Source organism: Lonchura striata, chromosome Z (assembly GCF_050655825.1).
Source record: "Lonchura striata isolate lonStrDom1 chromosome Z, ASM5065582v1, whole genome shotgun sequence".
NCBI classification, from domain to species: Eukaryota; Metazoa; Chordata; class Aves; order Passeriformes; family Estrildidae; genus Lonchura; species Lonchura striata.
Window position 1 is genome coordinate 35230142 of NC_140740.1, and position 70033 is coordinate 35300174.

The following is a 70033-nucleotide window of genomic DNA, read 5'->3' on the forward strand; positions in this document are numbered from 1 at the left end:
TTGCCCAGAAACATGGACTTGCCTCACACTCCAAAGACACTGCTCTTTCCTAAGCAGGCTAGGAAATTCTCTCAGATGGCCGTGCTGTCTGCCTGCTCCTGCCCAGCTCATAATTTTAGGTGCGCACATCCCAGCCTGGCATTCAGTGCACAGTCAAGGCAATTGCAAAATCCAGCAGCTGCTCATTCCCAAACACAAGGCACTGTTTATGCTCTTGCTTCCCGACAAATTCGGCGCAGCCCTTCTTTTCTGCAGCTGCCACCGAGGTCTCTGCATCCTGGAGCCTCAGAGGAGGAGCACGATTTTGCCAGGAGAGGCTGTATCAGGGCGAAGTCTAAACGCAGGAAAGTTGTCCAGGAACACCTGCCATAAGCATGCCAGCCGTGAATTCAAGGGGCACGGAGCTGCAGCCACTGTCCTTTAGCAGTCCGAAGAATGCGCACACAAGCCGGCTTCGTTCTTCGCCTCGTACAAGCCACCTGTCTCTGCAGCCCCACGGAGGCGAAGAAGCGGCTGCTTCGTGTACAGATGAGGGCAGCGGCAGCCGCAGGCTCCGAAGCGCGGCTTCGGCAGAAAGACGCCGGGGAGCGCCACTTCCCTCCGGACAGCTCCGGATCGCCGTAGTCTGCGTTCTGACAGGACTGCATCATAGCGAAAAGCTTTGCCAGTGTGTCTCGCAGGGAAAAAGCTTACCAGCACAGCGGACTTATCCAGCTCTTGCCCAGAAACATGGACTTGCCTCACACACCAAAGACACCGCTCTTTCCTGGGCAGGCTAGGAAATGCTCTCAGATGGCCGTGCTGTCTGCCTGCTCCTGCCCAGCTCGTAGTTTTAGGTGCGCACAAATCCCAGCCTGGCATTCAGTGCACAGTCAAGGCAATTGCAAAATCCAGCAGCTGCTCATTCCCAAACACAAGTGCGCTGTTTATGCTCTTGCTTCCCGACAAATTCGGCGCAGCCCTTCTTTTCTGCAGCTGCCACCGAGGTCTCTGCATCCTGGAGCCTCAGAGGACGAGCACGATTTTGCAGGGAGGGGCTGTATCAGGGCGAAGTATAAACGCAGGAAAGTAGTCCAGGAACACCTGCCATAAGCATGCCAGCCGTGAATTCAAGGGGCACGGAGCTGCAGCCACTGTCCTGTAGCAATCCGAAGAATGCGCACACAAGCCGGCTTCGTTCTTCGCCTCCTACAAGCCACCTGTCTCTGCGGCTCCCGGAGGCGAAGAAGCGGCTGCTTCGTGCACAGATGAGGACAGCGGCAGCCGCAGGCTCCGAAGCGCGGCTTCGGCAGAAAGACGCCGGGGAGCGCCACTTCCCTCCGGACAGCTCCGGATCGCCGTAGTCTGCGTTCTGACAGGACTGCATCATAGCGAAAAGCTTTGCCAGTGTGTCTCGCAGGGAAAAAGCTTACCAGCACAGCGGACTTCTCCCGCTCTTGCCCAGAAACATGGACTTGCCTCACACTCCAAAGACACTGCTCTTTCCTAAGCAGGCTAGGAAATTCTCTCAGATGGCCGTGCTGTCTGCCTGCTCCTGCCCAGCTCATAATTTTAGGTGTGCACATCCCAGCCTGGCATTCAGTGCACAGTCAAGGCAATTGCAAAATCCAGCAGCTGCTCATTCCCAAACACAAGGCACTGTTTATGCTCTTGCTTCCCGACAAATTCGGCGCAGCCCTTCTTTTCTGCAGCTGCCACCGAGGTCTCTGCATCCTGGAGCCTCAGAGGAGGAGCACGATTTTGCCAGGAGAGGCTGTATCAGGGCGAAGTCTAAACGCAGGAAAGTAGTCCAGGAACACCTGCCATAAGCATTGAAGCAGGGAATTGAAGGGGCACGGAGCTGCAGCCACTGTAGTTTAGCACTCCGAAGAATGCGCACACAAGCCGGCTTCGTTCTTCGCCTCCTACAAGCCACCTCTCTCTGCGGCTCCCGGAGGCGAAGGAGCGGCTGCTTGGTGCACAGATGAGGGCAGCGGCAGCCGCAGGCTCCGAAGCGCGGCTTCGGCAGAAAGACGCCGGGGAGCGCCACTTCCCTCCGGACAGCTCCGGACCCCCGTAGTCTGCGTCCTGACCGAAATGCATCGTGGCGAAAAGCTTTGCCAGTGTGTCTCGCAGGGAAAAAGCTTACCAGCACAGCAGACTTATCCCGCTCTTGCCAAGAAACATGGACTTGCCTCACACTCCAAAGACACTGCTCTTTCCTAAGCAGGCTAGGAAATGCTCTCAGATGGCCGTGCTGTCTGCCTGCTCCTGCCCAGCTCGTAGTTTTAGGTGCGCACAAATCCCAGACTGGCATTCAGTGCACAGTCAAGGCAATTGCAAAATCCAGCAGCTGCTCATTCCCAAACACAAGGCGCTGTTTATGCTCTTGCTTCCCGACAAATTCGGTGCAGCCCTTCTTTTCTGCAGCTGCCACCGAGGTCTCTGCATCCTGGAGCCTCAGAGGACGAGCACGATTTTGCCAGGAGAGGCTGTATCAGGGCGAAGTCAAAAGGCAGGAAAGTAGTCCAGGAACACCTGCCATAAGCATGCCAGCCGTGAATTCAAGGGGCACGGAGCTGCAGCCACTGTCCTTTAGCAATCCGAAGAATGCGCACACAAGCCGGCTTCGTTCTTCGCCTCCTACAAGCCACCTCTCTCTGCTGCTCCCGGAGGCGAAGAAGTGGCTGCTTCGTACACAGATGAGGGCAGCGGCAGCCGCAGGCTCCGAAGCGCGGCTTCGGCAGAAAGACGCCGGGGAGCGCCACTTCCCTCCGGACAGCTCCGGACCCCCGTAGTCTGTGTCCTGACAGGACTTCATCATAGTGAAAAGCTTTGCCAGTGTGTCTCGCAGGGAAAAAGTTAACCAGCACAGCGGACTTCTCCCGCTCTTGCCAAGAAACATGGACTTGCCTCACACTCCAAAGACACCGCTCTTTTCCGAGTAGACAAGAAAATGCTCTCAGATGGCCGTGCTGTCTGCCTGCTCCTGCCCAGCTCGTAGTTTTAGGTGCGCAAAAATCCCAGACTGGCATTCAGTGCACAGTCAAGGCAATTGCAAAATCCAGCAGCTGCTCATTCCCAAACACAAGGCGCTGTTTATGCTCTTGCTTCCCGACAAATTCGGCGCAGCCCTTCTTTTCTGCAGCTGCCACCGAGGTCTCTGCATCCTGGAGCCTCAGAGGAGGAGCACGATTTTGCCAGGAGAGGCTGTATCAGGGCGAAGTCTAAACGCAGGAAAGTTGTCCAGGAACACCTGCCATAAGCATTGAAGCAGGGAATTGAAGGGGCACGGAGCTGCAGCCACTGTCCTTTAGCAATCCGAAGAATGCGCACACAAGCCGGCTTCGTTCTTCGCCTCGTACAAGCCTCCTCTCTCTGCAGCCCCACGGAGGCGAAGAAGCGGCTGCTTCGTGCACAGATGAGGGCAGCGGCAGCCGCAGGCTCCGAAGCGCGGCTTCGGCAGAAAGACGCCGGGGAGCGGCACTTCCCTCCGGACAGCTCCGGATCGCCGTAGTCTGCGTTCTGAAAGGACTGCATCATAGCGAAAAGCTTTGCCAGTGTGTCTCGCAGGGAAAAAGCTTACCAGCACAGCGGACTTATCCCGCTCTTGCCCAGAAACATGGACTTGCCTCACACTCCAAAGACACCGCTCTTTCCTGGGCAGGCTAGGAAATGCTCTCAGATGGCCGTGCTGTCTTCCTGCTCCGGCCCAGCTCGTAGTTTTAGGTGCGCACATCCCAGCCTGGCATTCAGTGCACAGTCAAGGCAATTGCAAAATCCAGCAGCTGCTCATTCCCAAACACAAGGCGCTGTTTATGCTCTTGCTTCCCGACAAATTTGGCGCTGCCCTACTTTTCTGCAGCTGCCACCGAGGTCTCTGCATCCTGGAGCCTCAGAGGACGAGCACGATTTTGCAGGGAGGGGCTGTATCAGGGCGAAGTATAAACGCAGGAAAGTAGTCCAGGAACACCTGCCATAAGCATGCCAGCCGTGAATTCAAGGGGCACGGATCTGCAGCCACTGTCCTTTAGCAATCCGAAGAATGCGCACACAAGCCGGCTTCGTTCTTCGCCTCCTACAAGCCACCTCTCTCTGCGGCTCCCGGAGGCGAAGAAGCGGCTGCTTCGTGCACAGATGAGGACAGCGGCAGCCGCAGGCTCCGAAGCGCGGCTTCGGCAGAAAGACGCCGGGGAGCGCCACTTCCCTCCGGACAGCTCCGGACCGCCGTAGTCTACGTCCTGAGTGGACTTCATCATAGCGAAAAGCTTTGCCAGTGTGTCTCGCAGGGAAAAAGCTTACCAGCACAGCGGACTTCTCCCGATCCTGCCCAGAAACATGGACTTGCCTCACACTCCAAAGACATTGCTCTTTCCTAAGCAGGCTAGGAAATGCTCTCAGATGGCCGTGCTGTCTGCCTGCTCCTGCCCAGCTCGTAGTTTTAGGTGCGCACATCCCAGCCTGGCATTCAGTGCACAGTCAAGGCAATTGCAAAATCCAGCAGCTGCTCATTCCCAAACACAAGTGCGCTGTTTATGCTCTTGCTTCCCGACAAATTCGGCGCAGCCCTTCTTTTCTGCACCTGCCACCGAGGTCTCTGCATCCTGGAGCCTCAGAGGAGGAGCACGATTTTGCCAGGAGAGGCTGTATCAGGACGAAGTCTAAACGCAGGAAAGTAGTCCAGGAACACCTGCCATAAGCATGCCAGCCGTGAATTCAAGGGGCACGGAGCTGCAGCCACTGTCCTTTAGCAATCCGAAGAATGCGCACACAAGCCGGCTTCGTTCTTCGCCTCCTACAAGCCACCTCTCTCTGCGGCTCCCGGAGGCGAAGGAGCGGCTGCTTGGTGCACAGATGAGGGCAGCGGCAGCCGCAGGCTCCGAAGCGCGGCTTCGGCAGAAAGACGCCGGGGAGCGGCACTTCCCTCCGGACAGCTCCGGACCCCCGTAGTCTGCGTCCTGACCGAAATGCATCGTGGCGAAAAGCTTTGCCAGTGTGTCTCGCAGGGAAAAAGCTTACCAGCACAGCAGACTTATCCCGCTCTTGCCAAGAAACATGGACTTGCCTCACACTCCAAAGACACTGCTCTTTCCTAAGCAGGCTAGGAAATGCTCTCAGATGGCCGTGCTGTCTGCCTGCTCCTGCCCAGCTCGTAGTTTTAGGTGCGCACATCCCAGCCTGGCATTCAGTGCACAGTCAAGGCAATTGCAAAATCCAGCAGCTGCTCATTCCCAAACACAAGGCGCTGTTTATGCTCTTGCTTCCCGACAAATTCGGCGCAGCCCTTCTTTTCTGCAGCTGCCACCGAGGTCTCTGCATCCTGGAGCCTCAGAGGACGAGCACGATTTTGCCAGGAGAGGCTGTATCAGGGCGAAGTCAAAAGGCAGGAAAGTAGTCCAGGAACACCTGCCATAAGCATGCCCGCCGTGAATTCAAGGGGCACGGATCTGCAGCCACTGTCCTTTAGCAATCCGAAGAATGCGCACACAAGCCGGCTTCGTTCTTCGCCTCCTACAAGCCACCTCTCTCTGCTGCTCCCGGAGGCGAAGAAGTGGCTGCTTCGTACACAGATGAGGGCAGCGGCAGCCGCAGGCTCCGAAGCCCGGCTTCGGCAGAAAGACGCCGGGGAGCGCCACTTCCCTCCGGACAGCTCCGGACAGCCGTAGTCTGCGTCCTGAGTGGACTTCATCATAGTGAAAAGCTTTGCCAGTGTGTCTCGCAGGGAAAAAGTTAACCAGCACAGCGGACTTCTCCCGCTCTTGCCAAGAAACATGGACTTGCCTCACACTCCAAAGACACTGCTCTTTTCCGAGTAGACAAGAAAATGCTCTCAGATGGCCGTGCTCGCTGCCTGCTCCTGCCCAGCTCGTAGTTTTAGGTGCGCACATCCCAGCCTGGCATTCAGTGCACAGTCAAGGCAATTGCAAAATCCAGCAGCTGCTCATTCCCAAACACAAGGCGCTGTTTATGCTCTTGCTTCCCGACAAATTCGGCGCAGCCCTTCTTTTCTGCACCTGCCACCGAGGTCTCTGCATCCTGGAGCCTCAGAGGAGGAGCACGATTTTGCCAGGAGAGGCTGTATCAGGGCGAAGTCTAAACGCAGGAAAGTTGTCCAGGAACACCTGCCATAAGCATTGAAGCAGGGAATTGAAGGGGCACGGAGCTGCAGCCACTGTCCTTTAGCAATCCGAAGAATGCGCACACAAGCCGGCTTCGTTCTTCGCCTCGTACAAGCCTCCTCTCTCTGCAGCCCCACGGAGGCGAAGAAGCGGCTGCTTCGTGCACAGATGAGGACAGCGGCAGCCGCAGGCTCCGAAGCGCGGCTTCGGCAGAAAGACGCCGGGGAGCGGCACTTCCCTCCGGACAGCTCCGGATCGCCGTAGTCTGCGTTCTGAAAGGACTGCATCATAGCGAAAAGCTTTGCCAGTGTGTCTCGCAGGGAAAAAGCTTACCAGCACAGCGGACTTCTCCCGCTCTTGCCCAGAAACATGGACTTGCCTCACACTCCAAAGACACCGCTCTTTCCTGGGCAGGCTAGGAAATGCTCTCAGATGGCCGTGCTGTCTTCCTGCTCCGGCCCAGCTCGTAGTTTTAGGTGCGCACATCCCAGCCTGGCATTCAGTGCACAGTCAAGGCAATTGCAAAATCCAGCAGCTGCTCATTCCCAAACACAAGGCGCTGTTTATGCTCTTGCTTCCCGACAAATTTGGCGCTGCCCTACTTTTCTGCAGCTGCCACCGAGGTCTCTGCATCCTGGAGCCTCAGAGGACGAGCACGATTTTGCAGGGAGGGGCTGTATCAGGACAAAGTATAAACGCAGGAAAGTAGTCCAGGAACACCTGCCATAAGCATGCCAGCCGTGAATTCAAGGGGCACGGAGCTGCAGCCACTGTCCTTTAGCAATCCGAAGAATGCGCACACAAGCCGGCTTCGTTCTTCGCCTCCTACAAGCCACCGTCTCTGCGGCTCCCGGAGGCGAAGGAGTGGCTGCTTCGTGTACAGATGAGGGCAGCGGCAGCCGCAGGCTCCGAAGCGCGGCTTCGGCAGAAAGACGCCGGGGAGCGGCACTTCCCTCCGGACAGCTCCGGATCGCCGTAGTCTGCGTCCTGACAGGACTGCATCATAGCGAAAAGCTTTGCCAGTGTGTCTCGCAGGGAAAAAGCTTACCAGCACAGCAGACTTATCCCGCTCTTGCCCAGAAACATGGACTTGCCTCACACTCCAAAGACACTGCTCTTTCCTAAGCAGGCTAGGAAATTCTCTCAGATGGCCGTGCTGTCTGCCTGCTCCTGCCCAGCTCGTAGTTTTAGGTGCGCACAAATCCCAGACTGGCATTCAGTGCACAGTCAAGGCAATTGCAAAATCCAGCAGCTGCTCATTCCCAAACACAAGGCGCTGTTTATGCTCTTGCTTCCCGACAAATTCGGCGCAGCCCTTCTTTTCTGCACCTGCCACCGAGGTCTCTGCATCCTGGAGCCTCAGAGGACGAGCACGATTTTGCAGGGAGGGGCTGTATCAGGGCGAAGTATAAACGCAGGAAAGTAGTCCAGGAACACCTGCCATAAGCATGCCAGCCGTGAATTCAAGGGGCACGGATCTGCAGCCACTGTCCTTTAGCAATCCGAAGAATGCGCACACAAGCCGGCTTCGTTCTTCGCCTCCTACAAGCCACCTCTCTCTGCGGCTCCCGGAGGCGAAGAAGCGGCTGCTTCGTGCACAGATGAGGACAGCGGCAGCCGCAGGCTCCGAAGCGCGGCTTCGGCAGAAAGACGCCGGGGAGCGCCACTTCCCTCAGGACAGCTCCGGACCGCCGTAGTCTACGTCCTGAGTGGACTTCATCATAGCGAAAAGCTTTGCCAGTGTGTCTCGCAGGGAAAAAGCTTACCAGCACAGCGGACTTCTCCCGCTCTTGCCCAGAAACATGGACTTGCCTCACACTCCAAAGACATTGCTCTTTCCTAAGCAGGCTAGGAAATGCTCTCAGATGGCCGTGCTGTCTGCCTGCTCCTGCCCAGCTCGTAGTTTTAGGAGCGCACATCCCAGCCTGGCATTCAGTGCACAGTCAAGGCAATTGCAAAATCCAGCAGCTGCTCATTCCCAAACACAAGGCGCTGTTTATGCTCTTGCTTCCCGACAAATTCGGCGCAGCCCTTCTTTTCTGCAGCTGCCACCGAGGTCTCTGCATCCTGGAGCCTCAGAGGAGGAGCACGATTTTGCCAGGAGAGGCTGTATCAGGACGAAGTCTAAACGCAGGAAAGTTGTCCAGGAACACCTGCCATAAGCATTGAAGCAGGGAATTGAAGGGGCACGGAGCTGCAGCCACTGTCCTTTAGCAATCCGAAGAATGCGCACACAAGCCGGCTTCGTTCTTCGCCTCGTACAAGCCACCTCTCTCTGCGGCTCCCGGAGATGAAGAAGCGGCTGCTTCGTGCACAGATGAGGACAGCGGCAGCCGCAGGCTCCGAAGCGCGGCTTCGGCAGAAAGACGCCGGGGAGCGGCACTTCCCTCCGGACAGCTCCGGACCGCCGTAGTCTGCGTCCTGACCGGAATGCATCGTAGCGAAAAGCTTTGCCAGTGTGTCTCCAGGGAAAAAGCTTGCCAGCACAGCAGACTTATCCCGCTCTTGCCCAGAAACATGGACTTGCCTCACACTCCAAAGACACTGCTCTTTCCTAAGCAGGCTAGGAAATGCTCTCAGATGGCCGTGCTGTCTGCCTGCTCCTGCCCAGCTCGTAGTTTTAGGTGCGCACATCCCAGCCTGGCATTCAGTGCACAGTCAAGGCAATTGCAAAATCCAGCAGCTGCTCATTCCCAAACACAAGGCGCTGTTTATTCTCTTGCTTCCCGACAAATTCGGCACAGCCCTTCTTTTCTGCACCTGCCACCGAGGTCTCTGCATCCTGGAGCCTCAGAGGACGAGCACGATTTTGCAAGGAGGGGCTGTATCAGGGCGAAGTATAAACGCAGGAAAGTAGTCCAGGAACACCTGCCATAAGCATGCCAGCCGTGAATTCAAGGGGCACGGAGCTGCAGCCACTGTCCTTTAGCAATCCGAAGAATGCGCACACAAGCCGGCTTCGTTCTTCGCCTCCTACAAGCCACCGTCTCTGCAGCTCCCGGAGGCGAAGGAGTGGCTTCTTCGTGCACAGATGAGGGCAGCGGCAGCCGCAGGCTCCGAAGCGCGGCTTCGGCAGAAAGACGCCGGGGAGCGGCACTTCCCTCCAGACAGCTCCGGACCGCCGTAGTCTGCGTCCTGACAGGACTGCATCGTAGCAAAAAGCTTTGCCGGTGTGTCTCGCAGGGAAAAAGCTTACCAGCACAGCGGAATTATCCCGATCTTGCCAAGAAACATGGACTTGCCTCACACTCCAAAGACACTGCTCTTTCCTAAGCAGGCTAGGAAATGCTCTCAGATGGCCGTGCTGTCTGCCTGCTCCTGCCCAGCTCGTAGTTTTAGGTGCGCACATCCCAGCCTGGCATTCAGTGCACAGTCAAGGCAATTGCAAAATCCAGCAGCTGCTCATTCCCAAACACAAGGCGCTGTTTATGCTCTTGCTTCCCGACAAATTCGGTGCAGCCCTTCTTTTCTGCAGCTGCCACCGAGGTCTCTGCATCCTGGAGCCTCAGAGGACGAGCACGATTTTGCCAGGAGAGGCTGTATCAGGGCGAAGTCAAAAGGCAGGAAAGTAGTCCAGGAACACCTGCCATAAGCATGCCAGCCGTGAATTCAAGGGGCACGGAGCTGCAGCCACTGTCCTTTAGCAATCCGAAGAATGCGCACACAAGCCGGCTTCGTTCTTCGCCTCCTACAAGCCACCTCTCTCTGCTGCTCCCGGAGGCGAAGAAGTGGCTGCTTCGTACACAGATGAGGGCAGCGGCAGCCGCAGGCTCCGAAGCGCGGCTTCGGCAGAAAGACGCCGGGGAGCGCCACTTCCCTCCGGACAGCTCCGGATCGCCGTAGTCTGTGTCCTGACAGGACTTCATCATAGTGAAAAGCTTTGCCAGTGTGTCTCGCAGGGAAAAAGTTAACCAGCACAGCGGACTTCTCCCGCTCTTGCCAAGAAACATGGACTTGCCTCACACTCCAAAGACACCGCTCTTTTCCGAGTAGACAAGAAAATGCTCTCAGATGGCCGTGCTGTCTGCCTGCTCCTGCCCAGCTCGTAGTTTTAGGTGCGCACAAATCCCAGACTGGCATTCAGTGCACAGTCAAGGCAATTGCAAAATCCAGCAGCTGCTCATTCCCAAACACAAGGCGCTGTTTATGCTCTTGCTTCCCGACAAATTCGGCGCAGCCCTTCTTTTCTGCAGCTGCCACCGAGGTCTCTGCATCCTGGAGCCTCAGAGGAGGAGCACGATTTTGCCAGGAGAGGCTGTATCAGGGCGAAGTCTAAACGCAGGAAAGTTGTCCAGGAACACCTGCCATAAGCATTGAAGCAGGGAATTGAAGGGGCACGGAGCTGCAGCCACTGTCCTTTAGCAATCCGAAGAATGCGCACACAAGCCGGCTTCGTTCTTCGCCTCGTACAAGCCTCCTCTCTCTGCAGCCCCACGGAGGCGAAGAAGCGGCTGCTTCGTGCACAGATGAGGGCAGCGGCAGCCGCAGGCTCCGAAGCGCGGCTTCGGCAGAAAGACGCCGGGGAGCGGCACTTCCCTCCGGACAGCTCCGGATCGCCGTAGTCTGCGTTCTGACAGGACTGCATCATAGCGAAAAGCTTTGCCAGTGTGTCTCGCAGGGAAAAAGCTTACCAGCACAGCGGACTTATCCCGCTCTTGCCCAGAAACATGGACTTGCCTCACACTCCAAAGACACCGCTCTTTCCTGGGCAGGCTAGGAAATGCTCTCAGATGGCCGTGCTGTCTGCCTGCTCCTGCCCAGCTCGTAGTTTTAGGTGCGCACATCCCAGCCTGGCATTCAGTGCACAGTCAAGGCAATTGCAAAATCCAGCAGCTGCTCATTCCCAAACACAAGGCGCTGTTTAGGCCCTTGCTTCCCGACAAATTCGGCGCTGCCCTACTTTTCTGCACCTGCCACCGAGGTCTCTGCATCCTGGAGCCTCAGAGGACGAGCACGATTTTGCAGGGAGGGGCTGTATCAGGGCGAAGTATAAACGCAGGAAAGTAGTCCAGGAACACCTGCCATAAGCATGCCAGCCGTGAATTCAAGGGGCACGGAGCTGCAGCCACTGTCCTTTAGCAATCCGAAGAATGCGCACACAAGCCGGCTTCGTTCTTCGCCTCCTACAAGCCACCGTCTCTGCGGCTCCCGGAGGCGAAGGAGTGGCTGCTTCGTGTACAGATGAGGGCAGCGGCAGCCGCAGGCTCCGAAGCGCGGCTTCGGCAGAAAGACGCCGGGGAGCGGCACTTCCCTCCGGACAGCTCCGGATCGCCGTAGTCTGCGTCCTGACAGGACTGCATCATAGCGAAAAGCTTTGCCAGTGTGTCTCGCAGGGAAAAAGCTTACCAGCACAGCAGACTTATCCCGCTCTTGCCCAGAAACATGGACTTGCCTCACATTCCAAAGACACTGCTCTTTCCTAAGCAGGCTAGGAAATTCTCTCAGATGGCCGTGCTGTCTGCCTGCTCCTGCCCAGCTCGTAGTTTTAGGTGCGCACAAATCCCAGACTGGCATTCAGTGCACAGTCAAGGCAATTGCAAAATCCAGCAGCTGCTCATTCCCAAACACAAGGCGCTGTTTATGCTCTTGCTTCCCGACAAATTCGGCGCAGCCCTTCTTTTCTGCACCTGCCACCGAGGTCTCTGCATCCTGGAGCCTCAGAGGACGAGCACGATTTTGCAGGGAGGGGCTGTATCAGGGCGAAGTATAAACGCAGGAAAGTAGTCCAGGAACACCTGCCATAAGCATGCCAGCCGTGAATTCAAGGGGCACGGAGCTGCAGCCACTGTCCTTTAGCAATCCGAAGAATGCGCACACAAGCCGGCTTCGTTCTTCGCCTCCTACAAGCCACCTCTCTCTGCGGCTCCCGGAGGCGAAGAAGCGGCTGCTTCGTGCACAGATGAGGACAGCGGCAGCCGCAGGCTCCGAAGCGCGGCTTCGGCAGAAAGACGCCGGGGAGCGCCACTTCCCTCCGGACAGCTCCGGACCGCCGTAGTCTACGTCCTGAGTGGACTTCATCATAGCGAAAAGCTTTGCCAGTGTGTCTCGCAGGGAAAAAGCTTACCAGCACAGCGGACTTCTCCCGATCCTGCCCAGAAACATGGACTTGCCTCACACTCCAAAGACATTGCTCTTTCCTAAGCAGGCTAGGAAATGCTCTCAGATGGCCGTGCTGTCTGCCTGCTCCTGCCCAGCTCGTAGTTTTAGGTGCGCACATCCCAGCCTGGCATTCAGTGCACAGTCAAGGCAATTGCAAAATCCAGCAGCTGCTCATTCCCAAACACAAGTGCGCTGTTTATGCTCTTGCTTCCCGACAAATTCGGCGCAGCCCTTCTTTTCTGCACCTGCCACCGAGGTCTCTGCATCCTGGAGCCTCAGAGGAGGAGCACGATTTTGCCAGGAGAGGCTGTATCAGGACGAAGTCTAAACGCAGGAAAGTAGTCCAGGAACACCTGCCATAAGCATTGAAGCAGGGAATTGAAGGGGCACGGAGCTGCAGCCACTGTCCTTTAGCAATCCGAAGAATGCGCACACAAGCCGGCTTCGTTCTTCGCCTCCTACAAGCCACCTCTCTCTGCGGCTCCCGGAGGCGAAGGAGCGGCTGCTTGGTGCACAGATGAGGGCAGCGGCAGCCGCAGGCTCCGAAGCGCGGCTTCGGCAGAAAGACGCCGGGGAGCGGCACTTCCCTCCGGACAGCTCCGGACCCCCGTAGTCTGCGTCCTGACCGAAATGCATCGTGGCGAAAAGCTTTGCCAGTGTGTCTCGCAGGGAAAAAGCTTACCAGCACAGCAGACTTATCCCGCTCTTGCCAAGAAACATGGACTTGCCTCACACTCCAAAGACACTGCTCTTTCCTAAGCAGGCTAGGAAATGCTCTCAGATGGCCGTGCTGTCTGCCTGCTCCTGCCCAGCTCGTAGTTTTAGGTGCGCACATCCCAGCCTGGCATTCAGTGCACAGTCAAGGCAATTGCAAAATCCAGCAGCTGCTCATTCCCAAACACAAGGCGCTGTTTATGCTCTTGCTTCCCGACAAATTCGGTGCAGCCCTTCTTTTCTGCAGCTGCCACCGAGGTCTCTGCATCCTGGAGCCTCAGAGGACGAGCACGATTTTGCCAGGAGAGGCTGTATCAGGGCGAAGTCAAAAGGCAGGAAAGTAGTCCAGGAACACCTGCCATAAGCATGCCCGCCGTGAATTCAAGGGGCACGGATCTGCAGCCACTGTCCTTTAGCAATCCGAAGAATGCGCACACAAGCCGGCTTCGTTCTTCGCCTCCTACAAGCCACCTCTCTCTGCTGCTCCCGGAGGCGAAGAAGTGGCTGCTTCGTACACAGATGAGGGCAGCGGCAGCCGCAGGCTCCGAAGCCCGGCTTCGGCAGAAAGACGCCGGGGAGCGCCACTTCCCTCCGGACAGCTCCGGACAGCCGTAGTCTGCGTCCTGAGTGGACTTCATCATAGTGAAAAGCTTTGCCAGTGTGTCTCGCAGGGAAAAAGTTAACCAGCACAGCGGACTTCTCCCGCTCTTGCCAAGAAACATGGACTTGCCTCACACTCCAAAGACACTGCTCTTTTCCGAGTAGACAAGAAAATGCTCTCAGATGGCCGTGCTCGCTGCCTGCTCCTGCCCAGCTCGTAGTTTTAGGTGCGCACATCCCAGCCTGGCATTCAGTGCACAGTCAAGGCAATTGCAAAATCCAGCAGCTGCTCATTCCCAAACACAAGGCGCTGTTTATGCTCTTGCTTCCCGACAAATTCGGCGCAGCCCTTCTTTTCTGCAGCTGCCACCGAGGTCTCTGCATCCTGGAGCCTCAGAGGAGGAGCACGATTTTGCCAGGAGAGGCTGTATCAGGACGAAGTCTAAACGCAGGAAAGTTGTCCAGGAACACCTGCCATAAGCATTGAAGCAGGGAATTGAAGGGGCACCGAGCTGCAGCCACTGTCCTTTAGCAATCCGAAGAATGCGCACACAAGCCGGCTTCGTTCTTCGCCTCCTACAAGCCTCCTCTCTCTGCAGCCCCACGGAGGCGAAGAAGCGGCTGCTTCGTGCACAGATGAGGGCAGCGGCAGGTGCAGGCTCCGAAGCGCGGCTTCGGCAGAAAGACGCCGGGGAGCGGCACTTCCCTCCGGACAGCTCCGGATCGCCGTAGTCTGCGTTCTGAAAGGACTGCATCATAGCGAAAAGCTTTGCCAGTGTGTCTCGCAGGGAAAAAGCTTACCAGCACAGCGGACTTATCCCGCTCTTGCCCAGAAACATGGACTTGCCTCACACTCCAAAGACACCGCTCTTTCCTGGGCAGGCTAGGAAATGCTCTCAGATGGCCGTGCTGCCTTCCTGCTCCGGCCCAGCTCGTAGTTTTAGGTGCGCACATCCCAGCCTGGCATTCAGTGCACAGTCAAGGCAATTGCAAAATCCAGCAGCTGCTCATTCCCAAACACAAGGCGCTGTTTATGCTCTTGCTTCCCGACAAATTTGGCGCTGCCCTACTTTTCTGCAGCTGCCACCGAGGTCTCTGCATCCTGGAGCCTCAGAGGACGAGCACGATTTTGCAGGGAGGGGCTGTATCAGGACAAAGTATAAACGCAGGAAAGTAGTCCAGGAACACCTGCCATAAGCATGCCAGCCGTGAATTCAAGGGGCACGGAGCTGCAGCCACTGTCCTTTAGCAATCCGAAGAATGCGCACACAAGCCGGCTTCGTTCTTCGCCTCCTACAAGCCACCGTCTCTGCGGCTCCCGGAGGCGAAGGAGTGGCTGCTTCGTGTACAGATGAGGGCAGCGGCAGCCGCAGGCTCCGAAGCGCGGCTTCGGCAGAAAGACGCCGGGGAGCGGCACTTCCCTCCGGACAGCTCCGGATCGCCGTAGTCTGCGTCCTGACAGGACTGCATCATAGCGAAAAGCTTTGCCAGTGTGTCTCGCAGGGAAAAAGCTTACCAGCACAGCAGACTTATCCCGCTCTTGCCCAGAAACATGGACTTGCCTCACACTCCAAAGACACTGCTCTTTCCTAAGCAGGCTAGGAAATTCTCTCAGATGGCCGTGCTGTCTGCCTGCTCCTGCCCAGCTCGTAGTTTTAGGTGCGCACAAATCCCAGACTGGCATTCAGTGCACAGTCAAGGCAATTGCAAAATCCAGCAGCTGCTCATTCCCAAACACAAGGCGCTGTTTATGCTCTTGCTTCCCGACAAATTCGGCGCAGCCCTTCTTTTCTGCAGCTGCCACCGAGGTCTCTGCATCCTGGAGCCTCAGAGGACGAGCACGATTTTGCAGGGAGGGGCTGTATCAGGGCGAAGTATAAACGCAGGAAAGTAGTCCAGGAACACCTGCCATAAGCATGCCAGCCGTGAATTCAAGGGGCACGGAGCTGCAGCCACTGTCCTTTAGCAATCCGAAGAATGCGCACACAAGCCGGCTTCGTTCTTCGCCTCGTACAAGCCACCTCTCTCTGCGGCTCCCGGAGGCGAAGAAGCGGCTGCTTCGTGCACAGATGAGGACAGCGGCAGCCGCAGGCTCCGAAGCGCGGCTTCGGCAGAAAGACGCCGGGGAGCGGCACTTCCCTCCATACAGCTCCGGACCGCCGTAGTCTGCGTCCTGACAGGACTGCATCGTAGCAAAAAGCTTTGCCGGTGTGTCTCGCAGGGAAAAAGCTTACCAGCACAGCAGACTTATCCCGCTCTTGCCCAGAAACATGGACTTGCCTCACACTCCAAAGACACTGCTCTTTCCTAAGCAGGCTAGGAAATGCTCTCAGATGGATGTGCTCTCTTCCTGCTCCTGCCCAGCTCGTAGTTTTAGGTGCGCACATCCCAGCCTGGCATTCAGTGCACAGTCAAGGCAATTGCAAAATCCAGCAGCTGCTCATTCCCAAACACAAGTGCGCTGTTTATGCTCTTGCTTCCCGACAAATTCGGCGCAGCCCTTCTTTTCTGCACCTGCCACCGAGGTCTCTGCATCCTGGAGCCTCAGAGGACGAGCACGATTTAGCCAGGAGAGGCTGTATCAGGGCGAATTCTAAACGCAGGAAAGTAGTCCAGGAACACCTGCCATAAGCATGCCAGCTGTGAATTGAGGCGGCACGGAGCTGCAGCCACTGTCCTTTAGCAGTCCGAAGAATGCGCACACAAGCCGGCCTCGTTCTTCGCCTCGTACAAGCCACCGCTTTCAGCGGCTCTCGGAGGTGAAGAAGCGGCTGCTTCGTGCACAGATGAGGACAGCGGCAGCCGCAGGCTCCGAAGCGTGGCTTCGGCAGAAAGACGCCGGGGAGCGCCACTTCCCTCCGGACAGATCCGGACAGCCGGAGTCTGCGTCCTGAGTGGACTTCATCATAGCGAAAAGCTTTGCCAGTGTGACTCGCAGGGAAAAAGCTTACCAGCACAGCGGACTTATCCCGATCTTGCCCAGAAACATGGACTTGCCTCACACTCCAAAGACATTGCTCTTTCCTAAGCAGGCTAGGAAATGCTCTCAGATGGCCATGCTCTCTGCCTGCTCCTGCCCAGCTCGTAGTTTTAGGTGCGCACATCCCAGCCTGGCATTCAGTGCACAGTGTAGGCAATTGCAAAATCCAGCAGCTGCTCATTCCCAAACACAAGGCGCTGTTTATGCTCTTGCTTCCCGACAAATTCGGCGCAGCCCTTCTTTTCTGCAGCTGCCACCGAGGTCTCTGCATCCTGGAGCCTCAGAGGACGAGCACGATTTTGCAGGGAGGGGCTGTATCAGGGCGAAGTCAAAACGCAGGAAAGTAGTCCTGGAACACCTGCCATAAGCATGCCAGCCGTGAATAGATGCGGCACGGAGCTGCAGCCACTGTCCTTTAGCAGTCCGAAGAATGCGCACACAAGCCGGCTTCGTTCTTCGCCTCGTACAAGCCACCGCTTTCAGCGGCTCTCGGAGGTGAAGAAGCGGCTGCTTCGTGCACAGATGAGGGCTGCGGCAGCCGCAGGCTCCGAAGCGTGGCTTCGGCAGAAAGACGCCGGGGAGCGCCACTTCCCTCCGGACAGCTCCGGACCGCCGTAGTCTGTGTCCTGACAGGACTGCATCTTAGCGAAAAGCTTTGCCAGTGTGACTCGCTGGCAAAATTTTACCAGCACAGCGAAATTATGCCGCTCTTGCCCAGAAACATGGACTTGCCTCACACTCCAAAGACACTGCTCTTTTCCGAGCAGACTAGAAAATGCTCTCAGATGGCCGTGCTCTCTGCCTGCTCCTGCCCAGCTCGTAGTTTTAGGTGCGCACATCCCAGCCTGGCATTCAGTGCACAGTCAAGGCAATTGCAAAATCCAGCAGCTGCTCATTCCCAAACACAAGTGCGCTGTTTATGCTCTTGCTTCCCGACAAATTCGGCGCAGCCCTTCTTTTCTGCAGCTGCCACCGAGGTCTCTGCATCCTGGAGCCTCAGAGGACGAGCACGATTTAGCCAGGAGAGGCTGTATCAGGGCGAATTCTAAACGCAGGAAAGTAGTCCAGGAACACCTGCCATAAGCATGCCAGCTGTGAATTGAGGCGGCACGGAGCTGCAGCCACTGTCCTTTAGCAGTCCGAAGAATGCGCACACAAGCCGGCCTCGTTCTTCGCCTCGTACAAGCCACCGCTTTCAGCGGCTCTCGGAGGTGAAGAAGCGGCTGCTTCGTGCACAGATGAGGACAGCGGCAGCCGCAGGCTCCGAAGCCTGGCTTCGGCAGAAAGACGCCGGGGAGCGCCACTTCCCTCCGGACAGATCCGGACAGCCGGAGTCTGCGTCCTGAGTGGACTTCATCATAGCGAAAAGCTTTGCCAGTGTGACTCGCAGGGAAAAAGCTTACCAGCACAGCGGACTTATCCCGCTCTTACCCAGAAACATGGACTTGCCTCACACTCCAAAGACACCGCTCTTTCCTGGGCAGGCTAGGAAATGCTCTCAGATGGCCGTGCTGTCTGCCTGCTCCTGCCCAGCTCGTAGTTTTAGGTGCGCACATCCTAGCCTGGCATTCAGTGCACAGTGAAGGCAATTGCAAAATCAAGAAACTGCTCATTCCCAAACACAAGGCGCTGTTTAGGCCCTTGCTTCCCGACAAATTCGGCGCTGCCCTACTTTTCTGCACCTGCCACCGAGGTCTCTGCATCCTGGAGCCTCAGAGGACGAGCACGATTTTGCAGGGAGGGGCTGTATCAGGACAAAGTATAAACGCAGGAAAGTAGTCCAGGAACACCTGCCATAAGCATGCCAGCCGTGAATTCAAGGGGCACGGAGCTGCAGCCACTGTCCTTTAGCAATCCGAAGAATGCGCACACAAGCCGGCTTCGTTCTTCGCCTCGTACAAGCCACCGCTTTCAGCGGCTCTCGGAGGTGAAGAAGCGGCTGCTTCGTGCACAGATGAGGGCAGCGGCAGCCGCAGGCTCCATAGCGCGGCTTCAGCAGAAAGACGCCGGGGAGCGCCACTTCCCTCCGGACAGCTCCGGACCGCCGTAGTCTGCGTCCTGAGTGGACTGCATCGTAGCGAAAAGCTTTGCCAGTGTGTCTCGCACGAAAATAGCTTACCAGCACAGCGGCATTATCCCGATCGTCCCCGGAAACATGGACTTGCCTCACACTCCAAAGACACTGCTCTTTCCTGGGCAGGCTAGGAAATGCTCTCAGATGGCCATGCTCTCTGCCTGCTCCTGCCCAGCTCGTAGTTTTAGGTGCGCACATCCCAGCCTGGCATTCAGTGCACAGTCAAGGCAATTGCAAAATCCAGCAGCTGCTCATTCCCAACAATAAGGCGCTGTTTATGCTCTTGCTTCCAGACAAATTCGGCGCAGCCCTTCTTTTCTGCAGCTGCCACCGTGGTCTCTGCATCCTGGAGCCTCAGAGGACGAGCACGATTTTGACAGGAGGGGCTGTATCAGGGCGAAGTCAAAAGGCAGGAAAGTAGTCCTGGAACACCTTCCATAAGCATTGAAGCAGGGAATTGAAGGGGCACGGAGCTGCAGCCACTGTCCTTTAGCACTCCGAAGAATGTGCACACAAGCCGGCTTCGTTCTTCGCCTCGTACAAGCCACCTCTCTCTGCTGCTCCCGGAGGCGAAGAAGTGGCTGCTTCGTACACAGATGAGGGCAGCGGCAGCCGCAGGCTCCGAAGCGCGGCTTCGGCAGAAAGACGCCGGGGAGCGCCACTTCCCTCCGGACAGCTCCGGACAGCCGTAGTCTGCGTCCTGAGTGGACTTCATCATAGTGAAAAGCTTTGCCAGTGTGTCTCGCAGGGAAAAAGTTAACCAGCACAGCGGACTTCTCCCGCTCTTGCCAAGAAACATGGACTTGCCTCACACTCCAAAGACACTGCTCTTTTCCGAGTAGACAAGAAAATGCTCTCAGATGGCCGTGCTCGCTGCCTGCTCCTGCCCAGCTCGTAGTTTTAGGTGCGCACATCCCAGCCTGGCATTCAGTGCACAGTCAAGGCAATTGCAAAATCCAGCAGCTGCTCATTCCCAAACACAAGGCGCTGTTTATGCTCTTGCTTCCCGACAAATTCGGCGCAGCCCTTCTTTTCTGCACCTGCCACCGAGGTCTCTGCATCCTGGAGCCTCAGAGGAGGAGCACGATTTTGCCAGGAGAGGCTGTATCAGGGCGAAGTCTAAACGCAGGAAAGTTGTCCAGGAACACCTGCCATAAGCATTGAAGCAGGGAATTGAAGGGGCACGGAGCTGCAGCCACTGTCCTTTAGCAATCCGAAGAATGCGCACACAAGCCGGCTTCGTTCTTCGCCTCGTACAAGCCTCCTCTCTCTGCAGCCCCACGGAGGCGAAGAAGCGGCTGCTTCGTGCACAGATGAGGACAGCGGCAGCCGCAGGCTCCGAAGCGCGGCTTCGGCAGAAAGACGCCGGGGAGCGGCACTTCCCTCCGGACAGCTCCGGATCGCCGTAGTCTGCGTTCTGAAAGGACTGCATCATAGCGAAAAGCTTTGCCAGTGTGTCTCGCAGGGAAAAAGCTTACCAGCACAGCGGACTTCTCCCGCTCTTGCCCAGAAACATGGACTTGCCTCACACTCCAAAGACACCGCTCTTTCCTGGGCAGGCTAGGAAATGCTCTCAGATGGCCGTGCTGTCTTCCTGCTCCGGCCCAGCTCGTAGTTTTAGGTGCGCACATCCCAGCCTGGCATTCAGTGCACAGTCAAGGCAATTGCAAAATCCAGCAGCTGCTCATTCCCAAACACAAGGCGCTGTTTATGCTCTTGCTTCCCGACAAATTTGGCGCTGCCCTACTTTTCTGCAGCTGCCACCGAGGTCTCTGCATCCTGGAGCCTCAGAGGACGAGCACGATTTTGCAGGGAGGGGCTGTATCAGGACAAAGTATAAACGCAGGAAAGTAGTCCAGGAACACCTGCCATAAGCATGCCAGCCGTGAATTCAAGGGGCACGGAGCTGCAGCCACTGTCCTTTAGCAATCCGAAGAATGCGCACACAAGCCGGCTTCGTTCTTCGCCTCCTACAAGCCACCGTCTCTGCGGCTCCCGGAGGCGAAGGAGTGGCTGCTTCGTGTACAGATGAGGGCAGCGGCAGCCGCAGGCTCCGAAGCGCGGCTTCGGCAGAAAGACGCCGGGGAGCGGCACTTCCCTCCGGACAGCTCCGGATCGCCGTAGTCTGCGTCCTGACAGGACTGCATCATAGCGAAAAGCTTTGCCAGTGTGTCTCGCAGGGAAAAAGCTTACCAGCACAGCAGACTTATCCCGCTCTTGCCCAGAAACATGGACTTGCCTCACACTCCAAAGACACTGCTCTTTCCTAAGCAGGCTAGGAAATTCTCTCAGATGGCCGTGCTGTCTGCCTGCTCCTGCCCAGCTCGTAGTTTTAGGTGCGCACAAATCCCAGACTGGCATTCAGTGCACAGTCAAGGCAATTGCAAAATCCAGCAGCTGCTCATTCCCAAACACAAGGCGCTGTTTATGCTCTTGCTTCCCGACAAATTCGGCGCAGCCCTTCTTTTCTGCACCTGCCACCGAGGTCTCTGCATCCTGGAGCCTCAGAGGACGAGCACGATTTTGCAGGGAGGGGCTGTATCAGGGCGAAGTATAAACGCAGGAAAGTAGTCCAGGAACACCTGCCATAAGCATGCCAGCCGTGAATTCAAGGGGCACGGAGCTGCAGCCACTGTCCTTTAGCAATCCGAAGAATGCGCACACAAGCCGGCTTCGTTCTTCGCCTCCTACAAGCCACCTCTCTCTGCGGCTCCCGGAGGCGAAGAAGCGGCTGCTTCGTGCACAGATGAGGACAGCGGCAGCCGCAGGCTCCGAAGCGCGGCTTCGGCAGAAAGACGCCGGGGAGCGCCACTTCCCTCAGGACAGCTCCGGACCGCCGTAGTCTACGTCCTGAGTGGACTTCATCATAGCGAAAAGCTTTGCCAGTGTGTCTCGCAGGGAAAAAGCTTACCAGCACAGCGGACTTCTCCCGCTCTTGCCCAGAAACATGGACTTGCCTCACACTCCAAAGACATTGCTCTTTCCTAAGCAGGCTAGGAAATGCTCTCAGATGGCCGTGCTGTCTGCCTGCTCCTGCCCAGCTCGTAGTTTTAGGAGCGCACATCCCAGCCTGGCATTCAGTGCACAGTCAAGGCAATTGCAAAATCCAGCAGCTGCTCATTCCCAAACACAAGGCGCTGTTTATGCTCTTGCTTCCCGACAAATTCGGCGCAGCCCTTCTTTTCTGCAGCTGCCACCGAGGTCTCTGCATCCTGGAGCCTCAGAGGAGGAGCACGATTTTGCCAGGAGAGGCTGTATCAGGACGAAGTCTAAACGCAGGAAAGTTGTCCAGGAACACCTGCCATAAGCATTGAAGCAGGGAATTGAAGGGGCACGGAGCTGCAGCCACTGTCCTTTAGCAATCCGAAGAATGCGCACACAAGCCGGCTTCGTTCTTCGCCTCGTACAAGCCACCTCTCTCTGCGGCTCCCGGAGATGAAGAAGCGGCTGCTTCGTGCACAGATGAGGACAGCGGCAGCCGCAGGCTCCGAAGCGCGGCTTCGGCAGAAAGACGCCGGGGAGCGGCACTTCCCTCCGGACAGCTCCGGACCGCCGTAGTCTGCGTCCTGACCGGAATGCATCGTAGCGAAAAGCTTTGCCAGTGTGTCTCCAGGGAAAAAGCTTGCCAGCACAGCAGACTTATCCCGCTCTTGCCCAGAAACATGGACTTGCCTCACACTCCAAAGACACTGCTCTTTCCTAAGCAGGCTAGGAAATGCTCTCAGATGGCCGTGCTGTCTGCCTGCTCCTGCCCAGCTCGTAGTTTTAGGTGCGCACATCCCAGCCTGGCATTCAGTGCACAGTCAAGGCAATTGCAAAATCCAGCAGCTGCTCATTCCCAAACACAAGGCGCTGTTTATTCTCTTGCTTCCCGACAAATTCGGCACAGCCCTTCTTTTCTGCACCTGCCACCGAGGTCTCTGCATCCTGGAGCCTCAGAGGACGAGCACGATTTTGCAAGGAGGGGCTGTATCAGGGCGAAGTATAAACGCAGGAAAGTAGTCCAGGAACACCTGCCATAAGCATGCCAGCCGTGAATTCAAGGGGCACGGAGCTGCAGCCACTGTCCTTTAGCAATCCGAAGAATGCGCACACAAGCCGGCTTCGTTCTTCGCCTCCTACAAGCCACCGTCTCTGCAGCTCCCGGAGGCGAAGGAGTGGCTTCTTCGTGCACAGATGAGGGCAGCGGCAGCCGCAGGCTCCGAAGCGCGGCTTCGGCAGAAAGACGCCGGGGAGCGGCACTTCCCTCCAGACAGCTCCGGACCGCCGTAGTCTGCGTCCTGACAGGACTGCATCGTAGCAAAAAGCTTTGCCGGTGTGTCTCGCAGGGAAAAAGCTTACCAGCACAGCGGAATTATCCCGATCTTGCCAAGAAACATGGACTTGCCTCACACTCCAAAGACACTGCTCTTTCCTAAGCAGGCTAGGAAATGCTCTCAGATGGCCGTGCTGTCTGCCTGCTCCTGCCCAGCTCGTAGTTTTAGGTGCGCACATCCCAGCCTGGCATTCAGTGCACAGTCAAGGCAATTGCAAAATCCAGCAGCTGCTCATTCCCAAACACAAGGCGCTGTTTATGCTCTTGCTTCCCGACAAATTCGGTGCAGCCCTTCTTTTCTGCAGCTGCCACCGAGGTCTCTGCATCCTGGAGCCTCAGAGGACGAGCACGATTTTGCCAGGAGAGGCTGTATCAGGGCGAAGTCAAAAGGCAGGAAAGTAGTCCAGGAACACCTGCCATAAGCATGCCAGCCGTGAATTCAAGGGGCACGGAGCTGCAGCCACTGTCCTTTAGCAATCCGAAGAATGCGCACACAAGCCGGCTTCGTTCTTCGCCTCCTACAAGCCACCTCTCTCTGCTGCTCCCGGAGGCGAAGAAGTGGCTGCTTCGTACACAGATGAGGGCAGCGGCAGCCGCAGGCTCCGAAGCGCGGCTTCGGCAGAAAGACGCCGGGGAGCGCCACTTCCCTCCGGACAGCTCCGGATCGCCGTAGTCTGTGTCCTGACAGGACTTCATCATAGTGAAAAGCTTTGCCAGTGTGTCTCGCAGGGAAAAAGTTAACCAGCACAGCGGACTTCTCCCGCTCTTGCCAAGAAACATGGACTTGCCTCACACTCCAAAGACACCGCTCTTTTCCGAGTAGACAAGAAAATGCTCTCAGATGGCCGTGCTGTCTGCCTGCTCCTGCCCAGCTCGTAGTTTTAGGTGCGCACAAATCCCAGACTGGCATTCAGTGCACAGTCAAGGCAATTGCAAAATCCAGCAGCTGCTCATTCCCAAACACAAGGCGCTGTTTATGCTCTTGCTTCCCGACAAATTCGGCGCAGCCCTTCTTTTCTGCAGCTGCCACCGAGGTCTCTGCATCCTGGAGCCTCAGAGGAGGAGCACGATTTTGCCAGGAGAGGCTGTATCAGGGCGAAGTCTAAACGCAGGAAAGTTGTCCAGGAACACCTGCCATAAGCATTGAAGCAGGGAATTGAAGGGGCACGGAGCTGCAGCCACTGTCCTTTAGCAATCCGAAGAATGCGCACACAAGCCGGCTTCGTTCTTCGCCTCGTACAAGCCTCCTCTCTCTGCAGCCCCACGGAGGCGAAGAAGCGGCTGCTTCGTGCACAGATGAGGGCAGCGGCAGCCGCAGGCTCCGAAGCGCGGCTTCGGCAGAAAGACGCCGGGGAGCGGCACTTCCCTCCGGACAGCTCCGGATCGCCGTAGTCTGCGTTCTGACAGGACTGCATCATAGCGAAAAGCTTTGCCAGTGTGTCTCGCAGGGAAAAAGCTTACCAGCACAGCGGACTTATCCCGCTCTTGCCCAGAAACATGGACTTGCCTCACACTCCAAAGACACCGCTCTTTCCTGGGCAGGCTAGGAAATGCTCTCAGATGGCCGTGCTGTCTGCCTGCTCCTGCCCAGCTCGTAGTTTTAGGTGCGCACATCCCAGCCTGGCATTCAGTGCACAGTCAAGGCAATTGCAAAATCCAGCAGCTGCTCATTCCCAAACACAAGGCGCTGTTTAGGCCCTTGCTTCCCGACAAATTCGGCGCTGCCCTACTTTTCTGCACCTGCCACCGAGGTCTCTGCATCCTGGAGCCTCAGAGGACGAGCACGATTTTGCAGGGAGGGGCTGTATCAGGGCGAAGTATAAACGCAGGAAAGTAGTCCAGGAACACCTGCCATAAGCATGCCAGCCGTGAATTCAAGGGGCACGGAGCTGCAGCCACTGTCCTTTAGCAATCCGAAGAATGCGCACACAAGCCGGCTTCGTTCTTCGCCTCCTACAAGCCACCGTCTCTGCGGCTCCCGGAGGCGAAGGAGTGGCTGCTTCGTGTACAGATGAGGGCAGCGGCAGCCGCAGGCTCCGAAGCGCGGCTTCGGCAGAAAGACGCCGGGGAGCGGCACTTCCCTCCGGACAGCTCCGGATCGCCGTAGTCTGCGTCCTGACAGGACTGCATCATAGCGAAAAGCTTTGCCAGTGTGTCTCGCAGGGAAAAAGCTTACCAGCACAGCAGACTTATCCCGCTCTTGCCCAGAAACATGGACTTGCCTCACATTCCAAAGACACTGCTCTTTCCTAAGCAGGCTAGGAAATTCTCTCAGATGGCCGTGCTGTCTGCCTGCTCCTGCCCAGCTCGTAGTTTTAGGTGCGCACAAATCCCAGACTGGCATTCAGTGCACAGTCAAGGCAATTGCAAAATCCAGCAGCTGCTCATTCCCAAACACAAGGCGCTGTTTATGCTCTTGCTTCCCGACAAATTCGGCGCAGCCCTTCTTTTCTGCACCTGCCACCGAGGTCTCTGCATCCTGGAGCCTCAGAGGACGAGCACGATTTTGCAGGGAGGGGCTGTATCAGGGCGAAGTATAAACGCAGGAAAGTAGTCCAGGAACACCTGCCATAAGCATGCCAGCCGTGAATTCAAGGGGCACGGAGCTGCAGCCACTGTCCTTTAGCAATCCGAAGAATGCGCACACAAGCCGGCTTCGTTCTTCGCCTCCTACAAGCCACCTCTCTCTGCGGCTCCCGGAGGCGAAGAAGCGGCTGCTTCGTGCACAGATGAGGACAGCGGCAGCCGCAGGCTCCGAAGCGCGGCTTCGGCAGAAAGACGCCGGGGAGCGCCACTTCCCTCCGGACAGCTCCGGACCGCCGTAGTCTACGTCCTGAGTGGACTTCATCATAGCGAAAAGCTTTGCCAGTGTGTCTCGCAGGGAAAAAGCTTACCAGCACAGCGGACTTCTCCCGATCCTGCCCAGAAACATGGACTTGCCTCACACTCCAAAGACATTGCTCTTTCCTAAGCAGGCTAGGAAATGCTCTCAGATGGCCGTGCTGTCTGCCTGCTCCTGCCCAGCTCGTAGTTTTAGGTGCGCACATCCCAGCCTGGCATTCAGTGCACAGTCAAGGCAATTGCAAAATCCAGCAGCTGCTCATTCCCAAACACAAGTGCGCTGTTTATGCTCTTGCTTCCCGACAAATTCGGCGCAGCCCTTCTTTTCTGCACCTGCCACCGAGGTCTCTGCATCCTGGAGCCTCAGAGGAGGAGCACGATTTTGCCAGGAGAGGCTGTATCAGGACGAAGTCTAAACGCAGGAAAGTAGTCCAGGAACACCTGCCATAAGCATTGAAGCAGGGAATTGAAGGGGCACGGAGCTGCAGCCACTGTCCTTTAGCAATCCGAAGAATGCGCACACAAGCCGGCTTCGTTCTTCGCCTCCTACAAGCCACCTCTCTCTGCGGCTCCCGGAGGCGAAGGAGCGGCTGCTTGGTGCACAGATGAGGGCAGCGGCAGCCGCAGGCTCCGAAGCGCGGCTTCGGCAGAAAGACGCCGGGGAGCGGCACTTCCCTCCGGACAGCTCCGGACCCCCGTAGTCTGCGTCCTGACCGAAATGCATCGTGGCGAAAAGCTTTGCCAGTGTGTCTCGCAGGGAAAAAGCTTACCAGCACAGCAGACTTATCCCGCTCTTGCCAAGAAACATGGACTTGCCTCACACTCCAAAGACACTGCTCTTTCCTAAGCAGGCTAGGAAATGCTCTCAGATGGCCGTGCTGTCTGCCTGCTCCTGCCCAGCTCGTAGTTTTAGGTGCGCACATCCCAGCCTGGCATTCAGTGCACAGTCAAGGCAATTGCAAAATCCAGCAGCTGCTCATTCCCAAACACAAGGCGCTGTTTATGCTCTTGCTTCCCGACAAATTCGGTGCAGCCCTTCTTTTCTGCAGCTGCCACCGAGGTCTCTGCATCCTGGAGCCTCAGAGGACGAGCACGATTTTGCCAGGAGAGGCTGTATCAGGGCGAAGTCAAAAGGCAGGAAAGTAGTCCAGGAACACCTGCCATAAGCATGCCCGCCGTGAATTCAAGGGGCACGGATCTGCAGCCACTGTCCTTTAGCAATCCGAAGAATGCGCACACAAGCCGGCTTCGTTCTTCGCCTCCTACAAGCCACCTCTCTCTGCTGCTCCCGGAGGCGAAGAAGTGGCTGCTTCGTACACAGATGAGGGCAGCGGCAGCCGCAGGCTCCGAAGCCCGGCTTCGGCAGAAAGACGCCGGGGAGCGCCACTTCCCTCCGGACAGCTCCGGACAGCCGTAGTCTGCGTCCTGAGTGGACTTCATCATAGTGAAAAGCTTTGCCAGTGTGTCTCGCAGGGAAAAAGTTAACCAGCACAGCGGACTTCTCCCGCTCTTGCCAAGAAACATGGACTTGCCTCACACTCCAAAGACACTGCTCTTTTCCGAGTAGACAAGAAAATGCTCTCAGATGGCCGTGCTGTCTGCCTGCTCCTGCCCAGCTCGTAGTTTTAGGTGCGCACATCCCAGCCTGGCATTCAGTGCACAGTCAAGGCAATTGCAAAATCCAGCAGCTGCTCATTCCCAAACACAAGGCGCTGTTTATGCTCTTGCTTCCCGACAAATTCGGCGCAGCCCTTCTTTTCTGCAGCTGCCACCGAGGTCTCTGCATCCTGGAGCCTCAGAGGAGGAGCACGATTTTGCCAGGAGAGGCTGTATCAGGACGAAGTCTAAACGCAGGAAAGTTGTCCAGGAACACCTGCCATAAGCATTGAAGCAGGGAATTGAAGGGGCACCGAGCTGCAGCCACTGTCCTTTAGCAATCCGAAGAATGCGCACACAAGCCGGCTTCGTTCTTCGCCTCCTACAAGCCTCCTCTCTCTGCAGCCCCACGGAGGCGAAGAAGCGGCTGCTTCGTGCACAGATGAGGGCAGCGGCAGGTGCAGGCTCCGAAGCGCGGCTTCGGCAGAAAGACGCCGGGGAGCGGCACTTCCCTCCGGACAGCTCCGGATCGCCGTAGTCTGCGTTCTGAAAGGACTGCATCATAGCGAAAAGCTTTGCCAGTGTGTCTCGCAGGGAAAAAGCTTACCAGCACAGCGGACTTATCCCGCTCTTGCCCAGAAACATGGACTTGCCTCACACTCCAAAGACACCGCTCTTTCCTGGGCAGGCTAGGAAATGCTCTCAGATGGCCGTGCTGCCTTCCTGCTCCGGCCCAGCTCGTAGTTTTAGGTGCGCACATCCCAGCCTGGCATTCAGTGCACAGTCAAGGCAATTGCAAAATCCAGCAGCTGCTCATTCCCAAACACAAGGCGCTGTTTATGCTCTTGCTTCCCGACAAATTTGGCGCTGCCCTACTTTTCTGCAGCTGCCACCGAGGTCTCTGCATCCTGGAGCCTCAGAGGACGAGCACGATTTTGCAGGGAGGGGCTGTATCAGGACAAAGTATAAACGCAGGAAAGTAGTCCAGGAACACCTGCCATAAGCATGCCAGCCGTGAATTCAAGGGGCACGGAGCTGCAGCCACTGTCCTTTAGCAATCCGAAGAATGCGCACACAAGCCGGCTTCGTTCTTCGCCTCCTACAAGCCACCGTCTCTGCGGCTCCCGGAGGCGAAGGAGTGGCTGCTTCGTGTACAGATGAGGGCAGCGGCAGCCGCAGGCTCCGAAGCGCGGCTTCGGCAGAAAGACGCCGGGGAGCGGCACTTCCCTCCGGACAGCTCCGGATCGCCGTAGTCTGCGTCCTGACAGGACTGCATCATAGCGAAAAGCTTTGCCAGTGTGTCTCGCAGGGAAAAAGCTTACCAGCACAGCAGACTTATCCCGCTCTTGCCCAGAAACATGGACTTGCCTCACACTCCAAAGACACTGCTCTTTCCTAAGCAGGCTAGGAAATTCTCTCAGATGGCCGTGCTGTCTGCCTGCTCCTGCCCAGCTCGTAGTTTTAGGTGCGCACAAATCCCAGACTGGCATTCAGTGCACAGTCAAGGCAATTGCAAAATCCAGCAGCTGCTCATTCCCAAACACAAGGCGCTGTTTATGCTCTTGCTTCCCGACAAATTCGGCGCAGCCCTTCTTTTCTGCAGCTGCCACCGAGGTCTCTGCATCCTGGAGCCTCAGAGGACGAGCACGATTTTGCAGGGAGGGGCTGTATCAGGGCGAAGTATAAACGCAGGAAAGTAGTCCAGGAACACCTGCCATAAGCATGCCAGCCGTGAATTCAAGGGGCACGGAGCTGCAGCCACTGTCCTTTAGCAATCCGAAGAATGCGCACACAAGCCGGCTTCGTTCTTCGCCTCGTACAAGCCACCTCTCTCTGCGGCTCCCGGAGGCGAAGAAGCGGCTGCTTCGTGCACAGATGAGGACAGCGGCAGCCGCAGGCTCCGAAGCGCGGCTTCGGCAGAAAGACGCCGGGGAGCGGCACTTCCCTCCATACAGCTCCGGACCGCCGTAGTCTGCGTCCTGACAGGACTGCATCGTAGCAAAAAGCTTTGCCGGTGTGTCTCGCAGGGAAAAAGCTTACCAGCACAGCAGACTTATCCCGCTCTTGCCCAGAAACATGGACTTGCCTCACACTCCAAAGACACTGCTCTTTCCTAAGCAGGCTAGGAAATGCTCTCAGATGGATGTGCTCTCTTCCTGCTCCTGCCCAGCTCGTAGTTTTAGGTGCGCACATCCCAGCCTGGCATTCAGTGCACAGTCAAGGCAATTGCAAAATCCAGCAGCTGCTCATTCCCAAACACAAGTGCGCTGTTTATGCTCTTGCTTCCCGACAAATTCGGCGCAGCCCTTCTTTTCTGCACCTGCCACCGAGGTCTCTGCATCCTGGAGCCTCAGAGGACGAGCACGATTTAGCCAGGAGAGGCTGTATCAGGGCGAATTCTAAACGCAGGAAAGTAGTCCAGGAACACCTGCCATAAGCATGCCAGCTGTGAATTGAGGCGGCACGGAGCTGCAGCCACTGTCCTTTAGCAGTCCGAAGAATGCGCACACAAGCCGGCCTCGTTCTTCGCCTCGTACAAGCCACCGCTTTCAGCGGCTCTCGGAGGTGAAGAAGCGGCTGCTTCGTGCACAGATGAGGACAGCGGCAGCCGCAGGCTCCGAAGCGTGGCTTCGGCAGAAAGACGCCGGGGAGCGCCACTTCCCTCCGGACAGATCCGGACAGCCGGAGTCTGCGTCCTGAGTGGACTTCATCATAGCGAAAAGCTTTGCCAGTGTGACTCGCAGGGAAAAAGCTTACCAGCACAGCGGACTTATCCCGATCTTGCCCAGAAACATGGACTTGCCTCACACTCCAAAGACATTGCTCTTTCCTAAGCAGGCTAGGAAATGCTCTCAGATGGCCATGCTCTCTGCCTGCTCCTGCCCAGCTCGTAGTTTTAGGTGCGCACATCCCAGCCTGGCATTCAGTGCACAGTGTAGGCAATTGCAAAATCCAGCAGCTGCTCATTCCCAAACACAAGGCGCTGTTTATGCTCTTGCTTCCCGACAAATTCGGCGCAGCCCTTCTTTTCTGCAGCTGCCACCGAGGTCTCTGCATCCTGGAGCCTCAGAGGACGAGCACGATTTTGCAGGGAGGGGCTGTATCAGGGCGAAGTCAAAACGCAGGAAAGTAGTCCTGGAACACCTGCCATAAGCATGCCAGCCGTGAATAGATGCGGCACGGAGCTGCAGCCACTGTCCTTTAGCAGTCCGAAGAATGCGCACACAAGCCGGCTTCGTTCTTCGCCTCGTACAAGCCACCGCTTTCAGCGGCTCTCGGAGGTGAAGAAGCGGCTGCTTCGTGCACAGATGAGGGCTGCGGCAGCCGCAGGCTCCGAAGCGTGGCTTCGGCAGAAAGACGCCGGGGAGCGCCACTTCCCTCCGGACAGCTCCGGACCGCCGTAGTCTGTGTCCTGACAGGACTGCATCTTAGCGAAAAGCTTTGCCAGTGTGACTCGCTGGCAAAATTTTACCAGCACAGCGAAATTATGCCGCTCTTGCCCAGAAACATGGACTTGCCTCACACTCCAAAGACACTGCTCTTTTCCGAGCAGACTAGAAAATGCTCTCAGATGGCCGTGCTCTCTGCCTGCTCCTGCCCAGCTCGTAGTTTTAGGTGCGCACATCCCAGCCTGGCATTCAGTGCACAGTCAAGGCAATTGCAAAATCCAGCAGCTGCTCATTCCCAAACACAAGTGCGCTGTTTATGCTCTTGCTTCCCGACAAATTCGGCGCAGCCCTTCTTTTCTGCAGCTGCCACCGAGGTCTCTGCATCCTGGAGCCTCAGAGGACGAGCACGATTTAGCCAGGAGAGGCTGTATCAGGGCGAATTCTAAACGCAGGAAAGTAGTCCAGGAACACCTGCCATAAGCATGCCAGCTGTGAATTGAGGCGGCACGGAGCTGCAGCCACTGTCCTTTAGCAGTCCGAAGAATGCGCACACAAGCCGGCCTCGTTCTTCGCCTCGTACAAGCCACCGCTTTCAGCGGCTCTCGGAGGTGAAGAAGCGGCTGCTTCGTGCACAGATGAGGACAGCGGCAGCCGCAGGCTCCGAAGCCTGGCTTCGGCAGAAAGACGCCGGGGAGCGCCACTTCCCTCCGGACAGATCCGGACAGCCGGAGTCTGCGTCCTGAGTGGACTTCATCATAGCGAAAAGCTTTGCCAGTGTGACTCGCAGGGAAAAAGCTTACCAGCACAGCGGACTTATCCCGCTCTTACCCAGAAACATGGACTTGCCTCACACTCCAAAGACACCGCTCTTTCCTGGGCAGGCTAGGAAATGCTCTCAGATGGCCGTGCTGTCTGCCTGCTCCTGCCCAGCTCGTAGTTTTAGGTGCGCACATCCTAGCCTGGCATTCAGTGCACAGTGAAGGCAATTGCAAAATCAAGAAACTGCTCATTCCCAAACACAAGGCGCTGTTTAGGCCCTTGCTTCCCGACAAATTCGGCGCTGCCCTACTTTTCTGCACCTGCCACCGAGGTCTCTGCATCCTGGAGCCTCAGAGGACGAGCACGATTTTGCAGGGAGGGGCTGTATCAGGACAAAGTATAAACGCAGGAAAGTAGTCCAGGAACACCTGCCATAAGCATGCCAGCCGTGAATTCAAGGGGCACGGAGCTGCAGCCACTGTCCTTTAGCAATCCGAAGAATGCGCACACAAGCCGGCTTCGTTCTTCGCCTCGTACAAGCCACCGCTTTCAGCGGCTCTCGGAGGTGAAGAAGCGGCTGCTTCGTGCACAGATGAGGGCAGCGGCAGCCGCAGGCTCCATAGCGCGGCTTCAGCAGAAAGACGCCGGGGAGCGCCACTTCCCTCCGGACAGCTCCGGACCGCCGTAGTCTGCGTCCTGAGTGGACTGCATCGTAGCGAAAAGCTTTGCCAGTGTGTCTCGCACGAAAATAGCTTACCAGCACAGCGGCATTATCCCGATCGTCCCCGGAAACATGGACTTGCCTCACACTCCAAAGACACTGCTCTTTCCTGGGCAGGCTAGGAAATGCTCTCAGATGGCCATGCTCTCTGCCTGCTCCTGCCCAGCTCGTAGTTTTAGGTGCGCACATCCCAGCCTGGCATTCAGTGCACAGTCAAGGCAATTGCAAAATCCAGCAGCTGCTCATTCCCAACAATAAGGCGCTGTTTATGCTCTTGCTTCCAGACAAATTCGGCGCAGCCCTTCTTTTCTGCAGCTGCCACCGTGGTCTCTGCATCCTGGAGCCTCAGAGGACGAGCACGATTTTGACAGGAGGGGCTGTATCAGGGCGAAGTCAAAAGGCAGGAAAGTAGTCCTGGAACACCTTCCATAAGCATTGAAGCAGGGAATTGAAGGGGCACGGAGCTGCAGCCACTGTCCTTTAGCACTCCGAAGAATGTGCACACAAGCCGGCTTCGTTCTTCGCCTCGTACAAGCCACCTCTCTCTGCTGCTCCCGGAGGCGAAGAAGTGGCTGCTTCGTACACAGATGAGGGCAGCGGCAGCCGCAGGCTCCGAAGCGCGGCTTCGGCAGAAAGACGCCGGGGAGCGCCACTTCCCTCCGGACAGCTCCGGATCGCCGTAGTCTGTGTCCTGACAGGACTACATCATAGTGAAAAGCTTTGCCAGTGTGTCTCGCAGGGAAAAAGTTAACCAGCACAGCGGACTTCTCCCGCTCTTGCCAAGAAACATGGACTTGCCTCACACTCCAAAGACACCGCTCTTTTCCGAGTAGACAAGAAAATGCTCTCAGATGGCCGTGCTGTCTGCCTGCTCCTGCCCAGCTCGTAGTTTTAGGTGCGCACAAATCCCAGACTGGCATTCAGTGCACAGTCAAGGCAATTGCAAAATCCAGCAGCTGCTCATTCCCAAACACAAGGCGCTGTTTATGCTCTTGCTTCCCGACAAATTCGGCGCAGCCCTTCTTTTCTGCAGCTGCCACCGAGGTCTCTGCATCCTGGAGCCTCAGAGGAGGAGCACGATTTTGCCAGGAGAGGCTGTATCAGGGCGAAGTCTAAACGCAGGAAAGTAGTCCAGGAACACCTGCCATAAGCATTGAAGCAGGGAATTGAAGGGGCACGGATCTGCAGCCACTGTCCTTTAGCAATCCGAAGAATGCGCACACAAGCCGGCTTCGTTCTTCGCCTCGTACAAGCCTCCTCTCTCTGCAGCCCCACGGAGGCGAAGAAGCGGCTGCTTCGTGCACAGATGAGGGCAGCGGCAGCCGCAGGCTCCGAAGCGCGGCTTCGGCAGAAAGACGCCGGGGAGCGGCACTTCCCTCCGGACAGCTCCGGATCGCCGTAGTCTGCGTTCTGACAGGACTGCATCATAGCGAAAAGCTTTGCCAGTGTGTCTCGCAGGGAAAAAGCTTACCAGCACAGCGGACTTATCCCGCTCTTGCCCAGAAACATGGACTTGCCTCACACTCCAAAGACACCGCTCTTTCCTGGGCAGGCTAGGAAATGCTCTCAGATGGCCGTGCTGTCTGCCTGCTCCTGCCCAGCTCGTAGTTTTAGGTGCGCACATCCCAGCCTGGCATTCAGTGCACAGTCAAGGCAATTGCAAAATCCAGCAGCTGCTCATTCCCAAACACAAGGCGCTGTTTAGGCCCTTGCTTCCCGACAAATTCGGCGCTGCCCTACTTTTCTGCACCTGCCACCGAGGTCTCTGCATCCTGGAGCCTCAGAGGACGAGCACGATTTTGCAGGGAGGGGCTGTATCAGGACAAAGTATAAACGCAGGAAAGTAGTCCAGGAACACCTGCCATAAGCATGCCAGCCGTGAATTCAAGGGGCACGGAGCTGCAGCCACTGTCCTTTAGCAATCCGAAGAATGCGCACACAAGCCGGCTTCGTTCTTCGCCTCCTACAAGCCACCGTCTCTGCGGCTCCCGGAGGCGAAGGAGTGGCTGCTTCGTGTACAGATGAGGGCAGCGGCAGCCGCAGGCTCCGAAGCGCGGCTTCGGCAGAAAGACGCCGGGGAGCGGCACTTCCCTCCGGACAGCTCCGGATCGCCGTAGTCTGCGTCCTGACAGGACTGCATCATAGCGAAAAGCTTTGCCAGTGTGTCTCGCAGGGAAAAAGCTTACCAGCACAGCAGACTTATCCCGCTCTTGCCCAGAAACATGGACTTGCCTCACATTCCAAAGACACTGCTCTTTCCTAAGCAGGCTAGGAAATTCTCTCAGATGGCCGTGCTGTCTGCCTGCTCCTGCCCAGCTCGTAGTTTTAGGTGCGCACAAATCCCAGACTGGCATTCAGTGCACAGTCAAGGCAATTGCAAAATCCAGCAGCTGCTCATTCCCAAACACAAGGCGCTGTTTATGCTCTTGCTTCCCGACAAATTCGGCGCAGCCCTTCTTTTCTGCAGCTGCCACCGAGGTCTCTGCATCCTGGAGCCTCAGAGGACGAGCACGATTTTGCAGGGAGGGGCTGTATCAGGGCGAAGTATAAACGCAGGAAAGTAGTCCAGGAACACCTGCCATAAGCATGCCAGCCGTGAATTCAAGGGGCACGGATCTGCAGCCACTGTCCTTTAGCAATCCGAAGAATGCGCACACAAGCCGGCTTCGTTCTTCGCCTCGTACAAGCCACCTCTCTCTGCGGCTCCCGGAGGCGAAGAAGCGGCTGCTTCGTGCACAGATGAGGACAGCGGCAGCCGCAGGCTCCGAAGCGCGGCTTCGGCAGAAAGACGCCGGGGAGCGCCACTTCCCTCCGGACAGCTCCGGACCGCCGTAGTCTACGTCCTGAGTGGACTTCATCATAGCGAAAAGCTTTGCCAGTGTGTCTCGCAGGGAAAAAGCTTACCAGCACAGCGGACTTCTCCCGATCCTGCCCAGAAACATGGACTTGCCTCACACTCCAAAGACATTGCTCTTTCCTAAGCAGGCTAGGAAATGCTCTCAGATGGCCGTGCTGTCTGCCTGCTCCTGCCCAGCTCGTAGTTTTAGGTGCGCACATCCCAGCCTGGCATTCAGTGCACAGTCAAGGCAATTGCAAAATCCAGCAGCTGCTCATTCCCAAACACAAGTGCGCTGTTTATGCTCTTGCTTCCCGACAAATTCGGCGCAGCCCTTCTTTTCTGCACCTGCCACCGAGGTCTCTGCATCCTGGAGCCTCAGAGGAGGAGCACGATTTTGCCAGGAGAGGCTGTATCAGGACGAAGTCTAAACGCAGGAAAGTAGTCCAGGAACACCTGCCATAAGCATTGAAGCAGGGAATTGAAGGGGCACGGAGCTGCAGCCACTGTCCTTTAGCAATCCGAAGAATGCGCACACAAGCCGGCTTCGTTCTTCGCCTCCTACAAGCCACCTCTCTCTGCGGCTCCCGGAGGCGAAGGAGCGGCTGCTTGGTGCACAGATGAGGGCAGCGGCAGCCGCAGGCTCCGAAGCGCGGCTTCGGCAGAAAGACGCCGGGGAGCGGCACTTCCCTCCGGACAGCTCCGGACCCCCGTAGTCTGCGTCCTGACCGAAATGCATCGTGGCGAAAAGCTTTGCCAGTGTGTCTCGCAGGGAAAAAGCTTACCAGCACAGCAGACTTATCCCGCTCTTGCCAAGAAACATGGACTTGCCTCACACTCCAAAGACACTGCTCTTTCCTAAGCAGGCTAGGAAATGCTCTCAGATGGCCGTGCTGTCTGCCTGCTCCTGCCCAGCTCGTAGTTTTAGGTGCGCACATCCCAGCCTGGCATTCAGTGCACAGTCAAGGCAATTGCAAAATCCAGCAGCTGCTCATTCCCAAACACAAGGCGCTGTTTATGCTCTTGCTTCCCGACAAATTCGGTGCAGCCCTTCTTTTCTGCAGCTGCCACCGAGGTCTCTGCATCCTGGAGCCTCAGAGGACGAGCACGATTTTGCCAGGAGAGGCTGTATCAGGGCGAAGTCAAAAGGCAGGAAAGTAGTCCAGGAACACCTGCCATAAGCATGCCCGCCGTGAATTCAAGGGGCACGGATCTGCAGCCACTGTCCTTTAGCAATCCGAAGAATGCGCACACAAGCCGGCTTCGTTCTTCGCCTCCTACAAGCCACCTCTCTCTGCTGCTCCCGGAGGCGAAGAAGTGGCTGCTTCGTACACAGATGAGGGCAGCGGCAGCCGCAGGCTCCGAAGCCCGGCTTCGGCAGAAAGACGCCGGGGAGCGCCACTTCCCTCCGGACAGCTCCGGACAGCCGTAGTCTGCGTCCTGAGTGGACTTCATCATAGTGAAAAGCTTTGCCAGTGTGTCTCGCAGGGAAAAAGTTAACCAGCACAGCGGACTTCTCCCGCTCTTGCCAAGAAACATGGACTTGCCTCACACTCCAAAGACACTGCTCTTTTCCGAGTAGACAAGAAAATGCTCTCAGATGGCCGTGCTCGCTGCCTGCTCCTGCCCAGCTCGTAGTTTTAGGTGCGCACATCCCAGCCTGGCATTCAGTGCACAGTCAAGGCAATTGCAAAATCCAGCAGCTGCTCATTCCCAAACACAAGGCGCTGTTTATGCTCTTGCTTCCCGACAAATTCGGCGCAGCCCTTCTTTTCTGCAGCTGCCACCGAGGTCTCTGCATCCTGGAGCCTCAGAGGAGGAGCACGATTTTGCCAGGAGAGGCTGTATCAGGACGAAGTCTAAACGCAGGAAAGTTGTCCAGGAACACCTGCCATAAGCATTGAAGCAGGGAATTGAAGGGGCACCGAGCTGCAGCCACTGTCCTTTAGCAATCCGAAGAATGCGCACACAAGCCGGCTTCGTTCTTCGCCTCCTACAAGCCTCCTCTCTCTGCAGCCCCACGGAGGCGAAGAAGCGGCTGCTTCGTGCACAGATGAGGGCAGCGGCAGGTGCAGGCTCCGAAGCGCGGCTTCGGCAGAAAGACGCCGGGGAGCGGCACTTCCCTCCGGACAGCTCCGGATCGCCGTAGTCTGCGTTCTGAAAGGACTGCATCATAGCGAAAAGCTTTGCCAGTGTGTCTCGCAGGGAAAAAGCTTACCAGCACAGCGGACTTATCCCGCTCTTGCCCAGAAACATGGACTTGCCTCACACTCCAAAGACACCGCTCTTTCCTGGGCAGGCTAGGAAATGCTCTCAGATGGCCGTGCTGCCTTCCTGCTCCGGCCCAGCTCGTAGTTTTAGGTGCGCACATCCCAGCCTGGCATTCAGTGCACAGTCAAGGCAATTGCAAAATCCAGCAGCTGCTCATTCCCAAACACAAGGCGCTGTTTATGCTCTTGCTTCCCGACAAATTTGGCGCTGCCCTACTTTTCTGCAGCTGCCACCGAGGTCTCTGCATCCTGGAGCCTCAGAGGACGAGCACGATTTTGCAGGGAGGGGCTGTATCAGGACAAAGTATAAACGCAGGAAAGTAGTCCAGGAACACCTGCCATAAGCATGCCAGCCGTGAATTCAAGGGGCACGGAGCTGCAGCCACTGTCCTTTAGCAATCCGAAGAATGCGCACACAAGCCGGCTTCGTTCTTCGCCTCCTACAAGCCACCGTCTCTGCGGCTCCCGGAGGCGAAGGAGTGGCTGCTTCGTGTACAGATGAGGGCAGCGGCAGCCGCAGGCTCCGAAGCGCGGCTTCGGCAGAAAGACGCCGGGGAGCGGCACTTCCCTCCGGACAGCTCCGGATCGCCGTAGTCTGCGTCCTGACAGGACTGCATCATAGCGAAAAGCTTTGCCAGTGTGTCTCGCAGGGAAAAAGCTTACCAGCACAGCAGACTTATCCCGCTCTTGCCCAGAAACATGGACTTGCCTCACACTCCAAAGACACTGCTCTTTCCTAAGCAGGCTAGGAAATTCTCTCAGATGGCCGTGCTGTCTGCCTGCTCTTGCCCAGCTCGTAGTTTTAGGTGCGCACAAATCCCAGACTGGCATTCAGTGCACAGTCAAGGCAATTGCAAAATCCAGCAGCTGCTCATTCCCAAACACAAGGCGCTGTTTATGCTCTTGCTTCCCGACAAATTCGGCGCAGCCCTTCTTTTCTGCAGCTGCCACCGAGGTCTCTGCATCCTGGAGCCTCAGAGGACGAGCACGATTTTGCAGGGAGGGGCTGTATCAGGGCGAAGTATAAACGCAGGAAAGTAGTCCAGGAACACCTGCCATAAGCATGCCAGCCGTGAATTCAAGGGGCACGGAGCTGCAGCCACTGTCCTTTAGCAATCCGAAGAATGCGCACACAAGCCGGCTTCGTTCTTCGCCTCGTACAAGCCACCTCTCTCTGCGGCTCCCGGAGGCGAAGAAGCGGCTGCTTCGTGCACAGATGAGGACAGCGGCAGCCGCAGGCTCCGAAGCGCGGCTTCGGCAGAAAGACGCCGGGGAGCGGCACTTCCCTCCATACAGCTCCGGACCGCCGTAGTCTGCGTCCTGACAGGACTGCATCGTAGCAAAAAGCTTTGCCGGTGTGTCTCGCAGGGAAAAAGCTTACCAGCACAGCAGACTTATCCCGCTCTTGCCCAGAAACATGGACTTGCCTCACACTCCAAAGACACTGCTCTTTCCTAAGCAGGCTAGGAAATGCTCTCAGATGGATGTGCTCTCTTCCTGCTCCTGCCCAGCTCGTAGTTTTAGGTGCGCACATCCCAGCCTGGCATTCAGTGCACAGTCAAGGCAATTGCAAAATCCAGCAGCTGCTCATTCCCAAACACAAGTGCGCTGTTTATGCTCTTGCTTCCCGACAAATTCGGCGCAGCCCTTCTTTTCTGCACCTGCCACCGAGGTCTCTGCATCCTGGAGCCTCAGAGGACGAGCACGATTTAGCCAGGAGAGGCTGTATCAGGGCGAATTCTAAACGCAGGAAAGTAGTCCAGGAACACCTGCCATAAGCATGCCAGCTGTGAATTGAGGCGGCACGGAGCTGCAGCCACTGTCCTTTAGCAGTCCGAAGAATGCGCACACAAGCCGGCCTCGTTCTTCGCCTCGTACAAGCCACCGCTTTCAGCGGCTCTCGGAGGTGAAGAAGCGGCTGCTTCGTGCACAGATGAGGACAGCGGCAGCCGCAGGCTCCGAAGCGTGGCTTCGGCAGAAAGACGCCGGGGAGCGCCACTTCCCTCCGGACAGATCCGGACAGCCGGAGTCTGCGTCCTGAGTGGACTTCATCATAGCGAAAAGCTTTGCCAGTGTGACTCGCAGGGAAAAAGCTTACCAGCACAGCGGACTTATCCCGATCTTGCCCAGAAACATGGACTTGCCTCACACTCCAAAGACATTGCTCTTTCCTAAGCAGGCTAGGAAATGCTCTCAGATGGCCATGCTCTCTGCCTGCTCCTGCCCAGCTCGTAGTTTTAGGTGCGCACATCCCAGCCTGGCATTCAGTGCACAGTGTAGGCAATTGCAAAATCCAGCAGCTGCTCATTCCCAAACACAAGGCGCTGTTTATGCTCTTGCTTCCCGACAAATTCGGCGCAGCCCTTCTTTTCTGCAGCTGCCACCGAGGTCTCTGCATCCTGGAGCCTCAGAGGACGAGCACGATTTTGCAGGGAGGGGCTGTATCAGGGCGAAGTCAAAACGCAGGAAAGTAGTCCTGGAACACCTGCCATAAGCATGCCAGCCGTGAATAGATGCGGCACGGAGCTGCAGCCACTGTCCTTTAGCAGTCCGAAGAATGCGCACACAAGCCGGCTTCGTTCTTCGCCTCGTACAAGCCACCGCTTTCAGCGGCTCTCGGAGGTGAAGAAGCGGCTGCTTCGTGCACAGATGAGGGCTGCGGCAGCCGCAGGCTCCGAAGCGTGGCTTCGGCAGAAAGACGCCGGGGAGCGCCACTTCCCTCCGGACAGCTCCGGACCGCCGTAGTCTGTGTCCTGACAGGACTGCATCTTAGCGAAAAGCTTTGCCAGTGTGACTCGCTGGCAAAATTTTACCAGCACAGCGAAATTATGCCGCTCTTGCCCAGAAACATGGACTTGCCTCACACTCCAAAGACACTGCTCTTTTCCGAGCAGACTAGAAAATGCTCTCAGATGGCCGTGCTCTCTGCCTGCTCCTGCCCAGCTCGTAGTTTTAGGTGCGCACATCCCAGCCTGGCATTCAGTGCACAGTCAAGGCAATTGCAAAATCCAGCAGCTGCTCATTCCCAAACACAAGTGCGCTGTTTATGCTCTTGCTTCCCGACAAATTCGGCGCAGCCCTTCTTTTCTGCAGCTGCCACCGAGGTCTCTGCATCCTGGAGCCTCAGAGGACGAGCACGATTTAGCCAGGAGAGGCTGTATCAGGGCGAATTCTAAACGCAGGAAAGTAGTCCAGGAACACCTGCCATAAGCATGCCAGCTGTGAATTGAGGCGGCACGGAGCTGCAGCCACTGTCCTTTAGCAGTCCGAAGAATGCGCACACAAGCCGGCCTCGTTCTTCGCCTCGTACAAGCCACCGCTTTCAGCGGCTCTCGGAGGTGAAGAAGCGGCTGCTTCGTGCACAGATGAGGACAGCGGCAGCCGCAGGCTCCGAAGCCTGGCTTCGGCAGAAAGACGCCGGGGAGCGCCACTTCCCTCCGGACAGATCCGGACAGCCGGAGTCTGCGTCCTGAGTGGACTTCATCATAGCGAAAAGCTTTGCCAGTGTGACTCGCAGGGAAAAAGCTTACCAGCACAGCGGACTTATCCCGCTCTTACCCAGAAACATGGACTTGCCTCACACTCCAAAGACACCGCTCTTTCCTGGGCAGGCTAGGAAATGCTCTCAGATGGCCGTGCTGTCTGCCTGCTCCTGCCCAGCTCGTAGTTTTAGGTGCGCACATCCTAGCCTGGCATTCAGTGCACAGTGAAGGCAATTGCAAAATCAAGAAACTGCTCATTCCCAAACACAAGGCGCTGTTTAGGCCCTTGCTTCCCGACAAATTCGGCGCTGCCCTACTTTTCTGCACCTGCCACCGAGGTCTCTGCATCCTGGAGCCTCAGAGGACGAGCACGATTTTGCAGGGAGGGGCTGTATCAGGACAAAGTATAAACGCAGGAAAGTAGTCCAGGAACACCTGCCATAAGCATGCCAGCCGTGAATTCAAGGGGCACGGAGCTGCAGCCACTGTCCTTTAGCAATCCGAAGAATGCGCACACAAGCCGGCTTCGTTCTTCGCCTCGTACAAGCCACCGCTTTCAGCGGCTCTCGGAGGTGAAGAAGCGGCTGCTTCGTGCACAGATGAGGGCAGCGGCAGCCGCAGGCTCCATAGCGCGGCTTCAGCAGAAAGACGCCGGGGAGCGCCACTTCCCTCCGGACAGCTCCGGACCGCCGTAGTCTGCGTCCTGAGTGGACTGCATCGTAGCGAAAAGCTTTGCCAGTGTGTCTCGCACGAAAATAGCTTACCAGCACAGCGGCATTATCCCGATCGTCCCCGGAAACATGGACTTGCCTCACACTCCAAAGACACTGCTCTTTCCTGGGCAGGCTAGGAAATGCTCTCAGATGGCCATGCTCTCTGCCTGCTCCTGCCCAGCTCGTAGTTTTAGGTGCGCACATCCCAGCCTGGCATTCAGTGCACAGTCAAGGCAATTGCAAAATCCAGCAGCTGCTCATTCCCAACAATAAGGCGCTGTTTATGCTCTTGCTTCCAGACAAATTCGGCGCAGCCCTTCTTTTCTGCAGCTGCCACCGTGGTCTCTGCATCCTGGAGCCTCAGAGGACGAGCACGATTTTGACAGGAGGGGCTGTATCAGGGCGAAGTCAAAAGGCAGGAAAGTAGTCCTGGAACACCTTCCATAAGCATTGAAGCAGGGAATTGAAGGGGCACGGAGCTGCAGCCACTGTCCTTTAGCACTCCGAAGAATGTGCACACAAGCCGGCTTCGTTCTTCGCCTCGTACAAGCCACCTCTCTCTGCTGCTCCCGGAGGCGAAGAAGTGGCTGCTTCGTACACAGATGAGGGCAGCGGCAGCCGCAGGCTCCGAAGCGCGGCTTCGGCAGAAAGACGCCGGGGAGCGCCACTTCCCTCCGGACAGCTCCGGATCGCCGTAGTCTGTGTCCTGACAGGACTACATCATAGTGAAAAGCTTTGCCAGTGTGTCTCGCAGGGAAAAAGTTAACCAGCACAGCGGACTTCTCCCGCTCTTGCCAAGAAACATGGACTTGCCTCACACTCCAAAGACACCGCTCTTTTCCGAGTAGACAAGAAAATGCTCTCAGATGGCCGTGCTGTCTGCCTGCTCCTGCCCAGCTCGTAGTTTTAGGTGCGCACAAATCCCAGACTGGCATTCAGTGCACAGTCAAGGCAATTGCAAAATCCAGCAGCTGCTCATTCCCAAACACAAGGCGCTGTTTATGCTCTTGCTTCCCGACAAATTCGGCGCAGCCCTTCTTTTCTGCACCTGCCACCGAGGTCTCTGCATCCTGGAGCCTCAGAGGAGGAGCACGATTTTGCCAGGAGAGGCTGTATCAGGGCGAAGTCTAAACGCAGGAAAGTAGTCCAGGAACACCTGCCATAAGCATTGAAGCAGGGAATTGAAGGGGCACGGATCTGCAGCCACTGTCCTTTAGCAATCCGAAGAATGCGCACACAAGCCGGCTTCGTTCTTCGCCTCGTACAAGCCTCCTCTCTCTGCAGCCCCACGGAGGCGAAGAAGCGGCTGCTTCGTGCACAGATGAGGGCAGCGGCAGCCGCAGGCTCCGAAGCGCGGCTTCGGCAGAAAGACGCCGGGGAGCGGCACTTCCCTCCGGACAGCTCCGGATCGCCGTAGTCTGCGTTCTGACAGGACTGCATCATAGCGAAAAGCTTTGCCAGTGTGTCTCGCAGGGAAAAAGCTTACCAGCACAGCGGACTTATCCCGCTCTTGCCCAGAAACATGGACTTGCCTCACACTCCAAAGACACCGCTCTTTCCTGGGCAGGCTAGGAAATGCTCTCAGATGGCCGTGCTGTCTGCCTGCTCCTGCCCAGCTCGTAGTTTTAGGTGCGCACATCCCAGCCTGGCATTCAGTGCACAGTCAAGGCAATTGCAAAATCCAGCAGCTGCTCATTCCCAAACACAAGGCGCTGTTTAGGCCCTTGCTTCCCGACAAATTCGGCGCTGCCCTACTTTTCTGCACCTGCCACCGAGGTCTCTGCATCCTGGAGCCTCAGAGGACGAGCACGATTTTGCAGGGAGGGGCTGTATCAGGACAAAGTATAAACGCAGGAAAGTAGTCCAGGAACACCTGCCATAAGCATGCCAGCCGTGAATTCAAGGGGCACGGAGCTGCAGCCACTGTCCTTTAGCAATCCGAAGAATGCGCACACAAGCCGGCTTCGTTCTTCGCCTCCTACAAGCCACCGTCTCTGCGGCTCCCGGAGGCGAAGGAGTGGCTGCTTCGTGTACAGATGAGGGCAGCGGCAGCCGCAGGCTCCGAAGCGCGGCTTCGGCAGAAAGACGCCGGGGAGCGGCACTTCCCTCCGGACAGCTCCGGATCGCCGTAGTCTGCGTCCTGACAGGACTGCATCATAGCGAAAAGCTTTGCCAGTGTGTCTCGCAGGGAAAAAGCTTACCAGCACAGCAGACTTATCCCGCTCTTGCCCAGAAACATGGACTTGCCTCACATTCCAAAGACACTGCTCTTTCCTAAGCAGGCTAGGAAATTCTCTCAGATGGCCGTGCTGTCTGCCTGCTCCTGCCCAGCTCGTAGTTTTAGGTGCGCACAAATCCCAGACTGGCATTCAGTGCACAGTCAAGGCAATTGCAAAATCCAGCAGCTGCTCATTCCCAAACACAAGGCGCTGTTTATGCTCTTGCTTCCCGACAAATTCGGCGCAGCCCTTCTTTTCTGCAGCTGCCACCGAGGTCTCTGCATCCTGGAGCCTCAGAGGACGAGCACGATTTTGCAGGGAGGGGCTGTATCAGGGCGAAGTATAAACGCAGGAAAGTAGTCCAGGAACACCTGCCATAAGCATGCCAGCCGTGAATTCAAGGGGCACGGATCTGCAGCCACTGTCCTTTAGCAATCCGAAGAATGCGCACACAAGCCGGCTTCGTTCTTCGCCTCGTACAAGCCACCTCTCTCTGCGGCTCCCGGAGGCGAAGAAGCGGCTGCTTCGTGCACAGATGAGGACAGCGGCAGCCGCAGGCTCCGAAGCGCGGCTTCGGCAGAAAGACGCCGGGGAGCGCCACTTCCCTCCGGACAGCTCCGGACCGCCGTAGTCTACGTCCTGAGTGGACTTCATCATAGCGAAAAGCTTTGCCAGTGTGTCTCGCAGGGAAAAAGCTTACCAGCACAGCGGACTTCTCCCGATCCTGCCCAGAAACATGGACTTGCCTCACACTCCAAAGACATTGCTCTTTCCTAAGCAGGCTAGGAAATGCTCTCAGATGGCCGTGCTGTCTGCCTGCTCCTGCCCAGCTCGTAGTTTTAGGTGCGCACATCCCAGCCTGGCATTCAGTGCACAGTCAAGGCAATTGCAAAATCCAGCAGCTGCTCATTCCCAAACACAAGTGCGCTGTTTATGCTCTTGCTTCCCGACAAATTCGGCGCAGCCCTTCTTTTCTGCACCTGCCACCGAGGTCTCTGCATCCTGGAGCCTCAGAGGAGGAGCACGATTTTGCCAGGAGAGGCTGTATCAGGACGAAGTCTAAACGCAGGAAAGTAGTCCAGGAACACCTGCCATAAGCATTGAAGCAGGGAATTGAAGGGGCACGGAGCTGCAGCCACTGTCCTTTAGCAATCCGAAGAATGCGCACACAAGCCGGCTTCGTTCTTTGCCTCCTACAAGCCACCTCTCTCTGCGGCTCCCGGAGGCGAAGGAGCGGCTGCTTGGTGCACAGATGAGGGCAGCGGCAGCCGCAGGCTCCGAAGCGCGGCTTCGGCAGAAAGACGCCGGGGAGCGGCACTTCCCTCCGGACAGCTCCGGACCCCCGTAGTCTGCGTCCTGACCGAAATGCATCGTGGCGAAAAGCTTTGCCAGTGTGTCTCGCAGGGAAAAAGCTTACCAGCACAGCAGACTTATCCCGCTCTTGCCAAGAAACATGGACTTGCCTCACACTCCAAAGACACCGCTCTTTCCTGGGCAGGCTAGGAAATGCTCTCAGATGGCCGTGCTGTCTGCCTGCTCCTGCCCAGCTCGTAGTTTTAGGTGCGCACATCCCAGCCTGGCATTCAGTGCACAGTCAAGGCAATTGCAAAATCCAGCAGCTGCTCATTCCCAAACACAAGGCGCTGTTTATGCTCTTGCTTCCCGACAAATTCGGCGCAGCCCTTCTTTTCTGCACCTGCCACCGAGGTCTCTGCATCCTGGAGCCTCAGAGGAGGAGCACGATTTTGCCAGGAGAGGCTGTATCAGGACGAAGTCTAAACGCAGGAAAGTTGTCCAGGAACACCTGCCATAAGCATTGAAGCAGGGAATTGAAGGGGCACGGAGCTGCAGCCACTGTCCTTTAGCAATCCGAAGAATGCGCACACAAGCCGGCTTCGTTCTTCGCCTCGTACAAGCCTCCTCTCTCTGCAGCCCCACGGAGGCGAAGAAGCGGCTGCTTCGTGCACAGATGAGGGCAGCGGCAGGTGCAGGCTCCGAAGCGCGGCTTCGGCAGAAAGACGCCGGGGAGCGGCACTTCCCTCCGGACAGCTCCGGATCGCCGTAGTCTGCGTTCTGACAGGACTGCATCATAGCGAAAAGCTTTGCCAGTGTGTCTCGCAGGGAAAAAGCTTACCAGCACAGCGGACTTATCCCGCTCTTGCCCAGAAACATGGACTTGCCTCACACTCCAAAGACACCGCTCTTTCCTGGGCAGGCTAGGAAATGCTCTCAGATGGCCGTGCTGTCTGCCTGCTCCTGCCCAGCTCGTAGTTTTAGGTGCGCACATCCCAGCCTGGCATTCAGTGCACAGTCAAGGCAATTGCAAAATCCAGCAGCTGCTCATTCCCAAACACAAGGCGCTGTTTAGGCCCTTGCTTCCCGACAAATTCGGCGCTGCCCTACTTTTCTGCACCTGCCACCGAGGTCTCTGCATCCTGGAGCCTCAGAGGACGAGCACGATTTTGCAGGGAGGGGCTGTATCAGGACAAAGTATAAACGCAGGAAAGTAGTCCAGGAACACCTGCCATAAGCATGCCAGCCGTGAATTCAAGGGGCACGGAGCTGCAGCCACTGTCCTTTAGCAATCCGAAGAATGCGCACACAAGCCGGCTTCGTTCTTCGCCTCCTACAAGCCACCGTCTCTGCGGCTCCCGGAGGCGAAGGAGTGGCTGCTTCGTGTACAGATGAGGGCAGCGGCAGCCGCAGGCTCCGAAGCGCGGCTTCGGCAGAAAGACGCCGGGGAGCGGCACTTCCCTCCGGACAGCTCCGGATCGCCGTAGTCTGCGTCCTGACAGGACTGCATCATAGCGAAAAGCTTTGCCAGTGTGTCTCGCAGGGAAAAAGCTTACCAGCACAGCAGACTTATCCCGCTCTTGCCCAGAAACATGGACTTGCCTCACATTCCAAAGACACTGCTCTTTCCTAAGCAGGCTAGGAAATTCTCTCAGATGGCCGTGCTGTCTGCCTGCTCCTGCCCAGCTCGTAGTTTTAGGTGCGCACAAATCCCAGACTGGCATTCAGTGCACAGTCAAGGCAATTGCAAAATCCAGCAGCTGCTCATTCCCAAACACAAGGCGCTGTTTATGCTCTTGCTTCCCGACAAATTCGGCGCAGCCCTTCTTTTCTGCACCTGCCACCGAGGTCTCTGCATCCTGGAGCCTCAGAGGACGAGCACGATTTTGCAGGGAGGGGCTGTATCAGGGCGAAGTATAAACGCAGGAAAGTAGTCCAGGAACACCTGCCATAAGCATGCCAGCCGTGAATTCAAGGGGCACGGAGCTGCAGCCACTGTCCTTTAGCAATCCGAAGAATGCGCACACAAGCCGGCTTCGTTCTTCGCCTCCTACAAGCCACCTCTCTCTGCGGCTCCCGGAGGCGAAGAAGCGGCTGCTTCGTGCACAGATGAGGACAGCGGCAGCCGCAGGCTCCGAAGCGCGGCTTCGGCAGAAAGACGCCGGGGAGCGCCACTTCCCTCCGGACAGCTCCGGACCGCCGTAGTCTACGTCCTGAGTGGACTTCATCATAGCGAAAAGCTTTGCCAGTGTGTCTCGCAGGGAAAAAGCTTACCAGCACAGCGGACTTCTCCCGATCCTGCCCAGAAACATGGACTTGCCTCACACTCCAAAGACATTGCTCTTTCCTAAGCAGGCTAGGAAATGCTCTCAGATGGCCGTGCTGTCTGCCTGCTCCTGCCCAGCTCGTAGTTTTAGGTGCGCACATCCCAGCCTGGCATTCAGTGCACAGTCAAGGCAATTGCAAAATCCAGCAGCTGCTCATTCCCAAACACAAGTGCGCTGTTTATGCTCTTGCTTCCCGACAAATTCGGCGCAGCCCTTCTTTTCTGCACCTGCCACCGAGGTCTCTGCATCCTGGAGCCTCAGAGGAGGAGCACGATTTTGCCAGGAGAGGCTGTATCAGGACGAAGTCTAAACGCAGGAAAGTAGTCCAGGAACACCTGCCATAAGCATTGAAGCAGGGAATTGAAGGGGCACGGAGCTGCAGCCACTGTCCTTTAGCAATCCGAAGAATGCGCACACAAGCCGGCTTCGTTCTTCGCCTCCTACAAGCCACCTCTCTCTGCGGCTCCCGGAGGCGAAGGAGCGGCTGCTTGGTGCACAGATGAGGGCAGCGGCAGCCGCAGGCTCCGAAGCGCGGCTTCGGCAGAAAGACGCCGGGGAGCGGCACTTCCCTCCGGACAGCTCCGGACCCCCGTAGTCTGCGTCCTGACCGAAATGCATCGTGGCGAAAAGCTTTGCCAGTGTGTCTCGCAGGGAAAAAGCTTACCAGCACAGCAGACTTATCCCGCTCTTGCCAAGAAACATGGACTTGCCTCACACTCCAAAGACACTGCTCTTTCCTAAGCAGGCTAGGAAATGCTCTCAGATGGCCGTGCTGTCTGCCTGCTCCTGCCCAGCTCGTAGTTTTAGGTGCGCACATCCCAGCCTGGCATTCAGTGCACAGTCAAGGCAATTGCAAAATCCAGCAGCTGCTCATTCCCAAACACAAGGCGCTGTTTATGCTCTTGCTTCCCGACAAATTCGGTGCAGCCCTTCTTTTCTGCAGCTGCCACCGAGGTCTCTGCATCCTGGAGCCTCAGAGGACGAGCACGATTTTGCCAGGAGAGGCTGTATCAGGGCGAAGTCAAAAGGCAGGAAAGTAGTCCAGGAACACCTGCCATAAGCATGCCCGCCGTGAATTCAAGGGGCACGGATCTGCAGCCACTGTCCTTTAGCAATCCGAAGAATGCGCACACAAGCCGGCTTCGTTCTTCGCCTCCTACAAGCCACCTCTCTCTGCTGCTCCCGGAGGCGAAGAAGTGGCTGCTTCGTACACAGATGAGGGCAGCGGCAGCCGCAGGCTCCGAAGCCCGGCTTCGGCAGAAAGACGCCGGGGAGCGCCACTTCCCTCCGGACAGCTCCGGACAGCCGTAGTCTGCGTCCTGAGTGGACTTCATCATAGTGAAAAGCTTTGCCAGTGTGTCTCGCAGGGAAAAAGTTAACCAGCACAGCGGACTTCTCCCGCTCTTGCCAAGAAACATGGACTTGCCTCACACTCCAAAGACACTGCTCTTTTCCGAGTAGACAAGAAAATGCTCTCAGATGGCCGTGCTCGCTGCCTGCTCCTGCCCAGCTCGTAGTTTTAGGTGCGCACATCCCAGCCTGGCATTCAGTGCACAGTCAAGGCAATTGCAAAATCCAGCAGCTGCTCATTCCCAAACACAAGGCGCTGTTTATGCTCTTGCTTCCCGACAAATTCGGCGCAGCCCTTCTTTTCTGCAGCTGCCACCGAGGTCTCTGCATCCTGGAGCCTCAGAGGAGGAGCACGATTTTGCCAGGAGAGGCTGTATCAGGACGAAGTCTAAACGCAGGAAAGTTGTCCAGGAACACCTGCCATAAGCATTGAAGCAGGGAATTGAAGGGGCACCGAGCTGCAGCCACTGTCCTTTAGCAATCCGAAGAATGCGCACACAAGCCGGCTTCGTTCTTCGCCTCCTACAAGCCTCCTCTCTCTGCAGCCCCACGGAGGCGAAGAAGCGGCTGCTTCGTGCACAGATGAGGGCAGCGGCAGGTGCAGGCTCCGAAGCGCGGCTTCGGCAGAAAGACGCCGGGGAGCGGCACTTCCCTCCGGACAGCTCCGGATCGCCGTAGTCTGCGTTCTGAAAGGACTGCATCATAGCGAAAAGCTTTGCCAGTGTGTCTCGCAGGGAAAAAGCTTACCAGCACAGCGGACTTATCCCGCTCTTGCCCAGAAACATGGACTTGCCTCACACTCCAAAGACACCGCTCTTTCCTGGGCAGGCTAGGAAATGCTCTCAGATGGCCGTGCTGCCTTCCTGCTCCGGCCCAGCTCGTAGTTTTAGGTGCGCACATCCCAGCCTGGCATTCAGTGCACAGTCAAGGCAATTGCAAAATCCAGCAGCTGCTCATTCCCAAACACAAGGCGCTGTTTATGCTCTTGCTTCCCGACAAATTTGGCGCTGCCCTACTTTTCTGCAGCTGCCACCGAGGTCTCTGCATCCTGGAGCCTCAGAGGACGAGCACGATTTTGCAGGGAGGGGCTGTATCAGGACAAAGTATAAACGCAGGAAAGTAGTCCAGGAACACCTGCCATAAGCATGCCAGCCGTGAATTCAAGGGGCACGGAGCTGCAGCCACTGTCCTTTAGCAATCCGAAGAATGCGCACACAAGCCGGCTTCGTTCTTCGCCTCCTACAAGCCACCGTCTCTGCGGCTCCCGGAGGCGAAGGAGTGGCTGCTTCGTGTACAGATGAGGGCAGCGGCAGCCGCAGGCTCCGAAGCGCGGCTTCGGCAGAAAGACGCCGGGGAGCGGCACTTCCCTCCGGACAGCTCCGGATCGCCGTAGTCTGCGTCCTGACAGGACTGCATCATAGCGAAAAGCTTTGCCAGTGTGTCTCGCAGGGAAAAAGCTTACCAGCACAGCAGACTTATCCCGCTCTTGCCCAGAAACATGGACTTGCCTCACACTCCAAAGACACTGCTCTTTCCTAAGCAGGCTAGGAAATTCTCTCAGATGGCCGTGCTGTCTGCCTGCTCCTGCCCAGCTCGTAGTTTTAGGTGCGCACAAATCCCAGACTGGCATTCAGTGCACAGTCAAGGCAATTGCAAAATCCAGCAGCTGCTCATTCCCAAACACAAGGCGCTGTTTATGCTCTTGCTTCCCGACAAATTCGGCGCAGCCCTTCTTTTCTGCAGCTGCCACCGAGGTCTCTGCATCCTGGAGCCTCAGAGGACGAGCACGATTTTGCAGGGAGGGGCTGTATCAGGGCGAAGTATAAACGCAGGAAAGTAGTCCAGGAACACCTGCCATAAGCATGCCAGCCGTGAATTCAAGGGGCACGGAGCTGCAGCCACTGTCCTTTAGCAATCCGAAGAATGCGCACACAAGCCGGCTTCGTTCTTCGCCTCGTACAAGCCACCTCTCTCTGCGGCTCCCGGAGGCGAAGAAGCGGCTGCTTCGTGCACAGATGAGGACAGCGGCAGCCGCAGGCTCCGAAGCGCGGCTTCGGCAGAAAGACGCCGGGGAGCGGCACTTCCCTCCATACAGCTCCGGACCACCGTAGTCTGCGTCCTGACAGGACTGCATCGTAGCAAAAAGCTTTGCCGGTGTGTCTCGCAGGGAAAAAGCTTACCAGCACAGCAGACTTATCCCGCTCTTGCCCAGAAACATGGACTTGCCTCACACTCCAAAGACACTGCTCTTTCCTAAGCAGGCTAGGAAATGCTCTCAGATGGATGTGCTCTCTTCCTGCTCCTGCCCAGCTCGTAGTTTTAGGTGCGCACATCCCAGCCTGGCATTCAGTGCACAGTCAAGGCAATTGCAAAATCCAGCAGCTGCTCATTCCCAAACACAAGTGCGCTGTTTATGCTCTTGCTTCCCGACAAATTCGGCGCAGCCCTTCTTTTCTGCACCTGCCACCGAGGTCTCTGCATCCTGGAGCCTCAGAGGACGAGCACGATTTAGCCAGGAGAGGCTGTATCAGGGCGAATTCTAAACGCAGGAAAGTAGTCCAGGAACACCTGCCATAAGCATGCCAGCTGTGAATTGAGGCGGCACGGAGCTGCAGCCACTGTCCTTTAGCAGTCCGAAGAATGCGCACACAAGCCGGCCTCGTTCTTCGCCTCGTACAAGCCACCGCTTTCAGCGGCTCTCGGAGGTGAAGAAGCGGCTGCTTCGTGCACAGATGAGGACAGCGGCAGCCGCAGGCTCCGAAGCGTGGCTTCGGCAGAAAGACGCCGGGGAGCGCCACTTCCCTCCGGACAGATCCGGACAGCCGGAGTCTGCGTCCTGAGTGGACTTCATCATAGCGAAAAGCTTTGCCAGTGTGACTCGCAGGGAAAAAGCTTACCAGCACAGCGGACTTATCCCGATCTTGCCCAGAAACATGGACTTGCCTCACACTCCAAAGACATTGCTCTTTCCTAAGTAGGCTAGGAAATGCTCTCAGATGGCCATGCTCTCTGCCTGCTCCTGCCCAGCTCGTAGTTTTAGGTGCGCACATCCCAGCCTGGCATTCAGTGCACAGTGTAGGCAATTGCAAAATCCAGCAGCTGCTCATTCCCAAACACAAGGCGCTGTTTATGCTCTTGCTTCCCGACAAATTCGGCGCAGCCCTTCTTTTCTGCAGCTGCCACCGAGGTCTCTGCATCCTGGAGCCTCAGAGGACGAGCACGATTTTGCAGGGAGGGGCTGTATCAGGGCGAAGTCAAAACGCAGGAAAGTAGTCCTGGAACACCTGCCATAAGCATGCCAGCCGTGAATAGATGCGGCACGGAGCTGCAGCCACTGTCCTTTAGCAGTCCGAAGAATGCGCACACAAGCCGGCTTCGTTCTTCGCCTCGTACAAGCCACCGTCTCTGCGGCTCTCGGAGGTGAAGAAGCGGCTGCTTCGTGCACAGATGAGGGCTGCGGCAGCCGCAGGCTCCGAAGCGTGGCTTCGGCAGAAAGACGCCGGGGAGCGCCACTTCCCTCCGGACAGCTCCGGACCCCCGTAGTCTGCGTCCTGACCGAAATGCATCGTGGCGAAAAGCTTTGCCAGTGTGTCTCGCAGGGAAAAAGCTTACCAGCACAGCAGACTTATCCCGCTCTTGCCAAGAAACATGGACTTGCCTCACACTCCAAAGACACCGCTCTTTCCTGGGCAGGCTAGGAAATGCTCTCAGATGGCCGTGCTGTCTGCCTGCTCCTGCCCAGCTCGTAGTTTTAGGTGCGCACATCCCAGCCTGGCATTCAGTGCACAGTCAAGGCAATTGCAAAATCCAGCAGCTGCTCATTCCCAAACACAAGGCGCTGTTTATGCTCTTGCTTCCCGACAAATTCGGTGCAGCCCTTCTTTTCTGCAGCTGCCACCGAGGTCTCTGCATCCTGGAGCCTCAGAGGACGAGCACGATTTTGCCAGGAGAGGCTGTATCAGGGCGAAGTCAAAAGGCAGGAAAGTAGTCCAGGAACACCTGCCATAAGCATTGAAGCAGGGAATTCAAGGGGCACGGATCTGCAGCCACTGTCCTTTAGCAATCCGAAGAATGCGCACACAAGCCGGCTTCGTTCTTCGCCTCCTACAAGCCACCTCTCTCTGCTGCTCCCGGAGGCGAAGAAGTGGCTGCTTCGTACACAGATGAGGGCAGCGGCAGCCGCAGGCTCCGAAGCCCGGCTTCGGCAGAAAGACGCCGGGGAGCGGCACTTCCCTCCGGACACCTCCGGACAGCCGTAGTCTGCGTCCTGAGTGGACTTCATCATAGTGAAAAGCTTTGCCAGTGTGTCTCGCAGGGAAAAAGTTAACCAGCACAGCGGACTTCTCCCGCTCTTGCCAAGAAACATGGACTTGCCTCACACTCCAAAGACACTGCTCTTTTCCGAGTAGACAAGAAAATGCTCTCAGATGGCCGTGCTCGCTGCCTGCTCCTGCCCAGCTCGTAGTTTTAGGTGCGCACATCCCAGCCTGGCATTCAGTGCACAGTCAAGGCAATTGCAAAATCCAGCAGCTGCTCATTCCCAAACACAAGGCGCTGTTTATGCTCTTGCTTCCCGACAAATTCGGCGCAGCCCTTCTTTTCTGCAGCTGCCACCGAGGTCTCTGCATCCTGGAGCCTCAGAGGAGGAGCACGATTTTGCCAGGAGAGGCTGTATCAGGACGAAGTCTAAACGCAGGAAAGTTGTCCAGGAACACCTGCCATAAGCATTGAAGCAGGGAATTGAAGGGGCACGGAGCTGCAGCCACTGTCCTTTAGCAATCCGAAGAATGCGCACACAAGCCGGCTTCGTTCTTCGCCTCGTACAAGCCTCCTCTCTCTGCAGCCCCACGGAGGCGAAGAAGCGGCTGCTTCGTGCACAGATGAGGGCAGCGGCAGGTGCAGGCTCCGAAGCGCGGCTTCGGCAGAAAGACGCCGGGGAGCGGCACTTCCCTCCGGACAGCTCCGGATCGCCGTAGTCTGCGTTCTGACAGGACTGCATCATAGCGAAAAGCTTTGCCAGTGTGTCTCGCAGGGAAAAAGCTTACCAGCACAGCGGACTTATCCCGCTCTTGCCCAGAAACATGGACTTGCCTCACACTCCAAAGACACCGCTCTTTCCTGGGCAGGCTAGGAAATGCTCTCAGATGGCCGTGCTGTCTGCCTGCTCCTGCCCAGCTCGTAGTTTTAGGTGCGCACATCCCAGCCTGGCATTCAGTGCACAGTCAAGGCAATTGCAAAATCCAGCAGCTGCTCATTCCCAAACACAAGGCGCTGTTTAGGCCCTTGCTTCCCGACAAATTCGGCGCTGCCCTACTTTTCTGCACCTGCCACCGAGGTCTCTGCATCCTGGAGCCTCAGAGGACGAGCACGATTTTGCAGGGAGGGGCTGTATCAGGACAAAGTATAAACGCAGGAAAGTAGTCCAGGAACACCTGCCATAAGCATGCCAGCCGTGAATTCAAGGGGCACGGAGCTGCAGCCACTGTCCTTTAGCAATCCGAAGAATGCGCACACAAGCCGGCTTCGTTCTTCGCCTCCTACAAGCCACCGTCTCTGCGGCTCCCGGAGGCGAAGGAGTGGCTGCTTCGTGTACAGATGAGGGCAGCGGCAGCCGCAGGCTCCGAAGCGCGGCTTCGGCAGAAAGACGCCGGGGAGCGGCACTTCCCTCCGGACAGCTCCGGATCGCCGTAGTCTGCGTCCTGACAGGACTGCATCATAGCGAAAAGCTTTGCCAGTGTGTCTCGCAGGGAAAAAGCTTACCAGCACAGCAGACTTATCCCGCTCTTGCCCAGAAACATGGACTTGCCTCACATTCCAAAGACACTGCTCTTTCCTAAGCAGGCTAGGAAATTCTCTCAGATGGCCGTGCTGTCTGCCTGCTCCTGCCCAGCTCGTAGTTTTAGGTGCGCACAAATCCCAGACTGGCATTCAGTGCACAGTCAAGGCAATTGCAAAATCCAGCAGCTGCTCATTCCCAAACACAAGGCGCTGTTTATGCTCTTGCTTCCCGACAAATTCGGCGCAGCCCTTCTTTTCTGCACCTGCCACCGAGGTCTCTGCATCCTGGAGCCTCAGAGGACGAGCACGATTTTGCAGGGAGGGGCTGTATCAGGGCGAAGTATAAACGCAGGAAAGTAGTCCAGGAACACCTGCCATAAGCATGCCAGCCGTGAATTCAAGGGGCACGGAGCTGCAGCCACTGTCCTTTAGCAATCCGAAGAATGCGCACACAAGCCGGCTTCGTTCTTCGCCTCCTACAAGCCACCTCTCTCTGCGGCTCCCGGAGGCGAAGAAGCGGCTGCTTCGTGCACAGATGAGGACAGCGGCAGCCGCAGGCTCCGAAGCGCGGCTTCGGCAGAAAGACGCCGGGGAGCGCCACTTCCCTCCGGACAGCTCCGGACCGCCGTAGTCTACGTCCTGAGTGGACTTCATCATAGCGAAAAGCTTTGCCAGTGTGTCTCGCAGGGAAAAAGCTTACCAGCACAGCGGACTTCTCCCGATCCTGCCCAGAAACATGGACTTGCCTCACACTCCAAAGACATTGCTCTTTCCTAAGCAGGCTAGGAAATGCTCTCAGATGGCCGTGCTGTCTGCCTGCTCCTGCCCAGCTCGTAGTTTTAGGTGCGCACATCCCAGCCTGGCATTCAGTGCACAGTCAAGGCAATTGCAAAATCCAGCAGCTGCTCATTCCCAAACACAAGTGCGCTGTTTATGCTCTTGCTTCCCGACAAATTCGGCGCAGCCCTTCTTTTCTGCACCTGCCACCGAGGTCTCTGCATCCTGGAGCCTCAGAGGAGGAGCACGATTTTGCCAGGAGAGGCTGTATCAGGACGAAGTCTAAACGCAGGAAAGTAGTCCAGGAACACCTGCCATAAGCATTGAAGCAGGGAATTGAAGGGGCACGGAGCTGCAGCCACTGTCCTTTAGCAATCCGAAGAATGCGCACACAAGCCGGCTTCGTTCTTCGCCTCCTACAAGCCACCTCTCTCTGCGGCTCCCGGAGGCGAAGGAGCGGCTGCTTGGTGCACAGATGAGGGCAGCGGCAGCCGCAGGCTCCGAAGCGCGGCTTCGGCAGAAAGACGCCGGGGAGCGGCACTTCCCTCCGGACAGCTCCGGACCCCCGTAGTCTGCGTCCTGACCGAAATGCATCGTGGCGAAAAGCTTTGCCAGTGTGTCTCGCAGGGAAAAAGCTTACCAGCACAGCAGACTTATCCCGCTCTTGCCAAGAAACATGGACTTGCCTCACACTCCAAAGACACTGCTCTTTCCTAAGCAGGCTAGGAAATGCTCTCAGATGGCCGTGCTGTCTGCCTGCTCCTGCCCAGCTCGTAGTTTTAGGTGCGCACATCCCAGCCTGGCATTCAGTGCACAGTCAAGGCAATTGCAAAATCCAGCAGCTGCTCATTCCCAAACACAAGGCGCTGTTTATGCTCTTGCTTCCCGACAAATTCGGTGCAGCCCTTCTTTTCTGCAGCTGCCACCGAGGTCTCTGCATCCTGGAGCCTCAGAGGACGAGCACGATTTTGCCAGGAGAGGCTGTATCAGGGCGAAGTCAAAAGGCAGGAAAGTAGTCCAGGAACACCTGCCATAAGCATGCCCGCCGTGAATTCAAGGGGCACGGATCTGCAGCCACTGTCCTTTAGCAATCCGAAGAATGCGCACACAAGCCGGCTTCGTTCTTCGCCTCCTACAAGCCACCTCTCTCTGCTGCTCCCGGAGGCGAAGAAGTGGCTGCTTCGTACACAGATGAGGGCAGCGGCAGCCGCAGGCTCCGAAGCCCGGCTTCGGCAGAAAGACGCCGGGGAGCGCCACTTCCCTCCGGACAGCTCCGGACAGCCGTAGTCTGCGTCCTGAGTGGACTTCATCATAGTGAAAAGCTTTGCCAGTGTGTCTCGCAGGGAAAAAGTTAACCAGCACAGCGGACTTCTCCCGCTCTTGCCAAGAAACATGGACTTGCCTCACACTCCAAAGACACTGCTCTTTTCCGAGTAGACAAGAAAATGCTCTCAGATGGCCGTGCTCGCTGCCTGCTCCTGCCCAGCTCGTAGTTTTAGGTGCGCACATCCCAGCCTGGCATTCAGTGCACAGTCAAGGCAATTGCAAAATCCAGCAGCTGCTCATTCCCAAACACAAGGCGCTGTTTATGCTCTTGCTTCCCGACAAATTCGGCGCAGCCCTTCTTTTCTGCAGCTGCCACCGAGGTCTCTGCATCCTGGAGCCTCAGAGGAGGAGCACGATTTTGCCAGGAGAGGCTGTATCAGGACGAAGTCTAAACGCAGGAAAGTTGTCCAGGAACACCTGCCATAAGCATTGAAGCAGGGAATTGAAGGGGCACCGAGCTGCAGCCACTGTCCTTTAGCAATCCGAAGAATGCGCACACAAGCCGGCTTCGTTCTTCGCCTCCTACAAGCCTCCTCTCTCTGCAGCCCCACGGAGGCGAAGAAGCGGCTGCTTCGTGCACAGATGAGGGCAGCGGCAGGTGCAGGCTCCGAAGCGCGGCTTCGGCAGAAAGACGCCGGGGAGCGGCACTTCCCTCCGGACAGCTCCGGATCGCCGTAGTCTGCGTTCTGAAAGGACTGCATCATAGCGAAAAGCTTTGCCAGTGTGTCTCGCAGGGAAAAAGCTTACCAGCACAGCGGACTTATCCCGCTCTTGCCCAGAAACATGGACTTGCCTCACACTCCAAAGACACCGCTCTTTCCTGGGCAGGCTAGGAAATGCTCTCAGATGGCCGTGCTGCCTTCCTGCTCCGGCCCAGCTCGTAGTTTTAGGTGCGCACATCCCAGCCTGGCATTCAGTGCACAGTCAAGGCAATTGCAAAATCCAGCAGCTGCTCATTCCCAAACACAAGGCGCTGTTTATGCTCTTGCTTCCCGACAAATTTGGCGCTGCCCTACTTTTCTGCAGCTGCCACCGAGGTCTCTGCATCCTGGAGCCTCAGAGGACGAGCACGATTTTGCAGGGAGGGGCTGTATCAGGACAAAGTATAAACGCAGGAAAGTAGTCCAGGAACACCTGCCATAAGCATGCCAGCCGTGAATTCAAGGGGCACGGAGCTGCAGCCACTGTCCTTTAGCAATCCGAAGAATGCGCACACAAGCCGGCTTCGTTCTTCGCCTCCTACAAGCCACCGTCTCTGCGGCTCCCGGAGGCGAAGGAGTGGCTGCTTCGTGTACAGATGAGGGCAGCGGCAGCCGCAGGCTCCGAAGCGCGGCTTCGGCAGAAAGACGCCGGGGAGCGGCACTTCCCTCCGGACAGCTCCGGATCGCCGTAGTCTGCGTCCTGACAGGACTGCATCATAGCGAAAAGCTTTGCCAGTGTGTCTCGCAGGGAAAAAGCTTACCAGCACAGCAGACTTATCCCGCTCTTGCCCAGAAACATGGACTTGCCTCACACTCCAAAGACACTGCTCTTTCCTAAGCAGGCTAGGAAATTCTCTCAGATGGCCGTGCTGTCTGCCTGCTCCTGCCCAGCTCGTAGTTTTAGGTGCGCACAAATCCCAGACTGGCATTCAGTGCACAGTCAAGGCAATTGCAAAATCCAGCAGCTGCTCATTCCCAAACACAAGGCGCTGTTTATGCTCTTGCTTCCCGACAAATTCGGCGCAGCCCTTCTTTTCTGCAGCTGCCACCGAGGTCTCTGCATCCTGGAGCCTCAGAGGACGAGCACGATTTTGCAGGGAGGGGCTGTATCAGGGCGAAGTATAAACGCAGGAAAGTAGTCCAGGAACACCTGCCATAAGCATGCCAGCCGTGAATTCAAGGGGCACGGAGCTGCAGCCACTGTCCTTTAGCAATCCGAAGAATGCGCACACAAGCCGGCTTCGTTCTTCGCCTCGTACAAGCCACCTCTCTCTGCGGCTCCCGGAGGCGAAGAAGCGGCTGCTTCGTGCACAGATGAGGACAGCGGCAGCCGCAGGCTCCGAAGCGCGGCTTCGGCAGAAAGACGCCGGGGAGCGGCACTTCCCTCCATACAGCTCCGGACCGCCGTAGTCTGCGTCCTGACAGGACTGCATCGTAGCAAAAAGCTTTGCCGGTGTGTCTCGCAGGGAAAAAGCTTACCAGCACAGCAGACTTATCCCGCTCTTGCCCAGAAACATGGACTTGCCTCACACTCCAAAGACACTGCTCTTTCCTAAGCAGGCTAGGAAATGCTCTCAGATGGATGTGCTCTCTTCCTGCTCCTGCCCAGCTCGTAGTTTTAGGTGCGCACATCCCAGCCTGGCATTCAGTGCACAGTCAAGGCAATTGCAAAATCCAGCAGCTGCTCATTCCCAAACACAAGTGCGCTGTTTATGCTCTTGCTTCCCGACAAATTCGGCGCAGCCCTTCTTTTCTGCACCTGCCACCGAGGTCTCTGCATCCTGGAGCCTCAGAGGACGAGCACGATTTAGCCAGGAGAGGCTGTATCAGGGCGAATTCTAAACGCAGGAAAGTAGTCCAGGAACACCTGCCATAAGCATGCCAGCTGTGAATTGAGGCGGCACGGAGCTGCAGCCACTGTCCTTTAGCAGTCCGAAGAATGCGCACACAAGCCGGCCTCGTTCTTCGCCTCGTACAAGCCACCGCTTTCAGCGGCTCTCGGAGGTGAAGAAGCGGCTGCTTCGTGCACAGATGAGGACAGCGGCAGCCGCAGGCTCCGAAGCGTGGCTTCGGCAGAAAGACGCCGGGGAGCGCCACTTCCCTCCGGACAGATCCGGACAGCCGGAGTCTGCGTCCTGAGTGGACTTCATCATAGCGAAAAGCTTTGCCAGTGTGACTCGCAGGGAAAAAGCTTACCAGCACAGCGGACTTATCCCGATCTTGCCCAGAAACATGGACTTGCCTCACACTCCAAAGACATTGCTCTTTCCTAAGCAGGCTAGGAAATGCTCTCAGATGGCCATGCTCTCTGCCTGCTCCTGCCCAGCTCGTAGTTTTAGGTGCGCACATCCCAGCCTGGCATTCAGTGCACAGTGTAGGCAATTGCAAAATCCAGCAGCTGCTCATTCCCAAACACAAGGCGCTGTTTATGCTCTTGCTTCCCGACAAATTCGGCGCAGCCCTTCTTTTCTGCAGCTGCCACCGAGGTCTCTGCATCCTGGAGCCTCAGAGGACGAGCACGATTTTGCAGGGAGGGGCTGTATCAGGGCGAAGTCAAAACGCAGGAAAGTAGTCCTGGAACACCTGCCATAAGCATGCCAGCCGTGAATAGATGCGGCACGGAGCTGCAGCCACTGTCCTTTAGCAGTCCGAAGAATGCGCACACAAGCCGGCTTCGTTCTTCGCCTCGTACAAGCCACCGCTTTCAGCGGCTCTCGCAGGTGAAGAAGCGGCTGCTTCGTGCACAGATGAGGGCTGCGGCAGCCGCAGGCTCCGAAGCGTGGCTTCGGCAGAAAGACGCCGGGGAGCGCCACTTCCCTCCGGACAGCTCCGGACCGCCGTAGTCTGTGTCCTGACAGGACTGCATCTTAGCGAAAAGCTTTGCCAGTGTGACTCGCTGGCAAAATTTTACCAGCACAGCGAAATTATGCCGCTCTTGCCCAGAAACATGGACTTGCCTCACACTCCAAAGACACTGCTCTTTTCCGAGCAGACTAGAAAATGCTCTCAGATGGCCGTGCTCTCTGCCTGCTCCTGCCCAGCTCGTAGTTTTAGGTGCGCACATCCCAGCCTGGCATTCAGTGCACAGTCAAGGCAATTGCAAAATCCAGCAGCTGCTCATTCCCAAACACAAGTGCGCTGTTTATGCTCTTGCTTCCCGACAAATTCGGCGCAGCCCTTCTTTTCTGCAGCTGCCACCGAGGTCTCTGCATCCTGGAGCCTCAGAGGACGAGCACGATTTAGCCAGGAGAGGCTGTATCAGGGCGAATTCTAAACGCAGGAAAGTAGTCCAGGAACACCTGCCATAAGCATGCCAGCTGTGAATTGAGGCGGCACGGAGCTGCAGCCACTGTCCTTTAGCAGTCCGAAGAATGCGCACACAAGCCGGCCTCGTTCTTCGCCTCGTACAAGCCACCGCTTTCAGCGGCTCTCGGAGGTGAAGAAGCGGCTGCTTCGTGCACAGATGAGGACAGCGGCAGCCGCAGGCTCCGAAGCCTGGCTTCGGCAGAAAGACGCCGGGGAGCGCCACTTCCCTCCGGACAGATCCGGACAGCCGGAGTCTGCGTCCTGAGTGGACTTCATCATAGCGAAAAGCTTTGCCAGTGTGACTCGCAGGGAAAAAGCTTACCAGCACAGCGGACTTATCCCGCTCTTACCCAGAAACATGGACTTGCCTCACACTCCAAAGACACCGCTCTTTCCTGGGCAGGCTAGGAAATGCTCTCAGATGGCCGTGCTGTCTGCCTGCTCCTGCCCAGCTCGTAGTTTTAGGTGCGCACATCCTAGCCTGGCATTCAGTGCACAGTGAAGGCAATTGCAAAATCAAGAAACTGCTCATTCCCAAACACAAGGCGCTGTTTAGGCCCTTGCTTCCCGACAAATTCGGCGCTGCCCTACTTTTCTGCACCTGCCACCGAGGTCTCTGCATCCTGGAGCCTCAGAGGACGAGCACGATTTTGCAGGGAGGGGCTGTATCAGGACAAAGTATAAACGCAGGAAAGTAGTCCAGGAACACCTGCCATAAGCATGCCAGCCGTGAATTCAAGGGGCACGGAGCTGCAGCCACTGTCCTTTAGCAATCCGAAGAATGCGCACACAAGCCGGCTTCGTTCTTCGCCTCGTACAAGCCACCGCTTTCAGCGGCTCTCGGAGGTGAAGAAGCGGCTGCTTCGTGCACAGATGAGGGCAGCGGCAGCCGCAGGCTCCATAGCGCGGCTTCGGCAGAAAGACGCCGGGGAGCGCCACTTCCCTCCGGACAGCTCCGGACCGCCGTAGTCTGCGTCCTGAGTGGACTGCATCGTAGCGAAAAGCTTTGCCAGTGTGTCTCGCACGAAAATAGCTTACCAGCACAGCGGCATTATCCCGATCTTCCCCGGAAACATGGACTTGCCTCACACTCCAAAGACACTGCTCTTTCCTGGGCAGGCTAGGAAATGCTCTCAGATGGCCATGCTCTCTGCCTGCTCCTGCCCAGCTCGTAGTTTTAGGTGCGCACATCCCAGCCTGGCATTCAGTGCACAGTCAAGGCAATTGCAAAATCCAGCAGCTGCTCATTCCCAACAATAAGGCGCTGTTTATGCTCTTGCTTCCAGACAAATTCGGCGCAGCCCTTCTTTTCTGCAGCTGCCACCGTGGTCTCTGCATCCTGGAGCCTCAGAGGACGAGCACGATTTTGACAGGAGGGGCTGTATCAGGGCGAAGTCAAAAGGCAGGAAAGTAGTCCTGGAACACCTTCCATAAGCATTGAAGCAGGGAATTGAAGGGGCACGGAGCTGCAGCCACTGTCCTTTAGCACTCCGAAGAATGTGCACACAAGCCGGCTTCGTTCTTCGCCTCGTACAAGCCACCTCTCTCTGCTGCTCCCGGAGGCGAAGAAGTGGCTGCTTCGTACACAGATGAGGGCAGCGGCAGCCGCAGGCTCCGAAGCGCGGCTTCGGCAGAAAGACGCCGGGGAGCGCCACTTCCCTCCGGACAGCTCCGGACCCCCGTAGTCTGTGTCCTGACAGGACTACATCATAGTGAAAAGCTTTGCCAGTGTGTCTCGCAGGGAAAAAGTTAACCAGCACAGCGGACTTCTCCCGCTCTTGCCAAGAAACATGGACTTGCCTCACACTCCAAAGACACCGCTCTTTTCCGAGTAGACAAGAAAATGCTCTCAGATGGCCGTGCTGTCTGCCTGCTCCTGCCCAGCTCGTAGTTTTAGGTGCGCACAAATCCCAGACTGGCATTCAGTGCACAGTCAAGGCAATTGCAAAATCCAGCAGCTGCTCATTCCCAAACACAAGGCGCTGTTTATGCTCTTGCTTCCCGACAAATTCGGCGCAGCCCTTCTTTTCTGCACCTGCCACCGAGGTCTCTGCATCCTGGAGCCTCAGAGGAGGAGCACGATTTTGCCAGGAGAGGCTGTATCAGGGCGAAGTCTAAACGCAGGAAAGTAGTCCAGGAACACCTGCCATAAGCATTGAAGCAGGGAATTGAAGGGGCACGGATCTGCAGCCACTGTCCTTTAGCAATCCGAAGAATGCGCACACAAGCCGGCTTCGTTCTTCGCCTCGTACAAGCCTCCTCTCTCTGCAGCCCCACGGAGGCGAAGAAGCGGCTGCTTCGTGCACAGATGAGGGCAGCGGCAGCCGCAGGCTCCGAAGCGCGGCTTCGGCAGAAAGACGCCGGGGAGCGGCACTTCCCTCCGGACAGCTCCGGATCGCCGTAGTCTGCGTTCTGACAGGACTGCATCATAGCGAAAAGCTTTGCCAGTGTGTCTCGCAGGGAAAAAGCTTACCAGCACAGCGGACTTATCCCGCTCTTGCCCAGAAACATGGACTTGCCTCACACTCCAAAGACACCGCTCTTTCCTGGGCAGGCTAGGAAATGCTCTCAGATGGCCGTGCTGTCTGCCTGCTCCTGCCCAGCTCGTAGTTTTAGGTGCGCACATCCCAGCCTGGCATTCAGTGCACAGTCAAGGCAATTGCAAAATCCAGCAGCTGCTCATTCCCAAACACAAGGCGCTGTTTAGGCCCTTGCTTCCCGACAAATTCGGCGCTGCCCTACTTTTCTGCACCTGCCACCGAGGTCTCTGCATCCTGGAGCCTCAGAGGACGAGCACGATTTTGCAGGGAGGGGCTGTATCAGGACAAAGTATAAACGCAGGAAAGTAGTCCAGGAACACCTGCCATAAGCATGCCAGCCGTGAATTCAAGGGGCACGGAGCTGCAGCCACTGTCCTTTAGCAATCCGAAGAATGCGCACACAAGCCGGCTTCGTTCTTCGCCTCCTACAAGCCACCGTCTCTGCGGCTCCCGGAGGCGAAGGAGTGGCTGCTTCGTGTACAGATGAGGGCAGCGGCAGCCGCAGGCTCCGAAGCGCGGCTTCGGCAGAAAGACGCCGGGGAGCGGCACTTCCCTCCGGACAGCTCCGGATCGCCGTAGTCTGCGTCCTGACAGGACTGCATCATAGCGAAAAGCTTTGCCAGTGTGTCTCGCAGGGAAAAAGCTTACCAGCACAGCAGACTTATCCCGCTCTTGCCCAGAAACATGGACTTGCCTCACATTCCAAAGACACTGCTCTTTCCTAAGCAGGCTAGGAAATTCTCTCAGATGGCCGTGCTGTCTGCCTGCTCCTGCCCAGCTCGTAGTTTTAGGTGCGCACAAATCCCAGACTGGCATTCAGTGCACAGTCAAGGCAATTGCAAAATCCAGCAGCTGCTCATTCCCAAACACAAGGCGCTGTTTATGCTCTTGCTTCCCGACAAATTCGGCGCAGCCCTTCTTTTCTGCAGCTGCCACCGAGGTCTCTGCATCCTGGAGCCTCAGAGGACGAGCACGATTTTGCAGGGAGGGGCTGTATCAGGGCGAAGTATAAACGCAGGAAAGTAGTCCAGGAACACCTGCCATAAGCATGCCAGCCGTGAATTCAAGGGGCACGGATCTGCAGCCACTGTCCTTTAGCAATCCGAAGAATGCGCACACAAGCCGGCTTCGTTCTTCGCCTCGTACAAGCCACCTCTCTCTGCGGCTCCCGGAGGCGAAGAAGCGGCTGCTTCGTGCACAGATGAGGACAGCGGCAGCCGCAGGCTCCGAAGCGCGGCTTCGGCAGAAAGACGCCGGGGAGCGCCACTTCCCTCCGGACAGCTCCGGACCGCCGTAGTCTACGTCCTGAGTGGACTTCATCATAGCGAAAAGCTTTGCCAGTGTGTCTCGCAGGGAAAAAGCTTACCAGCACAGCGGACTTCTCCCGATCCTGCCCAGAAACATGGACTTGCCTCACACTCCAAAGACATTGCTCTTTCCTAAGCAGGCTAGGAAATGCTCTCAGATGGCCGTGCTGTCTGCCTGCTCCTGCCCAGCTCGTAGTTTTAGGTGCGCACATCCCAGCCTGGCATTCAGTGCACAGTCAAGGCAATTGCAAAATCCAGCAGCTGCTCATTCCCAAACACAAGTGCGCTGTTTATGCTCTTGCTTCCCGACAAATTCGGCGCAGCCCTTCTTTTCTGCACCTGCCACCGAGGTCTCTGCATCCTGGAGCCTCAGAGGAGGAGCACGATTTTGCCAGGAGAGGCTGTATCAGGACGAAGTCTAAACGCAGGAAAGTAGTCCAGGAACACCTGCCATAAGCATTGAAGCAGGGAATTGAAGGGGCACGGAGCTGCAGCCACTGTCCTTTAGCAATCCGAAGAATGCGCACACAAGCCGGCTTCGTTCTTCGCCTCCTACAAGCCACCTCTCTCTGCGGCTCCCGGAGGCGAAGGAGCGGCTGCTTGGTGCACAGATGAGGGCAGCGGCAGCCGCAGGCTCCGAAGCGCGGCTTCGGCAGAAAGACGCCGGGGAGCGGCACTTCCCTCCGGACAGCTCCGGACCCCCGTAGTCTGCGTCCTGACCGAAATGCATCGTGGCGAAAAGCTTTGCCAGTGTGTCTCGCAGGGAAAAAGCTTACCAGCACAGCAGACTTATCCCGCTCTTGCCAAGAAACATGGACTTGCCTCACACTCCAAAGACACCGCTCTTTCCTGGGCAGGCTAGGAAATGCTCTCAGATGGCCGTGCTGTCTGCCTGCTCCTGCCCAGCTCGTAGTTTTAGGTGCGCACATCCCAGCCTGGCATTCAGTGCACAGTCAAGGCAATTGCAAAATCCAGCAGCTGCTCATTCCCAAACACAAGGCGCTGTTTATGCTCTTGCTTCCCGACAAATTCAGTGCAGCCCTTCTTTTCTGCAGCTGCCACCGAGGTCTCTGCATCCTGGAGCCTCAGAGGACGAGCACGATTTTGCCAGGAGAGGCTGTATCAGGGCGAAGTCAAAAGGCAGGAAAGTAGTCCAGGAACACCTGCCATAAGCATTGAAGCAGGGAATTCAAGGGGCACGGATCTGCAGCCACTGTCCTTTAGCAATCCGAAGAATGCGCACACAAGCCGGCTTCGTTCTTCGCCTCCTACAAGCCACCTCTCTCTGCTGCTCCCGGAGGCGAAGAAGTGGCTGCTTCGTACACAGATGAGGGCAGCGGCAGCCGCAGGCTCCGAAGCCCGGCTTCGGCAGAAAGACGCCGGGGAGCGGCACTTCCCTCCGGACAGCTCCGGACAGCCGTAGTCTGCGTCCTGAGTGGACTTCATCATAGTGAAAAGCTTTGCCAGTGTGTCTCGCAGGGAAAAAGTTAACCAGCACAGCGGACTTCTCCCGCTCTTGCCAAGAAACATGGACTTGCCTCACACTCCAAAGACACTGCTCTTTTCCGAGTAGACAAGAAAATGCTCTCAGATGGCCGTGCTCGCTGCCTGCTCCTGCCCAGCTCGTAGTTTTAGGTGCGCACATCCCAGCCTGGCATTCAGTGCACAGTCAAGGCAATTGCAAAATCCAGCAGCTGCTCATTCCCAAACACAAGGCGCTGTTTATGCTCTTGCTTCCCGACAAATTCGGCGCAGCCCTTCTTTTCTGCAGCTGCCACCGAGGTCTCTGCATCCTGGAGCCTCAGAGGAGGAGCACGATTTTGCCAGGAGAGGCTGTATCAGGACGAAGTCTAAACGCAGGAAAGTTGTCCAGGAACACCTGCCATAAGCATTGAAGCAGGGAATTGAAGGGGCACGGAGCTGCAGCCACTGTCCTTTAGCAATCCGAAGAATGCGCACACAAGCCGGCTTCGTTCTTCGCCTCGTACAAGCCTCCTCTCTCTGCAGCCCCACGGAGGCGAAGAAGCGGCTGCTTCGTGCACAGATGAGGGCAGCGGCAGGTGCAGGCTCCGAAGCGCGGCTTCGGCAGAAAGACGCCGGGGAGCGGCACTTCCCTCCGGACAGCTCCGGATCGCCGTAGTCTGCGTTCTGACAGGACTGCATCATAGCGAAAAGCTTTGCCAGTGTGTCTCGCAGGGAAAAAGCTTACCAGCACAGCGGACTTATCCCGCTCTTGCCCAGAAACATGGACTTGCCTCACACTCCAAAGACACCGCTCTTTCCTGGGCAGGCTAGGAAATGCTCTCAGATGGCCGTGCTGTCTGCCTGCTCCTGCCCAGCTCGTAGTTTTAGGTGCGCACATCCCAGCCTGGCATTCAGTGCACAGTCAAGGCAATTGCAAAATCCAGCAGCTGCTCATTCCCAAACACAAGGCGCTGTTTAGGCCCTTGCTTCCCGACAAATTCGGCGCTGCCCTACTTTTCTGCACCTGCCACCGAGGTCTCTGCATCCTGGAGCCTCAGAGGACGAGCACGATTTTGCAGGGAGGGGCTGTATCAGGACAAAGTATAAACGCAGGAAAGTAGTCCAGGAACACCTGCCATAAGCATGCCAGCCGTGAATTCAAGGGGCACGGAGCTGCAGCCACTGTCCTTTAGCAATCCGAAGAATGCGCACACAAGCCGGCTTCGTTCTTCGCCTCCTACAAGCCACCGTCTCTGCGGCTCCCGGAGGCGAAGGAGTGGCTGCTTCGTGTACAGATGAGGGCAGCGGCAGCCGCAGGCTCCGAAGCGCGGCTTCGGCAGAAAGACGCCGGGGAGCGGCACTTCCCTCCGGACAGCTCCGGATCGCCGTAGTCTGCGTCCTGACAGGACTGCATCATAGCGAAAAGCTTTGCCAGTGTGTCTCGCAGGGAAAAAGCTTACCAGCACAGCAGACTTATCCCGCTCTTGCCCAGAAACATGGACTTGCCTCACATTCCAAAGACACTGCTCTTTCCTAAGCAGGCTAGGAAATTCTCTCAGATGGCCGTGCTGTCTGCCTGCTCCTGCCCAGCTCGTAGTTTTAGGTGCGCACAAATCCCAGACTGGCATTCAGTGCACAGTCAAGGCAATTGCAAAATCCAGCAGCTGCTCATTCCCAAACACAAGGCGCTGTTTATGCTCTTGCTTCCCGACAAATTCGGCGCAGCCCTTCTTTTCTGCACCTGCCACCGAGGTCTCTGCATCCTGGAGCCTCAGAGGACGAGCACGATTTTGCAGGGAGGGGCTGTATCAGGGCGAAGTATAAACGCAGGAAAGTAGTCCAGGAACACCTGCCATAAGCATGCCAGCCGTGAATTCAAGGGGCACGGAGCTGCAGCCACTGTCCTTTAGCAATCCGAAGAATGCGCACACAAGCCGGCTTCGTTCTTCGCCTCGTACAAGCCACCTCTCTCTGCGGCTCCCGGAGGCGAAGAAGCGGCTGCTTCGTGCACAGATGAGGACAGCGGCAGCCGCAGGCTCCGAAGCGCGGCTTCGGCAGAAAGACGCCGGGGAGCGCCACTTCCCTCCGGACAGCTCCGGACCGCCGTAGTCTACGTCCTGAGTGGACTTCATCATAGCGAAAAGCTTTGCCAGTGTGTCTCGCAGGGAAAAAGCTTACCAGCACAGCGGACTTCTCCCGATCCTGCCCAGAAACATGGACTTGCCTCACACTCCAAAGACATTGCTCTTTCCTAAGCAGGCTAGGAAATGCTCTCAGATGGCCGTGCTGTCTGCCTGCTCCTGCCCAGCTCGTAGTTTTAGGTGCGCACATCCCAGCCTGGCATTCAGTGCACAGTCAAGGCAATTGCAAAATCCAGCAGCTGCTCATTCCCAAACACAAGTGCGCTGTTTATGCTCTTGCTTCCCGACAAATTCGGCGCAGCCCTTCTTTTCTGCACCTGCCACCGAGGTCTCTGCATCCTGGAGCCTCAGAGGAGGAGCACGATTTTGCCAGGAGAGGCTGTATCAGGACGAAGTCTAAACGCAGGAAAGTAGTCCAGGAACACCTGCCATAAGCATTGAAGCAGGGAATTGAAGGGGCACGGAGCTGCAGCCACTGTCCTTTAGCAATCCGAAGAATGCGCACACAAGCCGGCTTCGTTCTTCGCCTCCTACAAGCCACCTCTCTCTGCGGCTCCCGGAGGCGAAGGAGCGGCTGCTTGGTGCACAGATGAGGGCAGCGGCAGCCGCAGGCTCCGAAGCGCGGCTTCGGCAGAAAGACGCCGGGGAGCGGCACTTCCCTCCGGACAGCTCCGGACCCCCGTAGTCTGCGTCCTGACCGAAATGCATCGTGGCGAAAAGCTTTGCCAGTGTGTCTCGCAGGGAAAAAGCTTACCAGCACAGCAGACTTATCCCGCTCTTGCCAAGAAACATGGACTTGCCTCACACTCCAAAGACACCGCTCTTTCCTGGGCAGGCTAGGAAATGCTCTCAGATGGCCGTGCTGTCTGCCTGCTCCTGCCCAGCTCGTAGTTTTAGGTGCGCACATCCCAGCCTGGCATTCAGTGCACAGTCAAGGCAATTGCAAAATCCAGCAGCTGCTCATTCCCAAACACAAGGCGCTGTTTATGCTCTTGCTTCCCGACAAATTCGGTGCAGCCCTTCTTTTCTGCAGCTGCCACCGAGGTCTCTGCATCCTGGAGCCTCAGAGGACGAGCACGATTTTGCCAGGAGAGGCTGTATCAGGGCGAAGTCAAAAGGCAGGAAAGTAGTCCAGGAACACCTGCCATAAGCATTGAAGCAGGGAATTCAAGGGGCACGGATCTGCAGCCACTGTCCTTTAGCAATCCGAAGAATGCGCACACAAGCCGGCTTCGTTCTTCGCCTCCTACAAGCCACCTCTCTCTGCTGCTCCCGGAGGCGAAGAAGTGGCTGCTTCGTACACAGATGAGGGCAGCGGCAGCCGCAGGCTCCGAAGCCCGGCTTCGGCAGAAAGACGCCGGGGAGCGCCACTTCCCTCCGGACAGCTCCGGACAGCCGTAGTCTGCGTCCTGAGTGGACTTCATCATAGTGAAAAGCTTTGCCAGTGTGTCTCGCAGGGAAAAAGTTAACCAGCACAGCGGACTTCTCCCGCTCTTGCCAAGAAACATGGACTTGCCTCACACTCCAAAGACACTGCTCTTTTCCGAGTAGACAAGAAAATGCTCTCAGATGGCCGTGCTCGCTGCCTGCTCCTGCCCAGCTCGTAGTTTTAGGTGCGCACATCCCAGCCTGGCATTCAGTGCACAGTCAAGGCAATTGCAAAATCCAGCAGCTGCTCATTCCCAAACACAAGGCGCTGTTTATGCTCTTGCTTCCCGACAAATTCGGCGCAGCCCTTCTTTTCTGCAGCTGCCACCGAGGTCTCTGCATCCTGGAGCCTCAGAGGAGGAGCACGATTTTGCCAGGAGAGGCTGTATCAGGACGAAGTCTAAACGCAGGAAAGTTGTCCAGGAACACCTGCCATAAGCATTGAAGCAGGGAATTGAAGGGGCACGGAGCTGCAGCCACTGTCCTTTAGCAATCCGAAGAATGCGCACACAAGCCGGCTTCGTTCTTCGCCTCGTACAAGCCTCCTCTCTCTGCAGCCCCACGGAGGCGAAGAAGCGGCTGCTTCGTG